The 72089-nt window shown below is 37.9% G+C and overlaps 1 protein-coding gene and 1 long non-coding RNA gene across 3 annotated transcripts; both read left to right on the top strand.

The window, feature by feature from the left end:
• The first annotated feature begins 34830 nt into the window (after window positions 1-34830).
• On the top strand, window positions 34831-59611 carry LOC110920794. Of its 2 annotated transcripts, XR_004879415.1 has the most exons (4): window positions 34831-34986; window positions 46954-47038; window positions 59080-59232; window positions 59386-59611. It is a non-coding gene; the product is annotated as an uncharacterized LOC110920794 (long non-coding RNA). The 2 variants fall into 2 exon arrangements; XR_004879414.1 differs by lacking the exon at window positions 59386-59611 and having other exon boundaries at window positions 34834-34986; window positions 59080-59366.
• Window positions 59612-64255: 4644 nt separating this feature from the next.
• LOC110894947 lies at window positions 64256-65194 on the top strand. Its single transcript, XM_022142205.1, has one exon. It carries the CDS (start codon window positions 64256-64258, stop codon window positions 65192-65194), a length of 939 nt encoding a protein of 312 aa, XP_021997897.1.
• The last annotated feature ends 6895 nt before the right edge of the window (window positions 65195-72089 follow it).

Below are 72089 nucleotides of genomic sequence, written 5' to 3'. Positions count from 1 at the left end.
AAACGCAATTGCCTAAAAAACAAAAGAAAGTGCTCTGTAAAACGCAATGGACTGAAAACACCTAAAAATGTGTTTTACCTAAAACGCAATGACTAAAATGCAATGGCCAGAAAACACATAAAAATGTTTTAGTTCTAAAACGCAATTGCCTAAAAACACCAAAGAAAGTGTTCTCTCTAAAACGCATTGAACCATGACAATAGTTTTGTCTGTGCAGTTGTCTGTGCTGTGAATTGTCTGAACCAATGCAGTTTACCAATAGTTTTGTCTGTGCTGTGAATTGTCTGCCTCTGCCTCTTGGACCCCGTCAGGGGCTGCCTCCCCTAGGACCCTGCTACCAGGGGCGCTGCCCCCGGAACCCCGCCAAGATCGTAAAACGCAATGACTAAATCAAAAACCCTGATCGTAAAAATGAAATTAAAGAATTTCTTACATGGATCGAAGTGATTTCTTCAACAATTGACGAGTTTTGAATGATTGAAACACTTATCAGCGCTCGAATCGAACGGATCGAGTGATTATCTTCAAAATCACCGGAAAAAAAAGAGATTTTGTATGAAATTAAACTGGGTCTTCTTCAAAAAAGCTGAAGAACACGTTGATCGGGTGTTTGAATCATTGATTAGTGACGAAAATCGCAGTATAATGTAATGATTATTGAGATAGAAAGTGAAGAAATGGTTGAAGATGGTGGGTTTTGAAAATGGTGGGTTTTGAAGTTACTGGGTTTTGAAAAGGAAGAAGAAAGAATAAGATTGACTAAAATACCCTTCCTCTTTATTTTAAATTTTGCCACATGTCCTAATCCTATTGCTTCCTATCCTTCCTAGCCAAAATAAACTTTCTATTTGATCCTCACCCATATTAACAATAGTCATTCACACTTTACTCATATACTTAACAAAATCTACACATTAACCATCTAATTGTCAATTAGATTTCTTTTAGTAAATTCACATAATCATAACGTACAATAAAATTGTGCAGGAAAACCCGAAGTGTCACATTATCCCTATGTTCAAGGAAATTTCGTCCTAAAATTTATAGTGCAGCCACTGACAAGCTAATGTGTTTAAACGTTTTCGCGGGGTGTCACAAATTTTATATTTAAGGACCAGCTAATCTCAACCATTTGATAATCTCAACTATTTGATCTTGCAAATCAACGACCCAAATTGTTCCCTACATTTTGTACGCTAAAACTATGTTTTACAACAACCTTCCTCATATACTTATTTAGCATGTTTATATCAAACAAATAATTCCTCTTTTTTGTTGCAAGTTGTTCTTTTAGCAAAAGTAATTTTAATAATAAGAGAAAATTACTTTTTGAGTCCCTGTGTTTTAGTGGTATTATCCACTTGAGTAAAATCAAAATGTTTAATGCCTTGAGTCCTTAAACACTTTTTTGTAACCATTTGATTCCAATTTTGTAACAATGTTAGAATTTGTTTGTTAATTTTATTCAATGAATTTCAAAGATTGTCCTTTATTATTTATACCTATTTACAGGCGTTGTCCTGTATGTTTAAAATTGACGAGTTTTGTCCTTTATGTTTTTATATAATACACGTTTTGTCCTTTAGGCCTAACCCAGTTAGTTTTTTCAAGTAAATTTGGTCATGTGCTTTGAACATGAGGGCATTTTTGTTAATTCAAAGGTTGCAAAAGCTTTGAGCTGTAAATCTGCCGTTGAACTTACCTTTGAATTGACAAAAATGCCCTCATGTGCAAAGCATATGACCAAATTTAACTGAAAAAACTAACTTGGTTAGGCCTAAAGGACAAAACGTGTCTGATATGAAAACATAAAGGACAAAACTCATCAATTTTAAACATAAAGGACAGCACTTGAAAATGGGTATAAAGATAAAGGATAATCCTTGAAATTTACTAATAAAAATAAAAACTAATTTATTTTTAGTTTTCTCTCTCTTATATACATCTATATCTCTCTCTCTAAAACACAACATCTGCATCTCTCTGATCTTTCATTCTCTCTCTCTAAACCTAAACCACCTCCACCCCACACTGTCACACCCCCAAAATCCACAAGCAGAGTATCACCGCAGGAGGCGTGACATGACCAGGATCAAGCCACCAATCATATTGAACAATATAGTAAAGTTATCAAACGTTCAACCACACAATATAATTGGTGTTCAAAACAAGTTATTCAAGTTTAAGTTCATCAGCGGAAGCATAAATTGTAACAACCAAAACATAAGTCATAAGTTCATAAAGTTTAACATGGCACACAACAGTCCATGTCCCACAACGACTCCTCCTGCTCGTGCAAGCTCCAGCTAAGCACCCAATGACCTACAAGGCATGTAACAACGAGTCAACAACAAAGTTGAGTGGGTTCATAGTTGGTTGTTCAGTTAGAGTTGTTTCAAAACCATATGTTCATTCGAAAACCAATAGTTAATCAATTCCTTGTTTCCCAAACCATAACTAGTGGGGGCTACCCCATGTTGTAAACCACTAGACCATTACCATATCGACAACTGACTGAGGAAGTTGTGCCCTATGTCAATGTCTATCATCATTGCCTAAGTGCCAAGATCCATTAGTACACAGCCGTCCTACCGGCACGGTGTGAGGCTTGTCAACCCTAATAACGCTATTAACTAATGACTCGCTCGCCATTGGCCCGACGATTAAGTCGATATAAAAATGAGGGACTTCATGATAGAGTTTTTTATAGTAAGTTATATGTTTTCGTCCTTCCCAACCGAGGACGGAGGTACGTAATCTACCCAATCGAGAATACGTAGGTTAATGTTATCATCCTTCCCAACCGAGGACGGAGGTACATATTCTGTTAAAGGTGAATATGTTGGTTTCGTTTTAGTTTCTTAACCCATTCCCAAATCACCGGAAATCCCATGCCTTATAAAAGTGTGAACTCACCTTGGTTTGCTCGGTATGCTTAACTACTTGCTCAAATAATTCAGTCAAAGTGTAGGATCGTTTGCACAACCAAACGAGTCGTTCAGAAGCGATCTCATCCAATATGAGAGGCGGAAACAAACATATCAGAGTTATTTCAGCTGGTTTGCCCACAGAATCACTTAAATTGTCTCTATATTGGATATCAGATCGTTTACAATGCTGGAGACACTTCGGTAGAGCTTTGCTACCGGAATAAGAAAACGTTGCAAATGAATCGGACAAGGCACGTACTTATAGGCAAGCCATTCCGCACGAAACGGTTTACACGAAATGGCCATCTCCATTTCGTACGAAATGGACTTTCCATTTCGTGCGAAATGGCTCAACATCCATTTCGTGCGAAATGGCTCATCCTACATATTTCACATTTTTCTCGTTAATCGTGACCTGATCTATCTAATCTAATACAAGACTCGATACAAGACAAAGTCGACAGGCATATGCACCAACAGACTCCCCATTGGATGTTGACAAAGTCTTCAGTGTCGAGTCTTCGGTATGTCAACCCTTCGGTCTTTATCAGTCTTTTTCGCTCCCTCCAAAATATTCTCCATTGTAAGCATCTTCAATCAATCTCTTTCTTTTCTTCTCTCTCTCTCTCTCTTCCAGAATCTCAACCCGTCTCTATCTTCTCTTGATCAGATCTCTTGATTCCTTAAGTTCATCAGCATCAGCAGCTTGCGTGGACACAACTCCAAGATCAGAAACTGGCTTTTTACAATCTCTCTTGGTTGTCTTCAGACTACCCCTTTCGATAAGCTTGGATCGCAGTCTGGAATAGCTCTTGTCCTAAGATCGTGACCTGGCTCACACTCTGCTTTCACTTTGTAGCTTTCACAAGTTCAAGACCGTTTCCTGGCTCTACGTTAATCTGCATATCCTTATGCTGAAAGTTCACAGGAATCGGAACCTGACTTTCGAATATCTTCAGGAATCGAAACCTAGCTGCTTCTGCCTGCACAAACTCTATCCAGAATAAATTTCACAAATTTAACCATTTGAGAAATTTTGAAATTACTGGAAGATATCATTCAACAATAACACTCTTATTGTGAGGTAGAATTATTTATAATCACTTTTTCATTTCAAAAAATCAACTCTCCCAACTCATTGTTGCTCATCATGTTTAGCCCATGGAATTTTGAAAATCAGCTCTCCAACACTAGTTGTCGAAAATCTTTTTGTATTTTTCAAAATTTTATGCTAAAAACACAATCTTTTTGGATTTTTATTTTTAATGAAAAGCAGTAAAGAAATATTTACAAACAATAATTTTGTGAGTTTGTGTACGAGGATCATATCAGTTTATGAGACAAATCACTAACACCGTTAAGCTTTAAATCATTTTAAGTTCTAAACGATTCACGTAGATTGCCAGTATACTGATCCACTTAAATTTTCACACAATGTTCAATTGTTTCGAGATACAAGATTAGGGTTTTAAGCAATTTAACTTATTCGCGTGTCCCACCTCAGAATATACTCCCGTATCCAGATTTCTATATTCAGTCTTACATGTGAATGTACACTAATGATATCTGTAAACGGGTAATGCGAAACCATGAGAGCTCAGGTTAGAATTTCCGTTCAGACAAAGAGATGATGGCTCGACTTTAGGTGTGTCCCGTTTGGGGATCTTTTCTTCAACAACACATGATTAGCATTTTTCAATGTTTCATCATTTTTTATGCTGAGGGTTGGCTTTAAGATTAAAGATTTGCAAAGTATTATACGAGATTTCAGGGGTTAGCCATATATCCTAGAGATGTTCCCCACGATATAAGTAAGAATTCGTATTTTAAGTTTATATTTCGAAAACAATCTACTAAATGAGTAAAAACCTACTGACATATCATCAGTGAGACCGTTGATCACATTAAACATTCCATATCTTTAACGTGCTGTGATAGTCCACTGATGTACTATCATTTTCTCTTTTTCACAACAAAACTCATTTTAAAATTTTCAATGTTTTTGGCTTTTGAGATTTTATCATATTTTTTGATTTTTCAAATTTTTGAAATTTCTAAAAATTTTTACTCCCCCTAAAATCAAAAATATGTTTTAATTTTTGATTTTCAAGGAAATTTTGAAAAATAAACTGTTCAATAAAATGACAACTGTTGTGAATTGCTTCAAATCGCCCTTCACTAGGCATAAACAATCAGAATTCCCCCTGACAACAAACTATTTTCCCATTATGATTACAAAACACTTAAGTTTGTTTTAATCAAAATGGTTTTCCCAGAAAATTAGTTTTGTTGAATTCATAAACCACTTGTAGGATAGGGGTTATATTCATCACATTATTTTCTTAACCATTTGAATGAATGTTAAATCAAGTTCAATTTAATGACCTTGATTTACCACATGTAGGTGAAAACCTCTTTTTCAACCACTTGTAGGTCCAACCATCAACCATACCACTTGTAAATTGAAATATGACAATTTTTAGTTTTACCACATGTAAGTTTTCCAAACAAAAACATTTCAAGACTGATGTCGATTCCTGCTCCATGATTACCATCTTGGGAGCTCCGGCAAGTCCATAGTTTAGTCATGATAGGTTCTATCCTAGTTACTATCCTAGGATGACCCATCTTCATCTGGTTTCCTCGTTTTCTTCTCATAAAATTCCTTTACCCCTTTGACCTTCCCGTCAATTATTTTTCCAAAAATATTTTGAATCTTGGGGTTAAAGGCTTTTTCAACATCAAATCCTTTCTTTTCAGAAAAGAATTGATTTGAAATCTCAACTTTTCCAATTTTTGATTTTAAATTTTCAGTCCGCAATGGTGGAAAATTTGCATCATACAATGGCGGAACTGATTTTTCTTCTTTTTGCTCAACTGATGGCTCTGACTTTGACGAGTCAGAATCATCGCCAGAAAATAGCTCCTCTGATTTTGACGAATCAGAATCATTGCTAGAACTAACATCAGATTTCTTAACAACCCATTTTTGGTTGTTAAGCTTCACTTTTCTTCGGTAAAAACTCTTTGAACATTCACCAACCTCAAACTTTGAATTTTTAAAAACTTTAAATTGTGTGGTTGGTGGTTCATTCTCAACCATCTTTCCTTTCAGTTTACCAGAGACTCCCTGTTTTGTTTGGATTACCTTTGGATAATTCCTGACAATGTGACCAATTGTTTTGCATTGAAAACAGGTTCTCGTCTCTTTCTTTTTCTGAGCAACTTCCTTCTTCATTTCCTTTTGCTTCTTAGCAAGGAATTCTTTATTTGTCTGCTTCTTGAATAAATTTTCTTTTTCTTCTTCTGATGATGTTCCTGAAACAAAGACAGTTTTTGGTTTATAAACTTTTTCATTTTTATGATTTTTAGGTGGAATAAAACCGAGACCTTTCTTTTGCTTTTTGGCAAGCGATCTCAACAAAGAAGCATAGCTCAGTGACGACTATCAATTAATCTGCATCGTCACCATAGCAAAATTACCATTATGGTTTGGTTTCTTTTGAAAACCAGAACTGTAACCCTTTTTCTTGTTTAATCTTTGTTGAACTCTTGAGGTGTAAGGTTTAGGTTTTTCAACAAGATTTACATCTTCTATTTCAGAAATATTAATTTCTGTTAATTTGCAAACCTTGTTAATCATTTCAGTTTTAACACCTCTTATTGGAAATTCTTCATCAGAAAATAATTTGTCTGAATCATTCAAAGTGTATGCTACTTTGAATGTTTCGTTATTCAAGTTATTTTGTTATAACAAAAATTCTTTATTATAAACCCGTTTGTCCTTTTTGACTGATGGACTTGACGTGTCGGACTTAGACTTTGACTCTGATTTTGACTCCTCCGTTTCATCTTTATCCAACACCTGATCGACCATTTTCTTTATTAACTCAGACTCATGATCAGTGTCAGATGATGTGAACGTGACATCAATGTTGTCTGGCAATTTATCTGAAGGCTCAGATTCCCACTGTAAATTGGTTGCCTTTTTTACTCTTTCTGAATTTGGATTTCATGGAGAATATCCATTTTCAAGCGGGGGTGGACACTTGTTATAACTAACACTTTGTTTCTTACCGGAATTTTTCACTTCAATATCTTCTTTTGTTTCAGATTTCTTCTCTTCAAATGTCTTTTCTTCAAACGCCTTCATACCTTCAACTGACGGATAAATCCTGTCAATCACATAAGAAGAACATGAGTAACTTTTCAACAACTTGTTTACTCTTTCAGTTTCTATGCTCTGAGTTTCCAGTTTCTGTTCAAGCTCAGCACACATATCAATGTAATAATTGACCATTTCCTGCTTTATCATGTATGCTCCATTGAGTGTCTTCATGGTTGTAGCTTGTTCACTACTTGACTTGTTGTATTGATTCATGGCTTTCTTTAAGACATCATATGATTCTTTCAACCTGTTCATGTTATGAATCAACTCGTTGTTGTATTTTTTTTCAGAGTCTCACAGTTTTCACAATTCTCAGACATCTTTTCTGCATCAGCTTCCTTTTTATTCTCGAAAGCTGAAACTTCTTTAACCTTTATCACTCAGACCTCTTCTTCATCATCATATTTACCTTTCATTCTTTCTGCATATCTCTCTCAGCTTGAAATTTTAAGAGCTCTTTCATTCTATCTGCCCAGTATGAATTATCATCATCACGATCATCTTGTTTTTCAACCTTCTTCTTTTCCATTCGAGCCTTTTCAGCATCTCTCTCAGCTAGATATTTTAAGTGCTCTTTCATACTATCTGCCCAATACGAATTATCATCATCAGTGTCTTTAACAACTTGAGCAATAAAAGCTTTAGCTTTTAAGATCTCTTCATCTGGACAATATTTGTCCCAGCTAAAACCTTCTGGCAATCTTTCATCCTCTTGATTATCCAAATAAGCTTTCTTTGGTTCTTCAATCTCCTTCCTTGCATGTGAAGTTTGTGGCGATTGTTGAAACGGCTGTTGAGCAACTTGATGATAAATCGCTTTCTGATAATAATCATTGTTTCCGAAAGGATTTTGAGCTCCACTTGCTTCACGGTTTGTACATTCTCTCTTGAAATGACCTTTTTCCCTGCAACGAAAACAAATAACTTTAGATTTATCAAATCCTAAAGTAGAAACATTAGCATCGTGAAAATCATCTCTTCCCGTAATATGTTTAAACTTTTCAGCTCTTCTCAACACACTAGCCAAACACCATTTTATATCCATTAACTCCATCTCTTCAGCATCGATTTGATCATAATCCTCTTTTGTCAACATTGGATTTCCGATCCTTCCTGCAACCAAACTCCCATAAGACTCTAGCACGCTCACCAACAAAGACATATGACTTTTGGCTACTTCTTCAGAGTAATTTTGATCATTCTCAAGATTTAGCGCAATATTGCATTGTAGTACTTTGCCACTCTTGGTTGCTGAAAAATTTGGATTGAATGATGGATATGAAGAAAATCCAGTTTTGCTAGTAGATCCTTGAGATGAACTTTCAGACGAGCTTTTTGCATTAAAAGCAGTTTCAATCTTTGGTGCAATTTTGGTCTTATCACTAGCACCACCTTTGTAATACAAACCAATGTCTTGTTCACCATCATAGTTCTTCATTCTCGCTATCTTTCGTTGTTCCATCTCTTGAGCTTCAAGTTGTTCAATAAACGAACTCAGCGTTAGATTGTCAAATTCTGGTTTATTTTTCAACATCATAAGATATGTGCCCCAGACATCATGTGGCAATGCATCGGCCAATTTTTCAATCAATTCATCATTATCTTTATCGATGTTCAATCTATTCATAATCATCACCAAATTGCAATATCTTTCTATAATCTGCTTGGTGTTTTCAGTTCTTAATCCACGGAATAGATCAAATTCTTTCTTCAAAAGCGACTTTTTGTTCTTGATAATTTCTTTACTTCCAACAAACTTTGATTTTAGATTTTTCCATATTGAATGTGCACTTCCGTTATGTTGGAGTAAAATCAAGATTTCTTCCTTAATATCTTGCTGCAAAAGACTAACCATCATTTTTTCATTTTTGTATTTCTTTTTCTCAACAATACTTAAATCTTTAATATCAACCTTCTGTCCGTCGTCCTTAACCGGTCTATTATATCGAAATTCAGTATATTCCTATGCATCTAGGTAATATGCTTGAACCCAATTTTCAAAATGTTCGGCCCATCCACTATACTCCTTAATACTCATAAGCTTAGGCGGTTTTTGCGTGGTGCCTGTTTCATTTTCTAACATCGTATTCTGAGTTATAGTCATCGGGCTAGAAAAGGCATTGTAGAATTCATTCTCCATGTTTCGGTTTCGAAAATTTCACAAACTCAAACTGTTCAAACAAAATGGATGATCTTTCACACGAAATGACACCTTCAAACGAAATGACACCTTCAAACGGAATGACACCTTCAAACGGAATGACACCTTCAAACAGAATGGATATGATTCAAACGAACTGAAATAAACTCTCAAACGAACTGATCCAAATTAACTTCCTCAAACAAAATGCCCCTTTCAAGCGAAATGAGCTCCTTCAAACGAAATGGACCCTTTAAGCGAAAAGGACCCTGCTCAAACGAAATGAACTTTATTTACCCATTTCGTGCGAAATGGATTGTATGATTCACACTGATTGGACTTTTCAAGCGAAATGACACACTTGGTGGGAAATGGGATACAAATTCGAACGAAATGACACTCCCAAGCGAAATGGAGACCTGTGTCGTGCGAAATGAAGCAAATTCAAACGAAATGATATCCAATTTGTGCGAAATGGATCTGACGTCACACTTTCGGATAATTTTTCAACAAATTGATCAAGTTTTACTTTGAATTAAGGTTTGATTCTTTCAAGGGTTTGTTAAAGCACTGTTTCGCACGTTATATATGAAATTCAAGCCATTTTATCTGTGAAAACTCAGTTAATTTTGAAAAAGGTGTAGAAGTCAGAATTTTTGATGAAAAGAAGCTGAAATGGTAAGAACTCTTCCTCCTGAGCTCTGAAACCACTTATAGGATCGTTTGTACGACTAAACGAGTCATTCAGAAGAGATCTCGTCCAATATGAGAGGCGGAAACAAATATATCAGAGTTATTTCAGCTGGTTTGCCCACAGAATCACTTAAACTGTCTCTATATTGAATATCAGATCCCTTACAATGCTGGAGACACTTCGGCAGAGCTTCGCTACCGGAATCAGAAAACGTTGCAAATGAATTGGACAAGGCACGTATTTATAGGCAAGCCATTCCGCACGAAACGGTTTACACGAAATGGCCATCTCCATTTCGTACAAAATGGACTTTCCATTTCGTGCGAAATGGCTCAACATCCATTTCGTGCGAAATGGCTCATCCTACATATTTCACATTTTTCTCGTAAATCGTGCCCTGATCTATCTAATCTAATACAAGACTCGATACAAGACAAAGTCGACAGACATATGCACCAACACAAAGCCTATAGTATTCATATATATGTAATCAGTTGATATCCACATAGTTCGCATAATAATCAAGATCACAATGTGTATTCAGGCAACAACTACCACACACCACTTAACAGTTATTCAAGCTCATGCAAACCATGCCTCACATATATAACAACACATAACAGTTACTTGTACCATCTGATGTGTGTGAGGTGTTATATATTTTTGGTATATATTTTAAGCCTTTTTTACACTTTTTAGCCAAGTTTTAAATTTATAAAACACGATATTTACTAACACTAAACACACATATGGGCAAGTGCACCCATCGTGGACGTAGTATAGTGTTGGTAAGATACCGAGGTCGTCCAAGGACACAAGAGCTTTTAGTACCGGTTTATCCTCAATGTCTAATCAAATCAAAATGTTAGAAAAGATTTTTAAACTAAGAAAATAAAACTAACTAAATGCTGAAAAATAAAATAAAAATAAAAACAGATTGACAAGATGAATCACTTGGATCCGACTCGTGTATTAGTATAACCTTTGATTATTTTCACACTTTTGCACTTGTTTAAGAGATTATCTTAGTTATTGTAGTAGGCCCCTCTTTTGAAGGCGACGTTACCCTCAACCCAGTAGTTTGAGTCAGCAAAGATACAATCCTAAAGGGTCGGATTATTGAAAACTAATGAATTAAGTTATTAATGCAAATTATGGTAGGCCCTTCTTTTGGAGGTGACGTTACCCTCGACTAAGTAGTCTGAGTCAGCAGGGATATAGTCCTAAATAGTCGGGTTATAGTATTAATAGTAGTTAACTTATGAGGGGGTCAAAGAGTTTGGATCCCCGCCATCCAATACCTTTGGGTATTGAAGGTGATCCTACTAAATTTGACCCAGGTCCCTTGCAGGACCTCTAAACGCTGAACAAGGGCAAGACCCTTACCAAACCGTTCCCTTAACCCCCGACCAGGTAGCCAACATACCTCCATATAGACCGTGGAGATATGAATGATGAAAATCTTTTATTTTATATAGACAGTAAAATAATGCCAAGACACCACGGACAAACGATAAGGAAAAGTCACCTTCAACATAAGCAACTAGTTATTAAAGTCATTAATACAAAACCAAATAAAAAGTGCAAAAGATTAAAAATAAAAAGTATTATACTAAACACTTGTCTTCACCAAGTGATGTAAGAGACTTAGGCAAACATGGCCTTGATTGTCAAGAACTCTTATGATCAATCTTGGATCCCGAGACGACTCACACACTCTATGATGGACAATGGATGATGGTGGTGGATGATGGTGTTATGATGGTGGTGGGTGGTGGATGAAGTGTGAGAGAGGTGGTGTGTCACGGCCCTCGGCCCCGGTTTGACCCGGTCCAGAGCCGCGAGGCAGGAAATCCCATGGTATTTAAATTTAGGCGACAGCGGAAGTCTTTTTAATACAGGATCTTTTAATACACAAAAAGCCCGTTTACTTTTATTACATAAAGTTTAGGGATAAAACCCTGTAATTTACAATAAAGTGATTTCCCGAGGAAATCTTTATTTCTCAAAACATGTTTCTTTATTTATTTACATTGAGCCACTTTTCTAAGCTTGTAGTGCTTCACGGCACTTTTTCTTGGATCACAACAGTTCACCTGAAACATGTTTGAAAAAGGTTTTGTTAGCGGGGAAATACTGAGTGAATCATTCTTTTTATGTAAAACAAATTTTAGTTATAATGTACAGTATTAAGAGCGATTACAATGTTTCTACATATCAACCATATACCCACGGTATTTGTCACTCGACCACCTATTGGCTATCTCGTTGTCCAATAGGGTCTGTGACTATGGTCATATCACCCCTTGGCTATCTCGTTGTCCAATGGTGATGGATTAACAAGTAATGTATACAAAACCCCACATACCGACTGTAATTTGATGATTACAAAGACTTAATCCCTGTAATTATAACTTTGAAAATAATTTGGAGTATTATAAAACAATTGATAAAAAGAGAATGACTCACATTGCAGATTTAACGAGCAGAGTATAAGCCTACTGATTAGCCTTGATTAACCTAATTTAAATAAAAATGCACACACCGGGTTAGTAACTAATACAACAGTTACGACAATTCACGAGATTAAACCCTCACAACGATTAACAAAGTGTAATACTTAAATATTCAGCGGATTCACAACGAATAACAGAGCATAGTCCGGATTCAGACAATACTCAAATATTCAAGTCGAAATCACGACGAATAACAAAGTATAAACCCAATTTGGGTAGCACTCAAACAATCGTTGGATAGTTTCAATCGATCGGACGTTGAATCGTAATAGCGATCGAGTTATTACGCTGATTGCGGCAGCGTTTCGTGCGGTGTGTGTTTTGTAGTAAACGACGTATAACTTCGTCTATGAAGTGAATTTTCTCGTCGAATTAACGCCAAATTTCAAGTCCCAAACCCCCCTATTTATACTGGATATTTGCACCTCCCGCGTGTCGTGGAAGAATACGTAGCCTGTGCCGCGTATCGCCTGGGTGACAAAGTAGGGTAGGGTAGGTTAGTCACCTGCCTAGCCTTGCTGAGTCGGTAGTTTCGATAAATTCTAGTTTGACAACGTTTTATTGAGATAATCGTAACTTAGGGTTTACCCCCCTGAGTTTTAGGGGCCCTGATCCTGATTTCCGATTGTTCTGAAACTTTTAGGGTTTATGCAGAATTACTTGGGTTTCTCAATTAGGGTTTCCTAATGAACACAATAATACGTAATCTAATAATAAATATTAATTTTGGTGAGAGTTGTTACATCCTCCCCACCTTAATAAAAATCTCGTCCTCGAGATTTACTGGAATAGATGAGGATATTTCCGTTTCATTTCTGATTCCAGTTCCCAAGTGTATTCTGGTCCTCTTTTTGAATCCCATTTGATTTTGACTAGCACTAGACGTTTGTGCTTGAGAAACTTGATTTTTCTATCGTCTATCTGTAGTGGTTTCTCTACATATTTCAGCTTTTCATTTACCTCTATATCTTGAAGTGGTACTACCAGGGATTCGTCAAATAAACATTTCTTGAGATTGGATACATGAAACACATCATGTACTCCAGCTAGCTCTTCTGGTAGTTGTAATTGATAAGCAACTGGTCCTATTCGTTGCATTACCAGAAATGGTCCTACGTATCTTGGACCTAGTTTTCCTTTCTTACCAAATCATACTACTCCTTTCCAAGGAGAAACTTTTAAAAGTACTTTATCTCCGACTTAAATTTCTAACGGCTTGCGGCGATTGTCTGCATAGCTTTTCTGATGATCTCGAGCCGTTTTCAGTCTTTCCTTGATCCGAGTTATTTTGTCAGTGGTTTCTTGTACAATTTCAGGACCTGATAATTGACTTTCTCCTATTTCTGCCCACCAAACTGGAGTTCTGCAATTGCGTCCGTATAGTGCTTCGAATGGGGCAATTTCGATGCTTGAATGATAACTATTATTATAGGAGAATTCAATTAAGGGTAAGTGGTTATCCCAATTACCACCAAAATCTATCACACATGCTCGGAGCATGTCTTCCAGAGTTTGTATCGTTCTTTCACTTTGTCCGTCTGTTTATGGATGATATGCCGTACTCAAATTTAGTCGGGTTCCCTTTCTGGAAACTGGTCCAGAAATGGGAAGTAAAACGACTATCCCTATCCGATACAATGGAGAGTGGAACTCCATGTAAGGATACTACTTCGTCTACGTACAACTTTGCCAACCTTTCCATGCTAAAGGTTTCTTTCATTGGTAGGAAATGAGCTGATTTGGTTAATCGATCCATAATTACCCAAATCGCATCATTACCTTTTCTGGTTTTCGGTAACTTAGTAACAAAATTCATTGTTATGAGTTCCCATTTCCATACAGACATTTCTAACTGTTGTAGTAGTCCTGAAGGTTTCTGATGTTCTGCTTTAACTTGTGAACAAGTAAGACATTTAGATACGTATTCAGCTATATCCTTTTTCATTCCTATCCACCAGAAATTGTTTCTTAAATCTTGGTACATCTTATTGTTTCCTGGATGTATGGTATACCTAGATTTATGAGTTTCTTCTAAAATCTTATTTCTTAATTCTCCTTGCTTAGGTACCCAAATTCGTTCTTGTGGAATCTCCAAATACCATCATTTCCTTGCTCTAGTTCCTTTACATAACCTTTCATTCCTTCAGCATCATCCTTGATTGCTGTTTCCTGAACTTTCTTCAATTGTTCCATTAAATCTACTTGTAGATTTAACCTAAGAGCACGGACTCGTTTTTGCTTTTCCTGATACTTACGACTTAAGGCATCTGCGACTACGTTCGCCTTTCCTTCGTGATATTGAATATCACAGTTGTAGTCACTTAGGATTTCCATCCATCTCCTTTGCCTCATGTTCAGTTCTTTTTGCCCAAATATATACCTTAAGCTTTTGTGATCTGTATAAACAGTAAACTTACTTCCGTACAGATAATGTCTCCAAATCCTAAGGGAAAAAATTATAGCTCCTAATTCTATATTATGAGTCGTATGGCTTTCCTCGTGCTTCTTCAATTGTCTGGAAGCATACGCAATTACCTTCTTGCGTTGCATTAGCACACATCCAAATCCTAATTTTGAAGCATCACAATATACTTCAAAATCTTCAGTTCCTTCTGGCAAAGGTAAAATTGGAGCATTTGTTAACCTTTGCTTTAAAATCTTAAAAGCTTCTTCTTGTCTAGGTCCGCATTCAAACTTAACTGCTTTACAGGTCAGCTTAGTCAAGGGTACCGCTATCTTAGAAAAATCTTTAATAAATCATCTATAGTATCCAGCTAAGCCTAGAAAACTTCTAATTTCCATAGCAGTTTGTGGGACTTTCCATTTAGTGATTGCTTCTATTTTAACAGGATCTACATGGATACCTTCGTGATTCACCACATGTCCTAAGAATTGTACTTCTCGTAGCCAAAATTCACATTTCGAGAACTTGGCGTAAAGTTTTTCTTTTCTTAACAAAGTTAAGAGTGCATGTAGGTGCTCACAATGTTCTTCCTGATTTTTGGAATAAATAAGTATATCGTCGATGAAAATGATCACAAATTTATCTAAGTATGGTTTACAGATCCGATTCATCATGTCCATAAATGCTGCTGGAGCATTTGTTAGTCCAAAGGGCATGACTGTAAACTCATAATGACCATACCTAGTTCTGAAAGCCGTTTTAGGTATGTCTTCTTCTTGTACCTTCAGTTGGTGATATCCAGATCTTAGGTCTATCTTAGAAAAATACCTAGCGCCTTGGAGTTGATCAAAAAGATCATCAATCCTAGGTAATGGGTATCGGTTCTTAATTGTAACTTTATTTAGTTCCCTATAATCGATACACATTCTTATCGATCCATCTTTCTTTTTCACAAATAACACTGGTTCTCCCCAATGGAATGAACTAGGTTGTATAAATCCTTTACTTAGTAATTCATCTAACTGCTTCTTCAATTCTAGCATTTCAGTGGGTGCTAATCGATAAGGTGCCTTAGCTATTGGGGTAGTTCCCGGAATTAGATGAATTCTAAACTCTACTTCTCTATCGGGTGGTAACCCGGGTAATTCTTCTGGAAAGACGTCAGGGTATTCTGAGACTTCAGGGATGTCCTGAAATTCCTTACCTTTAGCGTTAATGATTACAGAAATCATATACACTACTTCTTGTTTTCTTGAATAACTGGCCAACTTCATTACTGAAATGAATTTCAGTGGTTTTCGAGGTCTATCACCTGTAATTAAAATTACCTCTCCTGTAGGGGTATGTATTTCTATGGAATTCTTATCACACAGGATTCGAGCATGGTTGGCTATTAACCAATCCATTCCTAACACCACATCGAATCCAGCTAATTTCATAGGTAACAGATTTGCAGAAAACTTATGGCCTAATAGTTCTATCTTTCCTTCTTGCAAAACTTTATCTATGCTAACAGAATTCCCTTCTGCTGTTTCGACCGTAAAAATTTGCCTAAGGGTGGTTAAAGGTAAATTATGAGCTTGGCAGAACGAAGTATTTATAAAACTTTGGTTTGCACCAGAGTCGAATAATATTTTTGCAAACACGTTGTGAACTAGGAACGTACCAGCTATCACATCAGGGATAAGTTCGGCTTCTTGAGTGGTTAGCTAGAATGCTCGTACATTAGTGGTTCCATCGGTTGTCTTAGCTCTGTTGTCTGTTGGTTTAGCTAGCTTAGGACATTCTGGTCTGAAGTGCCCGGCTTCTCCACAGTTATAGCAGATTCTGGTCTTTTTCCTACAGTCTTCTTCTCGATGCCCTATAGTTTTGCAAAAGTTGCAGGTCACATTGCATCTTCCAAAATGATTCTTCCTGCAATTTCTGCAAAAAGGAGGATTTGTGGATTGCCTCATCCCTCTCCTCTTGAACTTATTATTATTATTATCACCCACATGAAATCCTTTGGTAATCTTTTGTGTCAATTCCTTCTTTCGATCTTCTTCTCTTGTACGCACCAGTTCATCAGTTAGGGTATTAGCTAATTCTACAGGATCGTCAATAGTACGAGGTCTCGCACTTTAACGATGTTACGGATTTCGCCAATTAATCCCTAGATGTAACGAGAAATAAGTACCGGTTCTGGCGAAGCTAGGGTTGGTACCACTCTCGCATACTTAATGAATGTCGAAGTATATCCTCGACAATCTACGCCCACCATACGATGGCTTAGGAACTTATTCGCCATTTGCTCCTTTTCATATTCGGGACAGAATTTTCTTTCTACAAGACTCTTAAATTCTTCCCAGTTTAGAGCATAGGCCATCCTTCTTCCTTTCTCTTGTAATACCGTGTTCCACCATTCTAGCGCCCCTTCTTTGAATAAATTTGACGCATACATGACCTGATCTTCTTCGGCACATTTACTTATTGCAATTACTACTTCGGTTTTCTCTAACCAACACAGTGTTGCAGTTGCTCCTTCATTACCTGCAAATTCTGCTGGTTTACAGGCAAGAAATTCTTTGTAAGTGCAACCAGGCGTTGCAACTTTCATTTTCTTAAGAAGTGGGGCTTGCCCTGGATTGTTGTTATGGTTATCATGATTGCCGCCTCCGTTTACACTATTACTAAAATTATCTTCCTGAGTACGTTTACTAGGAATGATTTATTGCGGTTCAGCAGGTTTCTGAGCAGCAGCCATGATTGCTGGATTAGCATTGGCTATCCCTTGAGTAATGATATTCTCGATATCTTGTCTAGTCATATATTGGTTTTCCTGATTTTGCCCAGATTGATTCTCTTCATTAACTGGTTCATTATTAACGTTTTCCATCTGGTAATTATTATAGATATAAACTATTAGTGTCAAGAAATTGATAATCTAACAAAACAATTGCACAGAACCACATAATCTTTTCACAACCTATATATAGCCAAAATTGTCGATTTCTCGACTTCTATTTTTTTTTATAGATTATATTAGGCATCCATACACACCGTTTATATTACAATGTTTTATTCCTGAGCTATTTTAAAAAGTTATATTTTAATACTACTGCTATTATACAAACAAATTTTCCAACCCCACTATTCCTCTTTGTCAACTGGCAGTTTAGTAATGACGCTCCCTCTCGTCATATTTCCAGGAGATTTGTTCTCCCATTTCCCGGATCCTATTCCCCGTACCTATTAGTTCTTCGCCAAACTAGCGGAGTTCGGCTAAATTTTCATTGCTCAGTGGCGGGTTTGGTATAGGTTCTGGGTCAAACTGAGGAAAAAACTTATAGGGATTGTTTTGGATCTGTATTTCATTAGTCAACCATTCGTCTATTCCTAAAGGTTGCCAGCGGATTGAAGGGTTTGGAATAGCTGGTTCTAAGTTCATTGGTAGTTGTGTTTCAAGAGAGTGAATAAAAATATTTTCATTAACAGGCTTAATAGTATTATAGCTTGCCAAGATAAAATCTAACTCTTCCTGAGATGGTAACCCCTCAATTTGCCTAGAGCTTTCCCCAATTTCCATTGTCTTAGGCTTGAGTTCCTCAAGAGGTAAAGCGTTGAATTATATACCTATTGAAATCTCTGGAAACCTCTGCTCTTACCGGATAGAGATTTAAATTCTGAAGGACGTCAGACAAGTCACTCATGTTGTTTAGCGTATATGCAAAAATGCACAAAAATACTAAGTTAAAACTTTGGAACAAAGTTTTACAAATAAACTTTGAAGTTTTATTGCAATACTAATTTGTACAAAAACAATAGGAAAGAGAACCCACTAAGATTTATTTATTTACTGGGTACTAATTTTCTACTAGACCAGGCTTATTGGTAGTTTAGAGGTTTGCATTTTCTGCTACAGTAGCTAGCAAAGATTTGCCCATTTTTCATCTAATTTGTCTTCCCAAGGTGGACTATTGCCTAATTCCTGGATTTCCGGATTAAACCTCACTTTCTTTGATTGGGATTTCTTTCCTTTTTCCTGACTCTTTCTAAGTATTAAATTTCTTTTACTGGGAGAAAGTGGTTTTTCAAACTGGGCTTTACGAATAAATATTCCCTCCTTCATATTTGTAGGATATTTTGATGAAGTTCCTTTTTCTTTGGGTGCATTATCTAATTTATGATAGATATCCAAAAGTCTCTGTTTACCCATACTGTAACTAGCAAATAATCAGTTAATAAAACACATAATCACAGAATGACAATTAGTAGATTTAAGTATTTTGCTAAATACTTAATTTATTTAAATCAGTAGTAGGCTTAAATCGGTGGCTCTGATACCACCTTTTCCTGTCACGGCCCTCGGCCCCGGTTTGACCCGGTCCAGAGCCGCGAGGCAGGAAATCCCATGGTATTTAAATTTAGGCGACAGCGGAAGTCTTTTAATACAGGATCTTTTTAATACTCAAAAAGCCCGTTTACTTTTATTACATAAAGTTTAGGGATAAAACCCTGTAATTTACAATAAAGTGATTTCCCGGGGAAATCTTTATTTCTGAAAACATGTTTCTTTATTTATTTACATTGAGCCACTTTTCTAAGCTTGTAGTGCTTCACGGCACTTTTTCTTGGATCACAATAGTTCACCTGAAACATGTTTGAAAAAGGTTTTGTCAGCGGGGAAATACTGAGTGAATCATTCTTTTTATGTAAAACAAATTTTAGTTATAATGTACAGTATTAAGAGCGATTACAATGTTTCTACATATCAACCATATACCCACGGTATTTGTCACTCGACCACCTTTTGACTATCTCGTTGTCCAATAGGGTCTGTGACTATGGTCATATCACCCCTTGGCTATCTCGTTGTCCAATGGTGATGGATTAACAAGTAATGTATACAAAACCCCACATACCGGCTGTAATTTGGTGATTACAAAGACTTAATCCCTGTAATTATAACTTTGAAAATAATTTGGAGTATTATAAAACAATTGATAAAAAGAGAATGACTCACATTGCAGATTTAACGAGCAGAGTATAAGCCTACGGATTAGACTTGATTAACCTAATTTAAATAACAATGCACACACCGGGTTAGTAACTAATACAGCAGTTACGACAATTCACGAGATTAAACCCTCACAACGATTAACAAAGTGTAATACTTAAATATTCAGCGGATTCACAACGAATAACAGAGCATAGTCCGGATTCAGACAATACTCAAATATTCAAGTCGAAATCACGACGAATAACAAAGTATAAACCCAATTTGGGCAGCACTCAAACAATCGTTGTATAGTTTCAATCGATCGGACGTTGAATCATAATAGCGATCGAGTTATTACCCTGATTGTGGCAGCGTTTCGTGCGGTGTGTGTTTTGTAGTAAACGATGTATAACTTCGTCTACGAAGTGAATTTTCTCGTCGAATTAACGCCAAATTTCAAGTCCCAAACCCCCCTATTTAAACTGGATTTTTGCACCTCCCGCGTGACGCGGAAGAATACGTGGCATGTGCCGCGTATCGCCTAGGGTGACAAAGTAGGGTAGGGTAGGTTAGTCACCTGCCTAGCCTTGCTGAGTCGACAGTTTCGATAAATTCTAATTTGACAACGTTTTATTGAGATAATCGTAACTTAGGGTTTACCCCCCCTGAGTTTTAGGGGCCCTGATCCTGATTTCCGATTGTTCTGAAACTTTTAGGGTTTATGCAGAATTACTTGGATTTCTCAATTAGGGTTTCCTAGTGAACACAATAATACGTAATCTAATAATAAATATTAATTTTGGTGAGAGTTGTTACATGGTGTGCCAAGGGATCAGTTGAAATGGCTCCAAGCACTCCTATTTATAGGCTGAACAGAAGCCTGGGCACGGCCCCGTGTCCGTCTGACACTCTCTCTCTTAATTAATTGTAATTTGCAAATACAATAAATGCGCCTGCAGTACTTTGGCCACGCCCCCGTGTTCGCTGGGCACAACCCCGTGGTGGGCAATAGATGCTTCTACCACTTTGTCTTTTGTGCCAGGGCTGACCATCCTGGACATGACCCCGTGTTGAGCTGGACACGCCCCGTGTTGAGCTGGACACGCCCCGTTCTCAACTGGGCACAGCCCCATGCTCAGCCGGGCATAGCCCCATGCTCAGCTTTCTTCTTGTTTTTGCTTTGGGAGATGCTGTCGAGGGGTCGGGCATGCCACGTTTCTTCCTTTTCTTTGTATTTATGTTGGATTTGGCTGCATTTTTGCTTCTTTTGTTCATTTAAGCTCTTTTAACCCTAAAGATACAAAAGGAAGACAAAAGCACACTTTTTCCAACATTAGTACTTAAAAAGGGTTAGTTTTATGCCTCATTTGATGTAATTTATATGTTGCATTTTACACACATCAAATACCCCCACACTTGAATCTTTACTTGTCCTCAAGCAAAACTCTTTAATATGTGGCTTACACTCCCAAATGGAATGGGTAGAAGAGAAGGTTTTGGGCTTGTCCTAGAGTGTCGGGATTTTCCAAGATCTTTATTGGGTTTTATTTTTATACTATTTACAATCCTATTCGTTATGATTTATTTAGAACGTTTCATAAGAGAAATTACTTATTTGGGCATAACATGCCTCTTTAAAATTTCACTTATATACAAGTTCACATACCTCACGGGGGATCACTCAACACTCAGCCGAAGGTGTATTTTTAGTGAATTACTCGAGAGCGGCATGGAACTTACTCCTACCATAGGCTTGCCAAGCAATCAATCCTCCTCCTTTTTAACTATATACCTTTGTAAATATCAAGAGGACTTTTTGGGTGAAGGGTTAGGCTTGGGCTAAAGGTGGGTGGTTGGGTTAGTGGTTAGTAAAAGGGCGAAAAGCAAAAAAAGCATCGGTTTTCGTAAGACTTTTTTTTTTACTTTTTATTTTAATGAAGAAATTTTTCAAACAAAGTTCTTTTTATAACCTTGTTTGTTTATTTCTTTTGGCTTCATTATTATCATCATTTCTCTCTCTTTTTTTTTTTTTTTTTGATAAGGAAGTCATATGAAAAACCGCGCTTTGTTACTAAAATAAAGGGTTTAAAATGAAAAAGGGGTTTTGGTGGGAAAAAGGTGTTTGTTTTGGGTTAAGAAATGAAAAGGTTTAGGCTCAAAGGGGTTAATTAGGGGGATTTTGGGTAGGTGGTAAAAAAAAAAGAAAAATAATGGTGTAGAAATAAAAAGGGGTTAGTCCTAATGCCTCCATCATTTACTTACTCGGGTTTAAGTTGGTAAGGACCGGGAATGAATTATCGTGGCAAGTTCTAGAGTCGTAAGAACCAAGCAGCTATTCACACAAGAAACGAAAAATGAGCATTTAGCGTAAAGATGTATATTTATATGCTCAATAAAGGCTCAAAACTCACTTTTGTGGGAATGGGTTTTTATGTGATCAAGTATATATAATCAAATTTTAACTAAGCTTGTTATGCTGTTTCATAATTTTCTTATGTTGGTTGTTTTTATCACGACGCTATCGGTTGTAAACTTGTAAAAATATAACCTTGTTAGAATTAGAATTGCCAACTTAAACTTAGACAAGTAGAGAAAAAAAATTGAAAATTTTTGAAAAAAATTTGAGGTGATTAGCGGTTCTAATAGAGTTTTGTGTAACGCTTGTTATTAGGACTTGCAAAATTCAAGGTTTTAGCACCCCCCCCCCCACACTTAATTTACACAATGTCCTCAATGTGTCCCAAAAATAAGTTTTTAGGTTGATTGAATGTGTAAAATGGTGTTAAAAACAAGATTTTATGTTACTGGGTAGCTGAACACGGGGTGGTGTTGGCTGAGCACGACCCTGTGTCCAGACTGCCAGTACCAAAAGTAAACAGAAGGCTGGGCACGGGGGCGTGTTCAATGAGCACGGCCCCGTGTCCAGGTACCTGAACTAGGCATTTCTGCAGATTTTTGGGCACGGGGGCGTGTTGGGTTGACCACGACCCCGTGCTGAACTTGCTGTAATGAAGAAAAATTGTCGAGAGGCTCTATTTTTGTGCATGGGGTGTTGGTTCAAGCTTCCCTTAGTATCCTTCACCATCCCGGGTGTGTTTTATTCCTGCAAATTAAAACTAAACTAGAAAGCATAAAAGTTAAACTAATCTAAAACTAAGGATAGTTTCGCGGAATGCCTACGTGGTGCGCCACGTTTATAAGGGTCCTTGGCTAGACCCTCCTTATCGGGTGGTTCTGGCTCATCTTCAATTAGGGGGTCGTCATTGCCGATTGGATATTTCATTGATCGCTCAAGATCGACACTGTTTTTTAAATGCCCCTAATTGAATAGATAAATTACTATACTTCCGGTTTTTCAAAGCTTCGTGTGTTTTTACAAAAGGTCGTCCCAACACTAGAGGAGCGTCATCAAGGATGACAAAGTCTGTTGGGATTACCATTTGATTTGTTTGGACCAAGACATCCTCAACTACACCAATTGATTTTATTACTTTCCGATTGGATAGAAAAATGGGTATTTGAAGTGAAGAAAAATCACTAATACTTAATTTTTTTGAAAATGTAGTTAGGCATTATGTTAACACAAAGATCTTTATCAATGGTGATATTACTAATAAAGGAATTTTGAAAGAAACATGGAACCAGTGTAATGTTAATTTCAAAAGGGTCTTCTTTTATTAGCGAAGTTTGATCATTAGTTAACTTAACACTTACCATTTCTTCAATTTTCGCATTAGTGTTTAACTCTTTTAAAAACTTAGCATGAGTTGGTACTAAACAATGATTTTCAAAAGAAGGTGACAAGAGATTAATTTCTTCAAAATTAGACTCTTCTTGAATTTTAACATTATCGGCCTCACCTTTTTCGTTGTTTAACTCATGAGTCGGTTTTTCACTTATTTGTTCTTCCATTTTTAATTCCTCAATTATCGTTTCTTCCTTTTTTAATTCTTCTTTGCGTGGGACTCCTCTTCCCTTGCGCGAGATTCTTTTATGCATCTTTCGATAAATTTGAGTTTTTCTATTATCTATCGGCTATGTCGGTGATAGAGTAAGGATCGGGATCCTCAAAGCTTGAATCCGGTTGTTCGATCCTTGGCTCCTCATAGTACTCATATGAAGTAGATGGTTCATACCATTGTCCTTCATTGTAAGCATATGTTGGATAAGGGTCGTAATTTTGTTCTTCATAGTACTCATATGAGGTGGGTTGTTCCCATGATTCCTCATAATAAGTGTATGAAGGTGGTGGCTCATATCTCGAATCCTCAAAGTATGAGTATGAAGGCTCATACCTTGGTTCATCAAAATACGAGTATGAGGGAGAGGGTTCATACCTTTGGTCTTCATAGGATGTATATGAAGTCGATGGCTCGTACCTGGGCTCCTCATAATTGTTGTATGAATTGGATGGTTGAAATAAGTTACAACATTGTACCGAGTGCGGGTTTCCACAATTAGTGCAATAGTCTCTCATATAATCATCCTCCTCATAGGTGTAGTTGTAGCCTCCTGAGTATTGATCCATAAGAATCACTCAACAGACCACAACTGAGTCTCGGGACCAGAAAACAAAAACAAAGACGGAAACAGAGGCTGGACACGGCCCCGTGTTCAATGGGCACGGCACCGTGTTCAGGATCTGTATCTGGGCGTTTTAATTAAAGTTACTGGTCTCGTTGGACACGGGGGCGTGTTCAGTGAGCACGACCCCGTGTTCAGACTCTGTATCTGGGTATCTAACTAAAAATATGCAGCACGGGGGCGTGTTCAGTGAGCACGACCCCGTGTTTAGGCTACTGTAAATGCAAACTAAACTAAAATGCAGATAAATGTGCGTGCGTTTTAAAAAAGTTTTGAAAAACTGATTAGGCCGTCGATTTTAAGCTTTCTTAAAATCCTTGTGTCCCCGGCAACGGCGCCAAAAACTTGATGTGTGCGAGGTGTTATATATTTTTGGTATATATTTTAAGCCCTTTTTACACTTTTTAGCCAAGTTTTAAATTTATAAAACACGATATTTACTAACACTAAACACACATATGGGCAAGTGCACCCATCGTGGACGTAGTATAGTGTTGGTAAGATACTGAGGTCGTCCAAGGACACAAGAGCTTTTAGTACCGGTTTATCCTCAACGTCTAATCAAATCAAAATGTTAGAAGAGATTTTTAAACTAAGAAAATAAAACTAACTAAATGCTGAAAAATAAAATAAAAATAAAAACAGATAGACAAGATGAATCACTTGGATCCGACTCGTGTATTAGTATAACCTTTGATTATTTTCGCATTTTGCACTTGTTTAAGAGATTATCTTAGTTATTGTAGCAGAACCCTCTTTTGAAGGCGACGTTACCCTCAACCCAGTAGTTTGAGTCAGCAAGGATACAATCCTAGAGGGTCGGATTATTGAAAGATAATGAATTAAGTTATTAATGAAAATTATGGTAGGCCCCTCTTTTGGAGGTGACGTTACCCTCGACTAAGTAGTCTGCGTCTGCAGGGATACAGTCCTAAATAGCCGGGTTATAGTATTAATAGTAGTTAACTTATGAGGGGGTCAACGAGTTTGGATCCCCGCCATCCAATACCTTTGGGTATTGAAGGAGATCCTACTAAATTTGACTCAGGTCCCTGCAGGACCTCTAAACGCTGAACAAGGGCAAGACTCTTACCAAACCGTTCCCTTAACCCCCGACCAGGTAGCCAACATACCTCCATATAGACCGTGGAGATATGAATGGTGAAAATCTTTTATTTTATATAGACAGTAAAATAATGCCAAGACACCACGGACAAACGATAAGGAAAAGTCACCTTCAACATAAGCAACTAGTTATTAAAGTCATTAATACAAAACCAAATAAAAAGTGCAAAAGATTAAAAATAAAAAGTATTATACTAAACACTTGTCTTCACCAAGTGATGTAAGAGACTTAGGCAAACATGGCCTTGATTGTCAAGAACTCTTACGATCAATCTTGGATCCCGAGACGACTCACACACTCTATGATGGACAATGGATGATGGTGGTGGATGATGGTGTTGTGATGGTGGTGGGTGGTGGATGAAGTTTGAGAGAGGTGGTGTGCCAAGGGATCAGTTGAAATGGCTCCAAGCACTCCTATTTATAGGTTGAACAGAAGCCTGGGCACGGCCCCGTGTCCGTCTGACACTCTCTCTCACTTCATTAATTGTAATTCGCAATTACAATAAATGCGCCTTCAGTACTTTGGCCACGCCCCCGTGTTCGCTGCGCACGACCCCGTGGTGGGCAATAGAAGCTTCTACCACTTTGTCTTTTGTGCCAAGGCTGACCATCCTGGACACGGCCCCGTGTTGAGCTGGACATGCCCCGTGCTCAGCTGGGCACAGCCCCATGCTCAGCTTTCTTCTTGTTTTTGCTTTGGGAGATGCTGTCGAGGGGTCGGGCATGCCACGTTTCTTGCTTTTCTTTGTATTTATGTTGGATTTGGCTGCATTTTTGCTTCTTTTGTTCATTTAAGCTCTTTTAACCCTGAAAATACAAAAGGAAGACAAAAGCACACTTTTTCCAACATTAGTACTTAAAAAGGGTTAGTTTTATGCCTCATTTGATGTAATTTATATGTTGCATTTTACACACATCACCATCCCTATCAGTTAACTCAATGTTACTTAGTCTTTACCAATGTAGTTACCCACTAACATAATTAACTTAGTTCACGGTGCAGGTTACCCTCTTGACGAAACTCTATAGTTTCGTCGTGATTCCTTAATGACGAAACCTCCATGTTTCGTCGTGATTCCCTTTGACGAACGTCGTGATTCCCTTTGACGAAACTCCTCAGTTTCGTCGTGCTCTCCCGTTAACGAAACCCCAAGTTTCGCCGACATGTGTGTTTCGCCAAGGTGCAGGTTTCGTCATATACGCAACAGTTACGCTTTTTCCCTGATAACTAACATCCATGATTTCAGCAAACAACTTATGCAGTTTCAAATCAGATTAAACCACATTGAATTCAGTAATACATCACTTTAATCATTCTTAATCCAGAACAGTAACAATTGGATCATTAGATTAACGAGTTCCAACACTAACATGAAAATCCTAAATCATAACTTTAATCGTCGTACAGTTATCATCCAAACACAAATAACATTAATAGCTATTCATCATCATTCCAACAATATCACAGCACTTATCATCTAGTAAGAACCCTAATTTTTACTGAATCATCGCCACATCTGTTCTCAAATCACATATACATAAACAGCACGTAATATTACATACAACATCAAATAGAACCATCGACTCAAAGTAGTGATCATGGACGAATACAAGTCGGAGAGTTCGAGAGATTTGCAATCGAAAACAATCAACACAAACAATCAAGCAATGTAACAAGTAAGTCTCATCGAATAAATATCGCATACTAACCGAAAGAATCGAGATAACAATCACAAAGATCTTCGGGAGGAAGAGTTGTCGTCGCTACCTTTGAGAGAGTCTAGGGTTTTCAATGGAACAATTACGCAACGAAAGACAAGTGCCCTAAGTAATATACCTGTGACGTAGTACTGGGCCCTTACTGGGCTTCGAAGAAACCTGGGCCGGCGAAACCCCAAGTTTCGTCGTAAGGGCTATGGTGAAACCCTATGTTTCGTCGGGCAAGGTGATGACGTAACTCCATGTTTCGTCGAGATGGTTTATGGTGAAGCTCCTAGGTTTCGTCAAGTAGTGTTTTTAACTTTTAAACAGTTTGCAAGTTACACATTAACACATTAAAGCAAATACTAATAATAACACACTATCTCAACGTATCACAAACGTGCACAATTACGAGACAAAGAAGTTATGCAAACACAATTGTGAACAAATAACGTATAGAGGAAATACCTTGAAAACCCGGGTTGTCACACACACCACCACACCTCCACCATCAACATCACCATAGCCACCGCACACTTCCACCGTTACCACCACCACTACATGTCCGTCATCACCACCACCCCACCACCACCGTCACCACTGCACCTCCATCAACACCACTACACCATATCTGGAGCGAGGGAGGGATGAGAGACGACGTCGTGATGAAGTTAGCTAGCATCAGAGTGACCGGAACCGGACCGGATAACCGGTTGAAGAGACGTTGAAGGTTGCTTCCATGTTCAATCTGATCTCTGAAATCATCGCTCTGCAGCATTGGAGTTGTTTTCCCCTTCCGCTGAGTCATTTTTAGTATTTTCCAAGAACTAAGGTTAGTGTTCGGTTTTCTATTGTTTTTGATGAAAATTTATACCTTTTTGTTGTTGGGTATGAAAATATTAAATGGGCCTGTAATTTGGAGAAAAATTATTGCTTGTGGAAATTTAAGTGATCAAGAGATTAAATCCCCAATTTATATACATGAGATACCTTTTATGGAGAGAGGGGGAGGGGGGATGGGAGAGAAAGAGATGATGATGGGTGGTGGTATGGTGGTGGGTGGTGGAGAGAAAGGGGATGAGAGAGGGAAGATGGTGGTGGTGCGGTGGTGGAGGGTGGTGGTGGTGCAGTGGTGGTGGGATGTCGAGAGAGAGAGAGAGAGAGTCGTTTATGAAATTGATTTTATATATAAATATAAAATCATTATGCATCAAAGACTTGTTCATTATACTCTTGTGCATATAAGAGTTGTACTTTGTGTGTAAATGACTAAATTGCCCTTGTAGTTAACAGACTTTGTGGATGGAGTTAAAATTTGGATTCAAAGGGTTATAAAAAGTGACGGTATAGACTCAGGGCGTTAAACAGTTTAGTTTGGACTCAAGTGGGTAATACCTCTAAAATATAGGGACTCAAAAAGTAATTTTATCTAATAATAAATAGGGGAAGGATCCACTAAAAAGTGGGTTTTGCCTAAGTAGCATAAGAAGAATTGTGATGATGATATGTGATACTCCTTATAAGTAGGAAGCAATGGCATTTTGGTACTAAAACATTTTAGTCCTAAGTAGGAGTGTGAAGATGACATGTGGTACCCTTGTGTTTTCTCAAAAATACAACAAAAAAACTATAGCACAAAAATTCCAGTACAAAAAAAATCTAGTAAAAAAATCCAGCATAAAAAATTCAGTAAAAAAATTAAGACAAAAAAATTTAGCACAAAAGATATATAGCACAAAATTATAGTACACAAATCCACCACAATAAATACTATACAACATAGAAATACAACACAATTTTTTGGTTTTTTTAGTTTCATATTTATATAGAGTAAACTCCCATTTTGGTCCTTGAGGTTTGGTAACTTTTGTCACTTTAGTCCAAAACTCAAACCTTTTGCATCTGGGTCCCTGTGGTTTCAGTTTAATTGCCATTTTGATCCAAAAGTGAAATCAGATCATATTTATTTTATAAATCATGCTATTTTGTCCTTTTCCCAAGGGGCAAAATGGTCCTTTTTAATTAAAATAATAAAATAAAATTCGATCTACACCTGCCACCACTCACCTCACCCCACCACCACCATTCCATCACTGCAGCCACCACCACTAGTCATAGCAACCACCTCCCTAGCTCTTTCTTTCTCTCTCTCTCTCTCTCTCTCTCTCTCTCTCTCACACACACATCAACCATCATTCCCCACCAAAACCACCACCGTGCACCACCACTACTATCGCCATTCACCACCAACGTTCACAACCACAACCTCCCAACTCCACCACCACCACCTCCTCCCTCATCCATCCACCACCATTACACCACAAACAACAAATAACATATAAATCACAATATAATAGAGAACATTAAACCTTTAATCTAAATCCCCTTCAAACGGAATTCTTATGCCAGTGACGAACCCCCTTCAAACGACCATCATCACCAGGAATCCCCTTCAAAATATGTTCTTGGTGGTGTATTTGGATCTGAAATTTTACCGCTGACTCATCGAAATTTAAGCACTCCACAACTGTCATTCTCTATTCATTGAAACGGTTATGGCGCTAATATCCACCATCTTCTCCGTCTCCGATCCTAATCAAATGCCTCCATGTCGCAACCACTTCTCAGCGTGGATCTTCGACCTCTCCGATCTCCAAACGCTTCTCAGAACAGTGTGTATAGCGGAGGTGGAGGTGCGTGGCGGACGTTATGGTAAGAGGTAGTGGTTGTGCTTGGTGTTTGTAGTGGGTATTGCAGAGAGATGAGAGACGGAGATAGAAGAAAGTTGGAGTAGTAGAGGGGTTGACTGTTGATTTAGTTTTATATAAGTCAAAGATCGAATTTTATATAAAATGACCATTATGCCCCCGAGGAGAAGGACAAAATAGCAGGATTATATAAGACACATATGACCTGACTTCACTTTTTGACCAAAATGGCAATAACGCTCAAAGGTTTGAGTTTTGGACTAAAGTGGCACAAGTGACCAAACCTCATGTACCAAAATGGCAGTTTACTCTTTTATATAAGAACTGGTACTCAAATTAAAAATAAAAAGACGCTCGATTTTACGGTGAAATTTTTATGAAAAAATAATGTCGTACAGTAATGAACATCTAAAAAATGAGGGTGTAATATGCACGTGGAGAGAAAGAGTCAATAAATATAATTTTTTTTAAAATGCGATAATAACGGAAATAGTAATAAATATGATATATAATAATAACGGAAATATACTAAGATTTACTAAATGAAAGTCTTAAAATATATATTTCAATAGGGTTGAATAAATGTAATTTTATATATTAAATAATAAAAGTTATATTTTTATGAATCCCGTATATTGCACGGGTTAAATAAATGTAATTTTATATATCAAATAATTAAAAAAATCTATCTTTAAAAACCATGTGTACTACACAGATTAAATAAATGTAATTTTGTATACTAAATACTAAAATCGTCGTATCTTTAAAAAACCCCCGGGTTGAATAAATGTACCAAATAATAAAAAATTTTCATCCTTAAAAACCCCGTATAATACACATGTTGAATAGATCTAAAAAAGAGTTATATCTTTAAAAACCATGCGTATTACACAGATTAATAAATGTAATTTTGTATATTAAATACTAAAAACGTCGTATCTTTAAAAAACCCATGTATAGTCGGGTTGAAAAATCTACCAAATAAAAAAAATATTATTAAAAAACCCCGTGTATGACACGTGTTAAATAAATCTAATTTTACATTGCAAATGATAAAAAGTTATATCTTTAAAAATTTAGTGTATTACACAGGTTATATAAATGTAACTTTGAATAGTAAATAATAAAAAGAAATTATTTTTAAAAAACTCCGTGTTTTACACGAGTTGAATAAATATAATTTTGTATACCAAATAATAAAAAAATTTATATTTTTAATAAATTAGGATAACATTTAATATTAATTTATTATTTATATATTTAATATAAGATAAGTAGGAAATAGAGGTATTTGTTTTAAAATTTTATTAAATTAACAATTTACATTTGATGATAATATTTTATTAAAGTATGATAAGATTTAATATTAATTTATTATTTATTTAGTTAATATAAGATAATACCTTCAATGAATAACACATGTCCAAAAGTTAGTTCCTTTTATTATAGTATATAGATACATAAATATTTAGCATGTTCTATTAAAAAACCTAGAATAACTGTAGTTAAATCATGTCCCTTGAGCCATCCCTTTTCGTGTACTTGCATACATATGGATTCAACATCGAAACATCCATGAAGTGAACCATTATATGGGGAAGGTTCTGTGCAGAACACTAAATATTGCGAGAACAGACAAAATGAATCACTCATATTTTCAATCCTAAAAACCAAAAAAGTAAATGAAAATGTTATAAATGTAAGATTTATTGTTTCTCACACTAGAATTTTAAACAAAATATGAAAAATCTTCAGTTTTTAAGTAACCTACACACATGTAGGTTACGTAGGGGCGGACCTAAAGAAGATCCAGGTGTAGTACGGGCTATGGCTCAACTTTTTTACGGTAATGTAAAATTCTATTTTTTTATACTATGGACACCCCTAAACAACTATGCGGACACCCCTCAAAAAAAATTTTACAAACCAATAATAAGTCCGGTTGGTGATGATGATATGAACCCAAATTATAAGCCGAGTAAAATGCACGGATAGTCCATGTGGTTTGGTGAAATTTCACCTTAGTCCCCAACTTTTCAAAATTACACTCTTACTCCCTGTGGTTTGACAAGTTGTTACTCGGATAGTCCCAAAAGCGGATGGAGGTTAGTTTCTCTGGTTAAGTGGGTGTCAAATGACAAGGACTATCCGAGTAACAACTTGTCAAACCACAGGGACTATCCGAGTAACAACTTGTCAAACCACAGGGACTATCCGAGTAACCTTCATCCGTTTTCGGGACTATCCGAGTAACAACTTGTCAAACCACAGGGACTAAGAGTGTAATTCTGAAAAGTTGGGGACTAACGGTGAAATTTCACCAAACCACAGGGACTATCCGTGCATTTTACTCTTATAAGCCCGAATAACTAAATAATAGCACATTAGATTAACCCAAATAACCAAATAATAGCCCAATAGTAATACATTAGATTGAATGTTAAGGGAGGAAAAAAAGGCTAAAGTGGAAAAAGAAATACTTGAAGGTGAATTAAAACGAGACTCTTTTGGGCGATATTCAGTCATTTCGTCACACAATAAGCGATGATTATAACTTTGAAAACTTGAATGGAATAGTGATCTTGAGCGTGATATGGTTGAAACGGGAACGCATAGTTCTTGTCCTTCAGTTTATTGGGTAGTTAAGCTAGCTTTGCTTTTACCGGTTGCAACCGCAACCGTTGAAAGATGTTTTTCGAAATTGAAGCTTGTCAAAACGGATTTACGCAATGGAATCGACCCGGAATTTTTAACAATACTATGGTTTGTGCGGTCGAAAAAGATTTTTTTATGTAAAGTAAAAGACGACGATGTGATAGAACGATTTCAAGTTATGAAAAAAAGAAAAGGACAAATTTATTAGGTATTTGTTTTACTTTATTTATTTATTGTTTTTTTTAATATTGTATGATTGCACGGTAAAAAAAATTTTGGGATACCCCTGAGTTAATGTTCTAGTTCCGCCACTGAGGTTATGTCTAGGCTAAATTACCTATATGTATGTAGACTATGTGTAAGGAAAAATATATGATTTTTTATGTATATATAATACACATATGAATGTAAGAAACATAAAATTTAAGAATTATGTACCTTAAATCCCAAAATTTAGTGATTTAGAGTTGTTTTTTTTGTTCTCGTAATAATTAGTGTTTTGTAATGATACTTATCCACCACTCTATTTATCATAACATTATATTTTGTAAAAGTTTTTGATGTTTAAATTTCACTCTGTTATTGTTCTCTTTATAAAAGTTAATGTCGAAATAACAAATATAAATTTGAAGCGAAATTTGGCGTTGTAATCCTACAATTACACAAATTATTATTATTATTATTATTATTATTATTATTATTATTATTATTATTATTATTATTATTATTATTATTATTATTATTATTATTATTATTATTATTATTATTATTATTATTATTATTATTATTATTATTATTATTATTATTATTATTATTATTATTACACTCAGGAAGTTTGATGTACAGTAGATATATAATATTTTAAAGATCAAAACAAAAGTAGGTTGCTCTCACGTATACATCGTTGCGTTGCTTCCCGACGGGTCACAACCGCTGAACTTGTTTCACCACCGCTGATCATTACTACACCCTCATCGCTACCACGAGTTCTTTTCTTGGTGGGCTTCATCGTTGTCTGAACGCACCTCAACGCTGGATATGTCAACTACTGGCAAAAAAGACATCAAAACCTACTCAGATGGTCGTTATCCACCTTAATTGTCGTCTATCTTCATGAAAATGGGACATGCAAGTGCAAAGTGGCATTCTTCTGAATCCTAGCGGTTGTGGCCGGAGCTGTCAAAGATGGGATTGGGGTCTCCTTAACACATTCGTGAGCTTAACTTCATTCGGATTTGCGAAGATAATGAGCAGTTCACATTACGTCGGTTTACAGGTTAACAAATTCAACTGATTTGGTGGTTTTGCGGGCCAAGAAGAAGCAGCAAAGCCTGGGTCGTAGATGGTGGTGGTGGTCTTCTGGGATGGTTGCGGCGGCGAGGTGCTTATGGCGGTGGCTACGTCGGTAAAATACAGAGAGAGAGGGGAAGGCAGAGAGTTTGTGTTTGGGGTGTGTGTATCAATAGTAATAGTGGTAATCTTTATCTGAAATGTTGAAAAAGAGTAAAATAAAATTAAGGGGGTGTTTGAGATTGCTTATTTTACTAACTTATTAGCTTATTTACTTTTTTAAAAGTTAAAAGGTGTTTGGCATAAAATTATTATGTGAGAGGAAAAGTCAATAAGTCTATTCATTGTGACTTATTAACTTTTCTAAAAAGTCATAAATTGTTTTGAAAAGCTAAACCAGACATAGCCTAAAAGTTGATATACATCAAGACAGATAAAAATAAATAAAATTGTTTTTGTTTAGTAATATTGAGAATGTCAGGGGAATTTTATTCGTTCTAACATTTTTTAGTTATCAAATTAAACTATCAAACACATATATGATTATTGTAAATAAGAAAAAAAAATAATTATTGTTTTGCCTAATTTACGATTTTTCCCCGCTTTAAACTTACGATTTTGCCATCAGTTTAAAATTACGTTTTTACTTCCAGTTCAAACTAAAATTATGCTTTTGTCCCCAGTGAAAAATTACAATTTTTCCCTCGATTTAAATTTACAATTTTGCCTTATTTAAATTTACAGTGTAACACCCCAAAACTTGTGTGATAGAATATTTTGATGTTTTAATGTCCTACATGATTAGTTAAATTTTAAATGTAAAGGAAGTTTATAAACTTTGAGTAAGTATATGAAAATGATAACAAAGAGTAACCTTGGGGGTTTAATATGTAAAATTTGACAATTTAGATAAAAAAAGGGGAAAAGAAAACCCAGTGTTGGGTGTGGGGTTGCGACGCAGGGAGAGCAGGAAGGGGGAGAACCCTTCTTCTCCATCTTACCAAGAAAATCTACAAATTGAAGGCGATTTTGGATGAATTTCGTTTGCATGTGAACAATTTCTCAATCATCTAAGAGTTCCTAACCTAGGGTAAGTTTTATTATGTCATATGATGTTAGATGATAAGATGAGTTTGAGCAATCCATGATAATTGAATGAATTGAACCTGTAAATGAGTTAGAATCATCATGATGAAGATGAATTTTGCATAAATCCGGTTGTATTAAACACTTGTGATGAAACCCACTAGTAGTAGTAGTAGTAAGAATGGTGACATGGGTGAACCATTCATGTCTAATCTTTGTGCTAAGTTGATGAACTAGGTAGTATGTGATGCATTCTTATGTTAGCTAGTTGGGGTATGGTATAAATTTATTTGATTTTAGTAGTGATGATTAGATGAATGCAAGAAGTGGAAAGTTAAAGCATATAAATACTTGTACATAATGTCTTACAAATGTGAAACCCGCCAAGTGTTTGATAAAATGCCTACAAAGTTTGTGTAAAATAGTTACTTTTGACAGCCTTAGATAGTCACCTTGTAAAGGCCGTATCTCATTCGTTATTGGGAGTTAGACAACGAGCCTTATATCGTTGAAAAGGTTGTTTCGCATATTAAATTTCATATTTGGTCATAAGAGGCCGGTTATGAGAATTTAGTGGGTCAAAACAACATGAAAAGTTAGTAAATTCGTTTTGACAGCAAGCTGTTCGGAAGCATTTCAGCTTCTGTGCTGATTTTGTAATAATCATATAAAATCATAGGAATGTCCGATTTTTACGATCTTTATATGCTTAGAAAGATCTCTGAGTGTAGATCATTTCATATTTGAACATGAAGAATTGAATTGTAAGACCCCAAAATCCGGGTGTCTCACAGTTGGGACATCATTGCATAAACAATCCAAACACTTGAAAATTTTAATTATTATTTTCTTAATTTGAAGAATACGCAGCGGAAAACATTTAAGTCAAATTCCCAATCATGGGAAACATCCAAACTAAAATACAAAATTTTAATGTTTAAAATTTATTTATTAAAGCATCGTCTTCAACTAGAAATGCCATCTTCAAATGTCGGGTAGCTTCAAGCAACATCCAAGAGGTCATCGTTCATCCAGCTAACCTGAAATCAATCTAACATGCATGCAAAAGTCAGCTAGGCTGAGTGAATTCAAGTTTTTTTAATATTGTAATACAATAAAATAGTTGTAAAACATTTTCATCACATCGTCTTAAATAAACAACAACTTCTTTAAAACATTCTTTAAGATAACTTCAGACATCCGTTCAAATGGGTCAAGCACATAACAATGGGTCTCCTCGACCTTTAAAGCCAAACACAAAGTAAGGAAAAAGGACCCTTTTCGCCCCAAGGACCTCTAAACTGTGAGGGGTCTTCCCACCAAGACAGATAGATGCGGTTAGGGGACTTTTCGACCCAGTCATGGCAATACCCAAAATCCTACACATCCAAATTCATATTCACATACATATTAATGCATTATAATAATTTACATCATGATCATAAATAAATAAATGTATTTATTTTATCCTCATAATTAAAATTCATCTTTTAATGAGTCGAGCACACAACACAGATCTCCTCACCTTAAATCCCAAACACAAAGTAGGGGATAAAGGAATTTTTTTCTTCTCCTCTTTCCCCAAGGGCAAATAAACTGCTAGGGGACTTCCTCTTGTCCTAAGGACAGATAAACTGTTAGGGGACTTCCTCTGTTCGACCTGGTTGTGACATGACCCAACACATCACACGCAAGCACATAAAAGGGCAAGCAAATAATCCTCATGTATAGTTAAAATGTAGATTGAAAGTAACTATACAAACATCCTAGAAGTTTATCAACAATTTAATACATCCAACATACCTATAAGCCCTTAAACTTTAAGATATTAAATAAAAGGCATCATAAACTTACACTTAAATACATATGTGTGTATATATATACTTCAACCATCATACATGTACCTTCATACCTACACACCTCATACATATGTATATTCCCTCATAAATAAACTTGAGTATTTATATGACAATATATCTACATAAATTTATTCTTATATATATGTAAACATATATAAATATGAGTATATATATTATTCTCATCAATAATTGCCTTCACAAGAATAGGTATATAAAAACATATAACCCTCCTCACAATTCATGCTTAATAAGCATTCGAGAAAAAAAAATGAATTTTATAAATATGTAAAGAGAACTTCCCAACTTCCTTCATGAAAATAATCATACGAGTTTAGCATGCACATTAGCCCGAAAAAAATTAAAAGCATTTAAAAGAGTGGGCTCAAGAACTCACCGGTTGCAAAGCTTCCAAATCCGGAAACAAATCATCTTCAACTTCATACTCAAGGTATCAGACGCACCGATGCTCATCAACATCTTCGCATAAACCTCTATACCGAGCCTTAGTCCACACGCCGTCAAATTCGGATCACCCAAACCATGGTCGTCTTATAACCAAATATATTTGAACGAAAATGCCTACACACTCCTAAATTCTCCATGTTTATTCTATAGATCATGAGAATCCATGAAAGAGAAATGAGGTGCTAGCTAGCAAGCTTAATTAATTAAGCAGCTTGCTAGCTAGCTTGCTTTAGAACACCAAATATTCACGACATGATTTCCATTCGAAATACCACACAAATCAATTTTGTTATGTGCAATTACATGAAAAAGACTTCATCACCATCATCATCATACATGCATTCAATATTAAAGTAACCCATAATGCAACCGATCATCCTCCCATGTTCCTACCCATCACCATTCATGTAGCAACCACATAATAAACTTCACCATGTATGGCTTTTTTTTTTAATCGTTTACTTGTACCATTACTAATGCCAAACCTTAACCAACCAACCAGAATAGTTAAAACAACACCCACGATTCCATGGATCAGCAACAAATCGCATGCCTTCCCTTCAAATAAACATACTACACACACTACACCCCTTACAATCTTAACCAGCAAATCACCCATACCACTGCCGAACTCTACCAAGACTCGTGTAATCTCAATTATATTTCGGCCAACAAGCCCCTCACGCTTACACGGCTCCAAAGCAAACTGATTAACATCTTCTTCGGCCACCCGCACCACCGCGTGCACAACCGCCATCACACAAGCCTTGCCGTCATCAATTTTAGTTACCGTCATCTTCTTGACCTTAGCCACCATCAACCACACCAATGACATTGACATGCGGTGGTTCCGCAACGCCAATATCATCGCCTGCAACCACCACCGATCACTCACCTCCACACGACCATTGCTTCACCTTCACCACACATCGCTACACACATCATACCCAGTCATATCCACGTCATCGTCATCCACCAACCTACACACCATCACGCACCATCGCTACCTGACCCGATCATCACAAAACACAACCCCTGTAGCCACATGTGGCCACCATGTCACTTCGCGTGTCTTCGCAAACCGACCGAAACCATACCCTAGAACCCGATGTAAACCGAAACACAAAACACAAATAGACGGAACAAGCGTTTACCTCGTATTCGATTCGGATAATTAAATGAACCAAAACCACCCTGGTCGCCTCCTATCTCCCCCGTCGTTTTCCTCCCTTTCTCGCTTCTGTTTCAGCCGCATGAACACCCCTGGGTAACTAGGGTTTATGTCTTTGAATTTCATACTATATTTACAACAAGGCCCTTATACTTTTTATTCTATTTTATTTTGTTCCCAAAGATTTATTAAAACCACTTTACTTAATTGCAACCAGGCCCCTTAGAGTTTATAAAAACCAACTTATCGTGTTCACCGCCGCTAGCCATCTCATATTTAAACCTCATCGAATTTCTTTGTTCAAAACGCTCTAATGCCAAAAACCGGGATGTTACAAGTCTACCCCACTTAAAAGCGGATTCGTCCTCGAATCCTGACAAATAAAAAATAAAAAAAAAACAATTGTGCTCACAATTGCCTTACGACCACATCTGTGAGTGACACCCAATCACGATCATCTTGTTTCACGACCTGATTACCTATTTGGTAGTCAAAGGAGTCTCATCCATCTGTGTATTTAGACATAAAGTTTCTGGCTCAATGGTAAGTTCCATCTTATTTACCCTAAGGTGACGGGTTAGAAGCCCGTTAGACCTTTTACTCTCATTTTACAACCTTTCGATTTACTCTGTACTCGCTAGGCATCCCAGTCTCATGATTTGTGTCTCTACTTTTCGATCACCATAAAAGGACCTTCCACAGCTTCCAACATGTTGATCCTCACTTGAAGGTTCCATCGGAACCAAGTAATTGACTTATCACTTTCTACATGGTCACCAATGATATTGCCTACTTTGTCATTGATTACATCGTCTATACTGTTCAATTCCATAATTACCACAGGCTCGTCTACTAACCTCCATGTTCCACCAATCCCAAAAACAGTCACGTTGATGTTGCCTCAAAACATGAGAACCTGAGCACTTCCCGACACATTGTTGCAGTCCATTGTACCCGTAAGTAGGGCATACCATATCCACAATTGGTCGTACAATCATCGAAGTCTGGTGATTGTCAAAGACTCATGCAACATCTACCAATCGTCTACCTCAAGTATCTAACTTCTTGTCTTCATCAAGCAATCCTAACTCCTCAAATTCTAAGGAGTGTACATCAACTAAGTCTTTTGTACCAAGATTTCCCATCACAAGTCGCCGTGTTACACCGTCACTTGCCGTTGAATCCCTTAGCATCATCACAGTTCCATAATGGTTGCATTGCTAATCGCTTTGGCAAGCAAAAGATACGCTTCACATTGACATTCCTAACTCGAGTCAGTACCACACGTCCTAATGCTAACGTAACACACAAAAACATCGCTTAGAAAGACACCATCAAGAACAAAAACAAGCGTACAACACCTTACGTCTTAGCTCTATATGATACCGTCACTAAGACACTCATCACAATAGGAAAAACAATTCCTTGCATTCAATTACTATCATCTTACGTTTAGGCGTACTACATTATTCAATGCATGTCTTGAAGAAGAACATTTACAAAACTATATCATGCCTCGTAACATTCTAAGCAACAAAATGCATAACACTTCCAAAGTGGTAAGTGTAGTAGACCCTGTACATCGCTCGTTCTAAACCCCGGAAAATACGTTTGCTTCATTTGTGACCGTTACCACTCATCATCATCGTACCATAAGGGTTCACATGGTCGTACCCTTCATGGGTTGTACCAATCATTACACTAGACACCATACCGAGGCTAGATACATCTACACATTTTCTATAGATTACATTAAAGTAACCGTACGCATAACATCATCATAAACATTCATACATGCGCAAAGCGCCATCCAGACCATAAGTACAAAGAAATCACAAACTATGTCTATACTAATCTATTCACATAAATTGGTCGATAATGACCGTTACACCACAACAAAAAATCATGCTAATACAAATTCAAGCCATTCGAGCGTTACCACATGGCCACGTATAACTACACGTAACCCAACAGCAACCACACATATATACACACCAACATCTAAATCACCGGATGCATGTAGCAAGAAACCTTATGTAGAAGCATAATGCCAACACAAACCCATGACTAACAACCCACCCAAGGCCAAACATTCGCATGATTCATTACAGGCCATCATCCAGAACATGAGAATTGACAATAGACCGCCAACAACGTTGATCAAGTGCTATCGGATGTCCGTGTCACTGCAGACGTTCTAAACATTTCCTGTCATGGTCACACTAGTGTTTTACCATCAACGTAATGCACATAAACACTTAAGAAAAACATCCTACCATACCTCAAGCATAAATACATTAACATTCTATCTGATGAAAAAAAAAATTAACTATACAAGAAAGGCATCACATCCTACCTCCAAAACACAAGGGCATTAACATTCAATTTACCATATGGTGCAATTAAACACTCAATGAGAAACATCAATGCATACATCAAAACATGAAGGTACTATAATTATACCTAACACATCATGCCCTTTGGCATTCAAAGGAAAAACATCCTGATATACCAAAAATGTAAAGACGTTAGCATTCCATCTAGCACGTTTAATGATTAAAGAAAACAATAATTTTCTTTAATCCCATCCCACCCCTGAGCATAAGGCATTAACATTCCATCTAACTTATTATACCTTTAGGCACTCAATAGTAAAATTTCCAAACTAATCATATAATATAGCATCAACCTCCCACCTATCCCTCAATTCATTAAGCATCAATGAAAAAAAAAATCTAACCAAATTTCAATATAGTAAAAAGTACCTCTTGGCGTGCGGCTACCCGTATTGGCATTTCTAACTTTGATCCCATTCTCAGTTCAAGTCCAGGCATTAAGGGATGCCCGAATCTCTTGAACTATAGCTCTGATACCAACTTGTAAGACCCCAAAATCCGGGTGTCTCACAGTTGGGACATCATTGCATAAACAATCCAAACACTTGAAAATTTTAATTATTATTTTCTTTTGAAGAATACGCAGCGGAAAACATTTAAGTCAAATTCCCAATCATGGGAAACATCCAAACTAAAATACAAAATTTTAATGTTTAAAATTTATTTATTAAAGCATCGTCTTCAACTAGAAATGCCATCTTCAAATGTCGGGTAGCTTCAAGCAACATCCAAGAGGTCATCGTTCATCCAGCTAACCTGAAATCAATCTAACATGCATGCAAAAGTCAGCTAGGCTGAGTGAATTCAAGTTTTTTTAATATTGTAATACAATAAAATAGTTGTAAAACATTTTCATCACATCGTCTTAAATAAACAACAACTTCTTTAAAACATTCTTTAAGATAACTTCAGACATCCGTTCAAATGGGTCAAGCACATAACAATGGGTCTCCTCGACCTTTAAAGCCAAACACAAAGTAAGGAAAAAGGACCCTTTTCGCCCCAAGGACCTCTAAACTGTGAGGGGTCTTCCCACCATGACAGATAGATGCGGTTAGGGGACTTCCTCTGCCCCAAGGACTGTTAAGCTGCGAGAACTACTTCTGCCCACATAAATCCACTAAACAGTTAGGGGACTTTTCGACCCAGTCATGGCAATACCCAAAATCCTACACATCCAAATTCATATTCACATACATATTAATGCATTATAATAATTTACATCATGATCATAAATAAATAAATGTATTTATTTTATCCTCATAATTAAAATTCATCTTTTAATGAGTCGAGCACACAACACAAATCTCCTCACCTTAAATCCCAAACACAAAGTAGGGGATAAAGGAATTTTTTTCTTCTCCTCTTTCCCCAAGGGCAAATAAACTGCTAGGGGACTTCCTCTTGTCCTAAGGACAGATAAACTGTTAGGGGACTTCCTCTGTTCGACCTGGTTGTGGCATGACCCAACACATCACACGCAAGCACATAAAAGGGCAAGCAAATAATCCTCATGTATAGTTAAAATGTAGATTGAAAGTAACTATACAAACATCCTAGAAGTTTATCAACAATTTAATACATCCAACATACCTATAAGCCCTTAAACTTTAAGATATTAAATAAAAGGCATCATAAACTTACACTTAAATACATATGTGTGTATATATATACTTCAACCATCATACATGTACCTTCATACCTACACACCTCATACATATGTATATTCCCTCATAAATAAACTTGAGTATTTATATGACAATATATCTACATAAATTTATTCTTATATATATGTAAACATATATAAATATGAGTATATATATTATTCTCATCAATAATTGCCTTCACAAGAATAGGTATATAAAAACATATAACCCTCCTCACAATTCATGCTTAATAAGCATTCGAGAAAAAAAAAATGAATTTTATAAATATGTAAAGAGAACTTCCCAACTTCCTTCATGAAAATAATCATACGAGTTTAGCATGCACATTAGCCCGAAAAAAATTAAAAGCATTTAAAAGAGTGGGCTCAAGAACTCACCGGTGGCAAAGCTTCCAAATCCGGAAACAAATCATCTTCAACTTCATACTCAAGGTATCAGACGCACCGATGCTCATCAACATCTTCGCATAAACCTCTATACCGAGCCTTAGTCCACACGCCGTCAAATTCGGATCACCCAAACCATGGTCGTCTTATAACCAAATATATTTGAAAGAAAATGCCTACACACTCCTAAATTCTCCATGTTTATTCTATAGATCATGAGAATCCATGAAAGAGAAATGAGGTGCTAGCTAGCAAGCTTAATTAATTAAGCAGCTTGCTAGCTAGCTTGCTTTAGAACATAGTCACCTAATTCGTGGTTCGCTCCGGTTCGGGTACGCGGTTCGGGTTCGCGATTCGCTAGATAGCACGAATTCGGTACGGACGGGGGTAGGTTCATTTCGGTACGACCCGGTACGGTATACCATTTATAATGTTCATTTTATATTTTTTGTGTATAAACTTATAAGTTTGAAGACCAAATGTAAACTAGTGAAGATAGAGGGGGTTAAGTTTTACACTTCATATGTAAAAATTTTGTAGGTCCAGGTTTCGGGACCGAAATCGTGATTTTCATGTTCATGTTCATAGATGGAAGAAATAAAGAGATGATAAACAAACAACTTTTGTATTAATCCGGTAGTAAACATTACAAGTCGGCCCGGTTACATGACAACCGAACTAATACCAAAGAAGTATACATCCGGGGAGAAACCAAGTGGTGATTTCTCCCGGTGAGGTCCCAGACCTCCTCACACTCTCTAGCACACACTTGTGCTCTCACTCTTGTGTTGCAAATGACAAAGTGTTGGTATTTATACCAAAACACAGGCTGCAGGTCGAAGGATCAGACTGACTGGTCGAAACATCATCCTTCGATCAGACAGTCTTCGAAAGATACTCACATACCTCGAATGATATCCTTCGATATCCTTCGAGGTCCATCCTTCGATGGGTATCTTTCGAGCTCATCGAAGGATATTCATAATCCTTCGATGCCTTATCCTTCGACACCAATAACAACACAGCAACTTTGTCTAGCAACACACACACAGTCAAACCAACAACCCTCTCGTTTGACCACTTCAAACGAGCGGGTCTATACACGTTCGTTTGACCGTTTCACTAACTATTACAAATTCAGCATAAAATAAAACTAATCTATTCGACAAGCATCGGACACAAAATCTGCATCAACAAATTCCCCCTTGTCCGTTGCTGTCGAATGCTGAAAATGCAACTGCAATCGATCTTCAGCCAAGTATTCATCTTCTCTGTGTAGACGAATTCCCCCTTGACCGATGATCCAGGTAGGTAGTATCTTGATGCTCATTGTATAAGATTTCCCCCTCAGAGTGCGCGCATCCGAGTTGAGTGTTGTGCAATTTCCTCAAAGGACTCAATTGACCGATCTTCCGCTGATCTTCCATTACTCCAACCGGCATTTGATAAGGGTTCCATTCTTTTACAACTGCATCAAGTCTTGATCTTCAAGTGTCTGTGCAAAACATTCCACGCTGAATCGTTTGAATCACCTGAAAATCACAACCTCTACCACCCGTGATTGCGTTTAGAAATTTACCGAAGAAATTCAACATTTGAAAATTTTTATCCCCCCATTTCTTTGGTAAAATCTCTAAACCTTAACAGATTCTTTCCACTTCAAAGAAACTGTCGTCAAATGTTCACCAATTCCCTCCACTGAGCGGAACTGTCATCAATCTTCATTGAATGTTCTCGGTTCCGAAAATTCACGAACATGACTTTCTTCTTTGCATAAACTAGTTGAATAAGAACGTCCCCTGGTACCCCGTAGGATCTGACTTGTATCCCCCCAAAGACCAAAGTCTTTGTGAACTCGTTAGGACCGGTATAGACGTTCCAGGTTCATACGTACGTCTTCAAATGCGAGAATATGACAATAAACAAAATCTTTTCGAACATTTCCGAATAACCGGTAACAATCATAAATACTGATGCGCGGAAGCGAACATATCGTGTTGTTTTTGGCCCATAATAGTCGCGTTACCATTTTTGACATTGCATCGGTAACCGTGACTACCCCACAATTCTCCATGTTTATTCTATAGATCATGAGAATCCATGAAAGAGAAATGAGGTGCTAGCTAGCAAGCTTAATTAATTAAGCAGCTTGCTAGCTAGCTTGCTTTAGAACACCAAATATTCACGACATGATTTCCATTCGAAATACCACACAAATCAATTTTGTTATGTGCAATTACATGAAAAAGACTTCATCACCATCATCATCATACATGCATTCAATATTAAAGTAACCCATAATGCAACCGATCATCCTCCCATGTTCCTACCCATCACCATTCATGTAGCAACCACATAATAAACTTCACCATGTATGGCTTTTTTTTTTAATCGCTTACTTGTACCATTACTAATGCCAAACCTTAACCAACCAACCAGAATAGTTAAAACAACACCCACGATTCCATGGATCAGCAACAAATCGCATGCCTTCCCTTCAAATAAACATACTACACACACTACACCCCTTACAATCTTAACCAGCAAATCACCCATACCACTGCCGAACTCTACCAAGACTCGTGTAATCTCAATTATATTTCGGCCAACAAGCCCCTCACGCTTACACGGCTCCAAAGCAAACTGATTAACATCTTCTTCGGCCACCCGCACCACCGCGTGCACAACCGCCATCACACAAGCCTTGCCGTCATCAATTTTAGTTACCGTCATCTTCTTGACCTTAGCCACCATCAACCACACCAATGACATTGACATGCGGTGGTTCCGCAACGCCAATATCATCGCCTGCAACCACCACCGATCACTCACCTCCACACGACCATTGCTTCACCTTCACCACACATCGCTACACACATCATACCCAGTCATATCCACGTCATCGTCATCCACCAACCTACACACCATCACGCACCATCGCTACCTGACCCGATCATCACAAAACACAACCCCTGTAGCCACATGTGGCCACCATGTCACTTCGCGTGTCTTCGCAAACCGACCGAAACCATACCCTAGAACCCGATGTAAACCGAAACACAAAACACAAATAGACGGAACAAGCGTTTACCTCGTATTCGATTCGGATAATTAAATGAACCAAAACCACCCTGGTCGCCTCCTATCTCCCCCGTCGTTTTCCTCCCTTTCTCGCTTCTGTTTCAGCCGCATGAACACCCCTGGGTAACTAGGGTTTATGTCTTTGAATTTCATACTATATTTACAACAAGGCCCTTATACTTTTTATTCTATTTTATTTTGTTCCCAAAGATTTATTAAAACCACTTTACTTAATTGCAACCAGGCCCCTTAGAGTTTATAAAAACCAACTTATCGTGTTCACCGCCGCTAGCCATCTCATATTAAACCTCATCGAATTTCTTTGTTCAAAACGCTCTAATGCCAAAAACCGGGATGTTACATGAATCAGAAGATAAATGGGTTAAAATGTGTCGTGAACAGCTGCTGCGCAGAAAGTTGCTGCACATTTTTTTAGTATAAATATTAAGTAAAAATAGTTGTATTGTTATGCACACTTGTATGAATCATGAACTACTGATTTTAATAAACTATTAGTAAGTTATTTGATTGTTTTAAGTGTCTAAAACACTTACCAACTAGTCTATGCATATGATTGCACCAACGGGTCGAAACGGGTTGTTGATAGAAAATAGTAGAATGGATGTGTAAAAAACCAAGGTGTTAAGAAATGGTATGAAATGTTTAATGTATGAAACAAGTTGCCTAACTTGGAAAATGTTATCATTCTAAGTATGGAATTTTGAAAGAATAATGAACATGATGTAAATACATAATTATGCATGCTAGAAGCTCATGTATGACTTTTGTGATGATGGAATGATAAATTGTTAGATTGATTAGCATTGTAGTATTGTGATACATGTTGAACTCGTTAAGCGATTGACACGTGAATAGAAGTGTGATTAGTGATGCGTATGATTACGTATACTAACTATTGAATGGATGTAATGGAATGAGATAATAGGAACGTGTCAAGGAGAGCTCAAGCATAGGAGGATAACGGGTCAAGATAAGGCAAGGTGACAAATACACTTATTGGAGTACTCAAGGTAAGTGATTTCTATAATCACTTCTTTAGTTGTTTAAGTAATATAATGTTTTAATTATTAAGTTCATATGAAGTTGAGGTCAAATCAATAGATAATTTTGATAAATGCACGAATGGGTCGAATAATTCATAGATAAATAACAAGCCGAATACGTATAAGTTAAGAAATTCCTTAACTCGGATGCTGGACTTCAAGATCACATGATAGAATATTAAATTACAATCATATAGGAAGTAATGTGACGCAAAACGGATGAAAAATGAGAGAGTTATGTCCGTTTCGGTAAGGATTAATGGCTAGGAAAAGTGCAGAGTTGACACGGCCGGGTGGTGAACTGACACGGCCGGGTGAAGGTTCTGTCAAAAATATTATTTATGTGATTTATGCGCCGTAGGCTTCGGTATATTATCCGTGAACTACGACGGGCCTCCCAAACATGATTTCGAGTGTTTCCTTGACGATTATAAGTTGTAAACCCAAGTCTAAGCCTCATGTAATTTATATATGTAGGTCCCTTTTCTCGGAGGATCGAGAACAAACCTAAACCTTGTTATACTAACCCACTAGCGAGTGCGGAATCCAAGCTAGTAGGCAAACCGGGATGAAGCAAGACCAAACACAAGAACACACAAAGTTCACCGATTAACACCACTGTATTAATACGTATGAAGGTTTACGGTTACAAGCACAATGTTTACAATCTATTTGCAAACTCTCTAAAGTGTGTGTGTGTGTGTGTTTTTCAGCAGAGTTTCTCTAACTCTCTATGTGTGCATCTAGTTAACACTAACACACTGCATGGGTATTTATACCCATACATAGCAGGTCTGGTCGAAGGACTCGATAGATGGTCCGAAGGATCATCTATCGATGACAGGGAGCTCGAACGATCAGCATGGACATCGAAGGATCATCCTTCGATGTCTAATGGTTGAACCATGGTCGAACCATATCTTTCGAGCACCTCGAAGGATCAGTTGTATCCTTCGAGGCTATCCTTCGATCCAGACACCATCATGTTGTCCAAGTCAAACTAGGAGGATAGTTGACTTGGTCAACTTACAGACTGACTTAGGACATCGTTTTCATACAGACCGAATACAGACAAAGTACAGACACAAGTGCACCAACAAACTCCCCCTTGGCTGTAGCTTTGTCTTTATCTTGTCTTGATCTTCTATAGATGTAGACTCGTCTCGAACTTCGACAGTCTTTGGTCTTCGAGTTTCCAAAACTCTGATGTCCTTTCAAGTCTTCATGGTCGGAGGATCTTCAAAGTCTTCACGTCTTGAAAGCAGAGAGTGTATCAACAAACTACCCGTATCGTGTAGGAAGTGTGTTGACAAACTCCCCCTTAACATAAGCTCCCCCTTGAGTTATGCTCGTGAAATACTTTAACTTTATGAAGTGAGATCCTTGTGGTGGTGATGATGGTCAGCGGCTATTCGATCATCTTCATCTTTTGAGCGCCTTCTCGTAGTGTCTTCATTCCAAAGCTTGTCATCGACCATGTTCTCCTAGCCTTTAGAATCTGCACATGCAAGAAATCTAAACGCGTAATGAGAACAACTGCTTGGAATATAGTATAAACAAAAGACACACGAATGACCATGTCATAATCAAACACCGTCCGACAGTTTGAAAGTTTAATAAATTTGTCAATTTTAGTTTAACTTTCAAAACTTGCAAATTTCGACCGTTTATGAAGATTTAGTCAATTCGGTTTTCGTTCAGGTTTCAGGTAACGAAGACTCGAGCTCCAACATCGTACGATCGAAAATAAAGTAGAAAGAAAACCTTTTTGGCTTTTATAAAGTTTATATTAAAACACACCTAAAATCTTTTTGGTATTTTTGAAAGTAAAAGACAACAATTTAAAATCCTTTGAGTGTTATCAAACGACATCACCGCTAATGTCGTGCTGATATGCACCAAACGACGAAACTGTTTAAAAAGAAATGATAAAAGTTAAGCAGTAAATAAATATATACAGTCATTCTTTTTGTGAGTTTCGAGGGTAAGAGAATCATATCAGTGTACGGTCATGCCAAAACACTCTTGTTGTTCAGTTAGTTAATATTAAGATAAGCATCCTATAACAATTATCGGTATTGTTGTCCACTTAAGCTCAACTTATCAGATGTAATCATGGCGAGGGGATACGTTAAGGTATGATTTATACTTACCGACCGGTGTTCATCCACATCACGACACATTCCCGTATCAAGGTATGCACGAGAGTTCATCTTACCGGTGAGTATACCGATTATCATCTGTTTGAACGTATAAATTGTGAGATACTCACTTATTTTGATTTGAAAACAAGCCCTTTGTGATATAATCACTTATTGATGAGGAACTTGATTTTCATATGCATGAGGGCACAGGTGCAAGTCCGTGAACAGGTCAGTACTTCCGTACAGCAGAGAGACGAACTTGACACCCGGATAAATGTGATATTTTATCACTTATTTGATTTGGACATGTGATTGTTTATCACTTATTGAGGTCGAATGCAGTATGCAATATGTACACGTATGTATAGTATCATGGAAGATCTAGACTTGCGTCCCCGTTATTTTTCGGTAAAAGATACAACCATGATACCCAGATGATAAGCAGCATAAAGACCGAATATCTCAGAACCTCGGCAATCTATCAAACGAAATTTCGGTACTAAGACCATATGCCAATGAATGGTTCCCACCTGGTCTTCAGTCGATTAAGATTTATATCACCCTGCACACTTTAAAATGATTGTGAGCCTACCGATACATCTTATATAGAGCTGCTTATCGTTTTGCATTTAAGGTTTAAAGGGGTTTGGATAGACCACTGATGTACTATCATTTTCTCTTTTGCTCGCCAGGAAACTCATTTTTGTTTTTCTATTGTTTTTGTGTTTTTGAAATTTTTCGATGTTTTTGTATTTTCCGATTTTTGAATTTACTCCCCCTAAAATCAATAAACTAAGATAAATTTAAAAACACACAAAGATATTTACAAAAATGATTTTCCGATGTTGGTTTACTCTTGCTTGACCTTAATGCCATTTACCAATAATAAGAAGTCAAATCTAGATTTGTCAAAAGCTTTGGTAAATAAGTCGGCACGTTGGTCATCGGTGTGGACCTTAACAACATCGATTAGCCTTTTCTCAAAGCAATCACGTATGAAGTGATATTTGATTTCGATGTGTTTGGTCTTTGAATGCTGCACAGGATTTTTAGTGATATCTAAAGCAGCAGAATTATCAACGTATATAGGAGTAGTTAGGAATTCAAAACCGTAGTCCCGCAATTGTTGTTGGATCCAAAGAACTTGTGAGCAACAACTTGAGGCAGCAATGTACTCAGCTTCGCATGTTGATGTAGCGACACACGTCTGCTTCTTGCACTGCCATGTTACTAGGCGATTTCCTAAAAACTGACATCCAGCCGTTGTGGATTTGCCGTCGATTTTACATCCGCCAAAATCAGAATCACTGAATGCGACCAAGTCAAAGTTATTATCCCTAGGATACCACAGACCGGTGTCGGGGTAAGCCTTCAAATAACGAAAAATCCTTTTGACAGCTGCAAGATGTGAGGCCTTCGGATTAACTTGATATCTGGCAAGTAGGCACGTTGGGTACATTATATCTGGCCTTGATGCTGTGAGGTACATAAGGGATCCGATCATCGCGCGATAGTATGAAGGGCTAACAGGTTCACCCTTCAAGTCAGGAGTTATTCCGTGATTAGTTGGCAGTGGGGTACCAATGGGCGTTGCATCGGACATCTGGAACCGGCTCAAGATGTCTCCAACATATTTAGTCTGATGGATGAATATCCCAGACTCCGTTTGTTGCACTTGTAGGCCCAAAAAGAAATTCATTTCCCCCATAGCACTCATCTCGAATTTATCCTGCATGATGCGCTCGAAATTCCTACACAAAACATCATTAGTAGAACCAAAAATAATATCATCAACATATACCTGTACCAGAAGAAGATCTCCATCTTGTTCTTTGATGAAGAGAGTACAATCGATAAGACCTCTTCGAAAACCGTTCTCCAGCAGATATGTAGATAAGGTTGCATACCAAGCTCGTGGCGCTTGATGAAGTCCATAGAGAGCTTTGTTGAGCAACCAAACCCGATCGGGATGGACAGGATCTTCAAAACCTGGAGGCTGTTCGACATATACCTCTTCTTCAACCACACCATGTAGAAATGCACTTTTGACGTCCATCTGGTAAACCTTGAATCCTTTGAATGAGGCATAAGCCAGAAAGATCCGAATAGCTTCCAGACGTGCAACAGGTGCATAGACTTCGTTGTAGTCGATCCCCTCTATCTGACGAAAACCTTGAACGACTAAACGAGCTTTGTTTCTAATAACCACTCCACGGTCGTCTTTCTTGCATTTGAAGACCCATCGAGTGCCAATCTTCTTGTAATTCTCAGGCTTTTCAACAAGCTTCCAAACACCAAGCTTGTGAAATTGCTGCAATTCTTCCTGCATGGCTTCAACCCAAGCACTATCTTTCAATGCTTCTTTCCACGACTTTGGTTCTTCTTGTGACACGTAACACGCGAAGGACCAGTCATTCTGTTGACCAGATTCTCTTATAGCTGAATACAAACCAGCATTCCGGTTGTTTCTCAGCTGATTACGCGTCTGTACACCGCGATGGACATCTCCAATGATATTCTGCTGTGGATGGGTATCGTGAATCCTCATTTCAGGATTATCTGGCACACGAGCATTGATACCCAAGTTATTCAGATTAAGATCAACAACCAACTCTACACCTGGAATGTGGGTAGAAGTGGATGCATTCCCTTCAGCAGTATCTATATTCTGCGTATGAGGTGTATCACCAGAGGCACCTTGAACAGGAGCAGCTGGAGCTGAAGATCCTTCAGCTGCATCATGATATTCATCATCTTCAGAAGAGTCATTATAATCAGCAGCATCTTCATAAACCTCATTTTGAACCATATTGTTGACTGACGTAGAAGCTTGAGGGTCAACAACAATAGGTCTAACCAATGGTGAGACAGCAGCGTTGTCACTTTCCAACAACATCCGAGCCGCTGCTGATTCTTCGTCAAAGGTTGGCAGATTAAAGGAGTCAAATAGCCCATCATAATCGAACATCCACGGATCACCCGGAGCCCTAACAGGACTCGTGTACCTTTGAACCCTAACTTCGCTCCATAGCTCAATCTTTTTGGTAGCTAAATTCCAAACACGAAAATTCGGAGTTGCATATCCAAGGAAGAAACCCTCGATAGCTCTTGCACCAAACTTTCCATCTGGCTCAATCATAGTACACGGAGCACCAAACGGTTCAAGGTAAGAAAGATCCGGTTTCCTTCTCTGAAGGAGTTCGAAGCAAGTCTTGCCATGTCTCTTAACTGTAAGAACTCTGTTCAACGTGTAGCAAGCAGCCGATACAGCCTCTCCCCAGAATTGAATAGGGAGTTCCGACTCTACTAACATTGTTCTTGCAGTTTCAATAATCGTCCGATTCTTCCTCTCAGCGACACCATTTTGTTGTGGAGTATAACGAGAACTGTACTCATGAAGAATGCCTTTAGAAGTACAAAACTCATCCATAACTTGATTCTTGAATTCAGTTCCATTGTCGCTTCGGATCCTTTTCACTTTCAACGTATAGAGATTTTCCAACATTGTAAGAAGATCCTTGAGGATGCCAGGAGTTTCACTCTTGTGTGCCATAAAAGATACCCAAGAAAATCTAGAGTAGTCATCAGTAACTACTAAACAATAGGCATCACCAAACGTTGTCTTGTGCTTCATAGGTCCAAAAAGGTCCATATGAAGACGTTCGAGAGGCATGCTGACAGTGTTGATTTTCTTCAAAGGGTGAGACTTCTTTGTTTGCTTCCCTTTTTGGCACGAGACACAGATATCTTGCAAATGAAAACTTCTAACAGGCACACCATTCACAAGATTATTTTTCACCAAATGGTTCATCTTTCTCAAGTGAATGTGTCCCATTCTTCTGTGCCAAGATATAGACTCCTTTTCTGTGGCTTTTGAGACAAAACAAGTGACTTGTGCAGATGTAGTAATCGCCTGGCTCATGTCGAGAATATAAAGATCATTAACTCTCGGAGCCGATAAGAGAATCCATTCTTGTGGAATTTTGAATCCAGGTTTCAGCACATAGCAGCCAGCGTCATCAAAAATTACTGAGAACTTTTTATCGCAGATTTGCGACACACTGAGAAGATTGTGATCAATTTGCTTCACATAATTGATCTTATCAAAGCACACGATACCATTGGAGATGCTTCCTTCTCCAGTGATGTACCCACCTTTATCACCCGCAAAGGCAACATACCCTCCTCTAATATTTCTCACGTCATACAGGAGTCGTAAGTCGCCAGTCATGTGCCTGGATGCTCCACTATCAACAATCCAATGACTATTAATAGTTCCTCCTAGAACATCCTGCACATGTCAAGTAAAACATCAGTTGAGAATGGGGACCCAAGCCTTAGTGGTCTTGGGTCGTCCCTTGGCATCACGATATGTAAGCTCTATCTCTTGATGGTTTTCAAGAACAACTGCTCCCCCTGAATTGTCACCCGACTTAGGTAACCAAGTTTGTCTGTGCCTACCAGTTTTTGAAGATTCTGGTTTTACAGGTTGTGACACACTTGGTTCCTTTTGTACTGTTTTAACTTCAGATTTTAAAGCTTTTTCAACAGTTTTTATGTTCTTACGTCGTTGTTTAGTTTCTTGTTCTTTTACAGTTCGTTTATCTTGTTTAGGTGAAACTGATCGACGTTGAGGGTGAACTGTTTCAGGTGGAGTTTTCTCAACAAATTTCTTCTTTGGAGCATTTGGGCAATTTCTGATAATGTGCCCACTTTCTCCACATTTGAAACAAGTTCTCCTTTCAACAGACTTAGGAGAACTTGATCGACTACCGGATGTTAAACTTGTAGAACCTGAGGTACTTGCTCTTTCATCACACCCATTTGTATGTTGGGTGTAATTGTTATCACTGTTACGTTTCAAAATTTTGACTTGTTGTACAAAATCAGTGTTTGATTTGTTTTCAAAAGTCTCAATTTTATCTGTACCTTTTGATGCTACAAACTTAACATCTTTTCCTTTCTTCATGTAACGAGCTCCTTTTGTTTCAACTTTAGCCTTTGGCTTTGGAGCTCGTTGTGGTTGTTTACCCTTAGAAGCAGTCGGTTGTTGAGTGGTTGGAGATTTTTGATTGCCAAACTGTTTCCTAATCTCAGCCTTAGGAATTGGATCACATTGTGTTACCACAATTCCCGGCAGTGTTTTTCCCAAAAATTTGTTTGTATTGTCTTCAAAGACTTTGTCAATCAAAGATTTATTTACATTTTTAATTGGAAAAACATGATCTGAGTAGATTTTATTATCTCCAACCAAAGTGTACAACACATTACTGCTTTTAACAGTAGACACACCTGTCTTATCAACCTTGACAGGATCAATCACTTGCTTCTCAACAGATGGAACCTCAGGAGTATCAGGATCACAAAGGATGTGATTCTCTCGTGGAATATCTACTCCTTTCATCTTGCTAAGTGATTTATCCTGATCACTTACAGCCACATCTGATTCATCATCCGATGTTTCATAGTCCTCGATAATTGGAGGACTTTGCTTCATGGATGGTGAAGCTTCTTGTTCCTTAGGGGCTGTGTTTGAAGAATTGTCCGGTTTGAACCCTAGGCCAGTAGAAAATTCCTCAAAGTTCAAAGGCACACTGGGTTCATACCGAGGCATTTCCTCTTCATCGGGCATCTTGGTATAGTTGTCCATCAAAGGGGGTGGACATGCCTTATACCCTACACCTTTCACGTTACCTTTCAGTTGTTGAACGTCTATGATGTGATCAAGCACAAATCGGGAGTTAGAATAACTATCCAATTTCTGTTTGATCGCATCATGCTTGCATTGGGCAATGGCTAATTGCTTCTTAGTTTCTTCCACAAGGTTAATGTATTCATTTATACTTACTTGTTTGTGGTAAACTACTTTGTTAACCTCGGACACATTTTTCTTTAATGTTTCTATTACAGATTTAAATTCTTTTTCATTCCGGGTTAAAGCCATGTTTGCCTCTTGGCATTTTGACAGTTCAATAACCAAATTCTGATTATGACTATGAAGCTTTTCTGATTCAAGCTTCATATCTGTACATGATTTACAAATACTAGGAGCGGGAGGTTCAGAAGTTACCTGACTAGTAGAGGCTGAACCATTTGCCATAAAGGCAGTTTGAAAAGAAAAAGCTCCATCTTCAGAGAATAGCTTTTCCATTTCCGTTGATGTAGCAGCAGCCTTCCTAATCAGAATTGATTTCTGACATTTAAGCTCATCAGCTTCATTCAGAAGATCCTGAATATCTTCACCTTCTTCCTCCTCATCAGGCTCTGAGTGATTATCCCCAGAAACAGAGCCTTCTTCATCCGAACTGCCCGAATAACCAGAACTGTCATCGCTCCCAGAAGATTCTTCTTTCTGAACCTGCTCGATGACCTTAGCATACAATGCAGTTCCACTTCCCTGATCACCATCACCAAACTGAACTGACCAGTCACATCCTTCATCAGCTTGAACAGCCAAAGCCCGATTGTGATTGGTAGCTCCAGGCTGTCCCTGATTGTTGTTCACTGCCACCATCCTCCGTTCACGGTTTTCTTGTTGGGCATTCACATTCGTCTGATTTCTGAAAGGGTTGTGATTGCCGTGTTTTGTTGGTCGAGTGCACTCACGTTTAAAGTGCCCTTTCTCGCCACAGTTAAAGCACGTGACGGCATTAATATCAAACCCATACTTCGTGTTTTTCTTTCCTTCCAACGAAGTTCTTCCAGTTCGTGCCATGAAATCTTTTGCCCTTCTAACCGCACTAGCAAAAGCCCATTTAATATCCATCAACTCCATTTCTTCCTTGTCGATCTGATCATAATCTTCATTGGTCATGTTGATGTTTCCAAGCTGACCAGCTACCAAACCACAGTAAGCACTGACCATGGTGTTGATAATCTCCATATGTTCCTTAGCAACTTCAATACTAAGGTGTGAAAGATTTGAGTTGTCGACTCGGATTGTGTGATGACTTTGGGATTGAGGTTGAGGATTGCTTGTATAGTGAGCTTGCTGTTGTTGTTGTTGAGGTTGTGGTTGTGGCTGTGTTGGGACAGGAATGTAAGACCTCGGATCGAATTGAGGTTGTGGTGGAGCAGCTGTTGATTGAGGAAATGGAAAGGAACTCGTATTGGACACAAAAGCAGTTTGAAGCTTCGGTTGCTGAACAGAACTAGAACTAGCTGAAGGACCAAAACCAGGCAAATACATTTCTGTATTCTGAGGAGCTGGAGCACGCCTTGCTTTCCTAATTTCTTCATCATTTTTATGTTCCAGCTTCTGAATGAACTCGTAGATGTTGATTTCATCTAGAGCTTTAGTATGCTTCAACAACTCAATAAACGAACTCCATTTTGGGGGTAGGGCGTCAGCAAACCTATTCACCATGTCTTGTTGAGTAGCTGCCACCCCATAAGCACACATTTCACTAATCAAATGATAGAAACGTGTGGTCATATCATTCAGAGTCTCGTTTTCCAAAAATTGAAAAGATTCAAATTCTTTCTTCAACAAATCATGCCTAGACTTTCGAGCAGCTGCATTGCCTTCTCCTCTAGCAACTAAGGCATCCCACAATGCTTTCGTGGTCTTGCAATATGAAAACTGATGGTAGATGTCTTTGTTGAGTGCTTGAGTGAGTGTGGCATAGGCCTTTTTCTCCAATTCATAAGCCTTCTTGTCATTTTCAAGCATGTTGGCGTAACCTTCTGAAGTGGATGCTCTACTTTCAAGACTTTCATTGAATGCATTGACAAAACACATCCAGAGGTCGGTGCTTTGTCCTTGAACGTATGTGTGAAAGCGGCCTTTCCATGACGGAAAATCGTTCATGTGGTTCAGCTTTGGTGGACGATTGTTACTGCCTGTTTCACTCTCACTAATCAGAAGATTTTGAAGACTTTGACTTTGATTGGATACCAAAGCCCATTGACATGAACTTATTGACTGTTGTTGTTTAGGTATGGCACTCGTCATATATTCAGCCATTGACATCTGTTTCAGATCTGGTTGTGGATCCGTACTCCAATCCCAAGGACTTGTGCAACTCATTTTGATCAAAAATTAACAAGTAACCTACACACCACAAACTGTTAACAACAGACAGACAACAATTGAAAGATACAATCTGATCGAAAGATCAAGACTTGTTCGAAGGATCAACAGTGATCGAAAGATTACTGTTGAGTTTCGAGCAAAGTCTTCGAAAGATTCTCAATGAAAGATCCTTATCTTTCGACTGATTGTCACGAAAGATTCACAGTTCGAAAGATCTATATCTTTCGAATACTGATCTCGAAAGATTCACAATGAAAGATCCTTATCTTTCGAGATGTATCCTTATCTTTCGGACAACCAACTTTCGAAAAGATTCCAACTACGAAGGATAACCCTTAGACTTCGAAAGACTACTCGAAGGATGCTAATCTTTCGAGCTGTCTCCAATCGAAAGATGATCTTTCGAAATCGAAAGATGTCGAAGGATATCTTTCGATGTCGAAGGATGTCTTTCGAATCCTCTGACACACCTGACACAAAGTACGACAGGTTGGTGAAAAGTTGATGTGGTTGGTGAAGTTGCTTTCGGCAGAAAGTATGTTCTGCACACAAATCTTCACCAACTTTTTGACTTTCAAAAAGTTTGCCAAAACAAGCAACCTTATCCCCAAGTCCAGTCACCGGAAAGATGATCGGAACACGGCCGGAAAAATCAAAGTTTCACAAAAACGAATTTTTATGTTACCCAAACCGACCCCGAACACTCCCGAAGGTTTAGAAGCCGTTTTTCAGTTTAGAAAAGCAAGAAAAACCACCAAAACGGGTGCTAAACCTAGTGTCCAAACACACCAAAGAACTTGAACAAACCGGTTTTAAACAAGGTAAAGAGCGAGGCTCTGATACCACTTGTAGGTCCCTTTTCTCGGAGGATCGAGAACAAACCTAAACCTTGTTATACTAACCCACTAGCGAGTGCGGAATCCAAGCTAGTAGGCAAACCGGGATGAAGCAAGACCAAACACAAGAACACACAAAGTTCACCGATTAACACCACTGTATTAATACGTATGAAGGTTTACGGTTACAAGCACAATGTTTACAATCTATTTGCAAACTCTCTAAAGTGTGTGTGTGTGTGTGTTTTTCAGCAGAGTTTCTCTAACTCTCTATGTGTGCATCTAGTTAACACTAACACACTGCATGGGTATTTATACCCATACATAGCAGGTCTGGTCGAAGGACTCGATAGATGGTCCGAAGGATCATCTATCGATGACAGGGAGCTCGAACGATCAGCATGGACATCGAAGGATCATCCTTCGATGTCTAATGGTTGAACCATGGTCGAACCATATCTTTCGAGCACCTCGAAGGATCAGTTGTATCCTTCGAGGCTATCCTTCGATCCAGACACCATCATGTTGTCCAAGTCAAACTAGGAGGATAGTTGACTTGGTCAACTTACAGACTGACTTAGGACATCGTTTTCATACAGACCGAATACAGACAAAGTACAGACACAAGTGCACCAACAATATAAGAGTGTGATAGATGTATGTAATGAAGTTGGACATGTATTACATGTAAATGTATACAAAAATACGTACGGAACACGTAGGTATGAATACATGATTGTAGGTATGATTAAATGTATATTAGGTATGTAGATGTGTATGATTGTAAGTTTGTATGTGTGCAAGTATGTGCGAATGCATGATTTGGATGCATTTGAGAATTAGCGTTACTAATAATGCCCTTGGGTTTGGAATATAAGTTAATTGGATGCATTTAAATGGTTGACGTCCTTTTTATGAAGATGTAGTAAATGAATATGTTGAGATTACGGGTTTGGCTAACCAAGTTATTATTGAGTATGTTTGAAAGTGCAGGTTATGAATGTCGGACTTTCGAAGTGTTGATATAATAATGAAACGGTTGAATGTTGAAAGGATAATCGGATTGAAGTAACTTATGCGGTTAGAATATGCTATGGACGTTTTAGTTTATACAACATTTTATGTTTGGTCATCATCTACCAACGGGTTAGTTGTTTGAAAATATATGTCATACCCATTTAATTGGGTAATCGAATGCGTGAGAGAAATGAAAGTACATGCACGAATGGAACTAAAGTGACGGTTTTATAAGTAAATAAGTAAATGACTAACTTTTTAAAGCTTTGTTGTTGAATGTAGGTAAATCCTCAATTTAGGCGACTTGGAGAATCGGAGCGAGCGCGTGTTCATGTTATGTCATACCAAACGCTTCCGCTAGCTTGTTCAAATGTTTTAGTCCAAAATTTGTTGTTTTGGTTCTTAGTAGTATTTTGTCGAATGAATCGTAGAATTGTATCTAGTTTGTTTATGTTTAAAACAGGGGTATGCTCGTTTTATGGACGGTTCATGCCCAATTTTTGTTAAATTAATGCACCTGCGTTATTGATATTATCATTTAAAATTCCGAAGAGTTGGACACTTTTAAGAAAATTTTTATATTTCTAGTGTCCTTCAGTCGTCTTTTATTAGACGCAAACGCGGACGTAACATACAGTTTCGCCATTAGTTTTGTTTTCTTCCTCCCAGGTAAATTACGATTTTGCCCTCAATTTAAATTTACATTTTTGTCATCGTTTTTGTTTGCTTTCTTAGTCAATTACGATTATGCCCCCAGTGTATAACTACAGACACAAGATGAGGGAATAGTGTTAGGCAGCTGTCTGGAACTCCCCCATTGGCCAACCAATTTACGATTTTATCCCCGCTTTAAAATTACGATTTTGCCATCAGTTCAAAATTACGTTTTTACCCCCAATTCAAAATAAAATTATGCTTTTGCCCACAACTAAAAATAACAATTTGCCATCGGTTAAAAATTACGATTTTACCACTTTAAATTTACAGTTTTGCAATTAGTTTTGTTTTTTTTCTCCCAGCCAAATTACGTTTTTGCCATAATTTAAATTTACATTTTTGCAATCGTTTTTCTTTGCTTTGCTGTTTTATGTCATTTTCCGCTTTCTGTATCTTTTATAGTTATTATTGCGCGAAACTATTAAAAAAAACTTTCGCAATTAAGTTGATTGCATGAACATTCAAATATAGTGAGTGTCTCGGGTTCGAAGCCCTTCATGGGAAAGAAATTTTTTTATTACCCGTTGCCAAATCTTTTAAAACAAAAACCTTTTTAACATACCTTCTTCTTCCTACAAGGTAGTGCAGATTAGGGATGAACATTTGGTACCGAGTATATTCGGTACCGGTTTCCATTTTCCCTGTTTTTCGGTACCGGTATTTATGGGTAAAACCAGTGGCGAAGCTTGAAATTTTTCACGGGGGGGGGGGGGGTCGAAAACGTATATACCCAAAAATTTCTATAGAACCGGGGGGTCGAAAACGTATATACCCAAAAATTTGTATACGAAAACTACATATATAACACTACTGGCCGAAAAGTTCGGGGGGTCAGACGCCCCTCCTGGCCCCTTCAAAGCATCGGCCCGGCCCTGGGTAAAACACCGGTAAGTACCTATACTGTATCGGTACCGGTGCTGAACTGTTGTATTCGGTACCGTTACCACTTTTTCCCGTTTTTCGGTACCAAACAAGTACCGTGCTCATCTCGTTACAAAACAAAACGAATCAATATCGTTCGAATTCTCGGCGCTACCGCGGGGAATTTCACTAGTTATATATCAATTGTCATTGCCCTTTTGAAACGGTTATGTTTTTGAGTTTTGAGTTTTTATCACTACAGTTTCTTTTCTTTAATTTTCCCCCATGCAACATTCTAACAAATATACTATCTATTATATTGTTTACTTACGTTTTGTTTTAACTTTCGCAACAACTTTATTATATAAAACCGAATAGATTTAAGATATATTTAATGTATCATTCAATATGTATCATTTACTTTAAATTTTTTATATTAACATGTGTTAGCTTTTCAGAAAAAGATATATACGTAATTGTGGTATTGTAATCCATACGAGTGTCAGTATCATAACAAACGATACCGTGCGCATTCATTTCCTTTTTAAAAAGGATAAATACATAGTTGTGCTATCGTAATCTTTATGAGTGTTGGTATCGTATTGGTAACGTGAAGAACCGCATTGATTCCAACCTAAAATCGCTACTGATATTTGTTCTTTTAGTTTATATTTGATATAAAACACGTGTTGATATCCATTTGGGCATATTGGCATTATTTTTTGGGGTTTTCTCTTCCAATTGCTAAAATGAGTGCCGATACCGTAACGAAACCGACCCATACCCATCAAATTCCCGCCGCGTAGCACGGGTTATTCCAATAGTAAAAATGTTATATTATTCTGATATAGGTAATGATAGGAGACCCAGGGAAACCTGAGTTTGATCCTTGAGCCAAACAGGTTTTACCGGTAATTTAAGTGTTGTGCCTACGGGCGAGTGGATTACCGGGTTTTCTCCGAAATTGGTGGTGGACTCGGGTTACTCTTGAGATACTCCGTTTGGTCCAGTAATACCCCAAGAATGCTCATGATTGATTCTGCTAATCGTTGAAAAAAATATTATTATAACATCATTAACAAATATAAATTCATTCATCGAATCCCGTCCTTTTACTTCCTTAGTTGGTAAGCTTTGGACTCAAATGTTTAAATCCTGCATTTATCTCCATTTACGTCTAACCTCTCATAGTATTTCCATTTAAACATCTTGGGACTTTATTTTGGAAGTGGATAAAGTGAAAGCTTATGGATATGAAACAAAGATCCTGAGTTTGGTGGGCAACAGATGGGGATGAAAATTTAGCTTTTTTTCCATAACGTGATAAATGCCAACAAGAGTTATAAACTTATAATCGCATAAACGGGCTTCTAATTAATGGAGTGTGGGTAAGGACCGGGTTTATAACTATTTTCATGAGAAGTTTCAAGAACCGTTGGGAATTCGGCCTCTTTTAAATTGTCCAAATCTCTCTTCATTAACGGAGATGGAATCGGACTCTTTAGTTGTACCATTTTCGGTTTCGGAAATAAAGGAGGCGGTGTGGGAATATGAGGGCGATCGGGCTCCGGATCCGGATGGAATTAATTTTAATTTTATCAAAAAAATGTTGGCATCTTCTTCAAAGTGACTTTGTAAAAATGTTTGAGGAATTCTATTGGAGGGGGTCGTTTAGTGTCGGGCGTACTTCCTCGTTTATAGCTTTAATTCCTAAGAAGAAAGACCCTGGGGGTTTAAATGATTTTAGACCAATTAGCCTAATTGGGTGTATCAACAAAGTGGTTTCTAAAGTGTTGATTAATAGACTAAAAGGGGTGATTCATAGGTTAGTATCGGAAGAGCAATCGGGATTTTTGTCATCTAGAAGCATCTTGGATGGGCCGTTGATTCTAAATGAATTAATTTTGTGGATGAGTAGGAGTCGAAAGAAGGGGTTTATTTTTAAGCTGGAAAGCATATGACTCTTTAAATTGGGGTTTTCTTGATTCCATTCTAGCTCAAATGAAATTTCCGCCAAAATGGAGGTCATGGATAATGGCTATAGTCTCTTCCGCAAGGGCTTCGGTTCTTGTAAATGGTTCCCCGACCCAAGAATTCACGTGTAAGAGAGGTCTAACACAAGGGGATCCTCTATCACATTTTCTATTTATTTTAGCCATGGAAGCTTTAACGGGGGTTATGAAAAAAGCATGTTCGATTGGTTTATTCCATGGCATTCTAATATCAATACATGGGCTGATCTTATCCCATTTCCTTTATGCGGATGATGTTCATCGGAAAATGGTCAATACGGAATGCAATTAATTTGAATCGTATCCTTAGATGTTTTTATCTAGCCTCCGGGTTATAGGTAAATTTATCCAAGAGTAGTATATTTGGAGTTGGGGTGGATCAAGTTCAAATCAATTCGATGGCAGGTGTGCTTAGGTGCAAAAGCGGGTCTTTTCTGTTTAAGCACTTGGGTTTACAAGTAGGAACCGATATGAATTTGGTCAAACACTGGGAAGCGGTCGTTAGTACTTTCAAGAAGAGACTGACGGTTTGGAAGGCTTCTACCCTTGTGTTTGGTGGCCGGTTGACACTTGTGAAATTCGTGTTGAACTCCCTTCCAACCTGCTATTTTGAAGAATTAATCATGATATATGATATATGAAAGATTATTTAAATAGTTAGAGATAATTAGTAGTTTGAATTTAAATAGTTATCTAGTTATTTTATTTATTAGGTATTAGTGTTAGTATTGGTTTAGTATAATTGGTTTTAGAGTTTGAGTTTAATTGGGATAGCTTGTTTAGCAAGTAATTAGTTTAGTATAAATAGATGGGTTAGGTTATGTAATTACTTGGATGTTTTGCTTTGTTCTTTATTAATATATAAAAGAGTCGTGAGGAGTTCTCACAAAATCGTTGTGTTGCTGCGTTTTTGATCCAGTTGATTCCAACAATTGGTATCAGAGCATGTAACGATCAAGCGGGAGCAAGAAGAATCGAAGCAAATCAACCCAGTGAAGTCGAGAACCTTCGTGGATCGACAAGGAGAAAGAAGTCGAAAACCTTCGTGGATCAACAGAGAGAAGAAGACTCGAAATCTAAGTGAATCGAGCAGAGACAAAGACTCGAAATCTAAGTGAATCGAGTAGAACGGTCGAAATCTGAGTGAATCGACAAAGAGGTTCAAAGGTACGTTGCAATCTTAGTGGAGCGAGTATTTTGGGTTCGAGATCTATGAACAAAAGAAAAAGAAAAGTGAAGTTTTGTTTTGGGCTCTGAATTGGTAATCTTTGAAGACCATAGGATAATATTAAGTAGGTAAATAATTAGAAATTCAAAGTTTGATGTGGGGCATGTGAAGAAAAAGAAACAAAGTAGTTTTGTTGCTTACGTAAGAAGTTAATAGAGATAAGGAAGTTTATTTGTCTTTGGTGGCAAAATTTATAGCAAGGAATAATAAAGAAAGCAAGTATATAAGTCTTGGTTGGTTTCTTTAAAAAAATAAACGCACCATCAAAAACAAACAACAAGTATTTTTGGTGAGGTTTTTGATAGTCGATCTAAGTGAAAAAAAAGGGTGAAAGATGGGAGATGGGGTACCAGTTAATACAGGGATTGTTCAGGTACGAGAAAACAACAATACCTCATTTCAAGTTCCACGATTGACGTCAAAGAATTACAACACTTGGACTATCTTGATGGAGTCGGTATTAGACGCTCAAGGACTTTGGGAGGTGATTGATCTGGTAACAGGTGATGCCGTGGATGAGAAGAAAAACAAAGTTGCTAGGGCGGTTATTTTTCAAGCGTTACCGGAAGACATACTTTTACAAGATGCTAAAAACCGAAGTGTGAAAGATATTTGGGAAGCTTTACGAGTAAGATTTCTTGGCGCTGACAGGGTTCAAAAGGCTCAATTGGCTTTGTTAAGGAGAGAATTCGAACAGCTTCGAATGAAAGAGGCAGATTCTATAGAAAACTTTGCTGGAAAGATAAGCGGATTTGTTTCAAGATATAGCAGTCTTGGGTCAAGTCTTGATGATGAAGCAATAGTTCGAAAGTTGTTAGATTCTGTACCAAAGAAGTATCTTCAAATTGTTGCTTCTACTGAGCAGTATTTAGATATCGAGAGCATGCCATTTGAAGAAGCAATAGGCAGGTTGAAAGCCTATGAGGAACGAATCAATGAGCAAGACGAGATGAGTGATAATGATCAAAGTAATGTATTATTATCTAAAACTGATGGTCAAAGTTTTAATAGCAATGGACAAGACTCTAAATCCGATGGTCAAGAGAAGAATGAAGAGTCTGGTTGTAAGTGTTGTGGACGAGGATGGTCTAGCCAAAGTGATCGTGGAAGAGGTCGTGGTCGTGGTCGAGGAGGACGATACCAAAGGGATAAAAGGTTTATCGTATGTTATAATTGTCAAGAAAAAGGTTATTATGCAAGTGAATGTCCTAAGAAGGAGTCAAAGGAAGAAGTAGCAAACTTGGCCGAAGAGTACGATCCGTCACTATTTTGAAGAATGTGTCCATATCAAGATTAAGGGGGTGAATGAAGAATTAATCTTGATATATGAAAGATTATTTAAATAGTTAGAGATAATTAGTAGTTTGAATTTAAATAGTTATCTAGTTATTTTATTTATTAGGTATTAGAGTTAGTATTGGTTTAGTATAATTGGTTTTAGAGTTTGAGTTTAATTGGGATAGCTTGTTTAGCAAGTAATTAGTTTAGTATAAATAGATGGGTTAGGTTATGTAATTACTTGGATGTTTTGCTTTGTTCTTTATTAATATATAAAAGAGCCGTGAGGAGTTCTCACAAAATCGTTGTGTTGCTGCGTTTTTGATCCAGTTGATTCCAACATATTTTTCTATCTACAAAGCCCAGTCCAAGTGATAAAAAAAAAATTGGAGAAGTTGCGTAGGGAGTTTTTGTGGGGTGTGATGTGTGCGAAGTGTAATATAATTTAGATGTATATTTAAGCCCTTTTTACACTTTTAGACAAGTTTTAAATTTATAAAACACGATATTTACTAACACTAAACACACATATGGGCAAGTGCACCCATCGTGGACGTAGTATAGTGTTGGTAAGATACCGAGGTCGTCCAAGGACACAAGAGCTTTTAGTACTGGTTTATCCTCAACGTCTAATCAATTCAAAAAGTTAGAAAAGATTTTTAAACTAAGAAAATAAAAACTAACTAAATGCTGAAAAATAAAAATAAAATAAAAACAGATAGACAAGATGAATCACTTGGATCCGACTCGTGTATTAGTATAACCTTTGATTATTTTCGCACTTTTGCACTTGTTTAAGAGATTATCTTAGTTATTGTAGTAGGTCCCTCTTTTGAAGGCGACGTTACCCTCAACCCAGTAGTTTAAGTCAGCAAGGATACAATCCTAAAGGGTTGGATTATTGGAAGATAATGAATTAAGTTATTAATGCAAATTATGGTAGGCCCCGCTTTTGGCGGTGACGTTACCCTCGACTAAGTAGTCTGAGTCAGCAGGGATACAGTCCTAAATAGCCGGGTTATAGTATTAATAGTAGTTAACTTATGAGGGGGTCAAAGAGTTTGGATCCCCGCCATCCAATACCTATGGGCATTGAAAGAGATCCTACTAAATTTGACCCAGGTCCCTTGCAGGACCTCTAAACGCTGAACAAGGGCAAGACCCTTACCAAACCGTTCCCTTAACCCCCGACCAGGTAGCCAACATACCTCCATATAGACCGTGGAGATATGAATGGTGAAAATCTTTTATTTTATATAGATAGTAAAATAATGCCAAGACACCACGGACAAACGATAAGGAAAAGTCACCTTCAACATAAGCAACTAGTTATTAAAGTCATTAATACAAAACCAAATAAAAAGTGCAAAAGATTAAAAATAAAAAATATTATACTAAACACTTGTCTTCACCAAGTGATGTAAGAGACTTAGGCAAACATGGCCTTGATTGTCAAGAACTCTTACGATCAATCTTGGATCCCGAGACGACTCACACACTCTATGATGGACAATGGATGATGGTGGTGGATGATGGTGTTGTGATGGTGGTGGGTGGTGGATGAAGTGTGAGAGAGGTGGTGTGCCAAGGGATCAGTTGAAATGGCTCCAAGCACTCCTATTTATAGGTTGAACAGAAGCCTGGGCACAGCCCCGTGCCCGCTGGGCACGCCCCCGTGCCCGTCTGACACTATCTCTCCTCATTAATTGTAATTCGCAATCACAATTAATGCGCCTCCTGTGTTTTCGCCACGCCCCCGTGCTCACTGGACACGGCCCCGTGGTGGGCAATAGAAGCTTCTATAGGTTTGTCTTTTCTGCTGCTTCTTGGGCACGGCCCCGTGCTGGCTGAGCACGGGGCGTGTTCAGTCTTCTTCTGACTTCTCTTTTCTGCTTGGGAGGATGCCGTTGAGGGGTCGGGCAATCCACTTTTGTTCCTTTTCTTGTATTTATGTTAGATTTAGCTGTCTTTTTGCTTCTTTTGTGAATTTGAGCTCATTTTCATCCTGAAAATACAAAAGGAAGACAAAAACACTCTTTTTCCAACATTAGTACTTAAAAAGGGTTAGTTTTATGCCTCATTTGATGTAATTTATATGTTGCATTTTACACACATCAGGGTGCTACACCGGAGCAAGCGAAGATGAACTGGGTGGTGTGGAAGAAGGTTATGGCGCCTAAGGATTTTGGGAGTTTGGGTTTCGGTTCGCTTTAGGATGTGAATTTAGCAATGTTGGTAAAATGGTGGTGTTGGTTTAAGGTAGATACTAAGAGCTTATGGAGGAGAGGAATTTGGAGCTTGCACCACAATTCGAGGAATTGGAGTTTTATTTAGGTAAAAATGTCCGCACCCGGACCGTGGAAGCAAATTGTCAACATATCTAACGATTTTGTAGGTTTGGGGCTGGATTTATCAACAATGTTCAAGGTTGTGTCGGGCTTAGGGAGTAATGGGATCTTCTGGAAGGAGATATGGATGGGTGATCAACCGTTATGCGACAGGTTCCCTCTGTTGTACGCGCTGGAACGATGCAAAGCATTTTGTACGCAGGAGCGGGTTGAGGTTATAAACGGCCACGTTACGTTGCGTTTTCAATGGTCCAGACAGCAGCTCAGTCATTCAGAACTGGCTGAGTTATCGGATATGATTTCTGCAGTAAATACGGTCTAATTTGAGGTGGTTTCGGACTGTTGGAAGTGGTCCCCGGACTCGTCTGGGATATTTTCGGTCCGTAATATCAAAAAGATAATTGAAGAAAAGTCATTTTCAAATGAAGGATTCGGTTTCTGCTGGAGCAGATGGGTGCCGCTAAAAGTGAATTTCTTAGTTTGGCGACTTGTTTTGAATAGACTTCCAACAACAATGAATCTTAAACGAAGAAATGTTCATGTTCCAGCTCTTGCGTGTAGGATCTGCGGCGACGAGGACGAGACGACGAGTCATCTATTTGTGTCGTGTAGTGTCGAATCCCCAAATCCCTGAGGTGGTTCAGAGAGTTTGGCGGTACTAACCTTAGATTCGGTGAGCTCGGTTCAGGTTCGTCATCTCTTTTGTCACGGCGACAGTTCCTCTTGCGGAGTGTCGGATCCCAGGCTGCATCCACATGAAACTCTAGTTAGAGGGCCGGAGGGGGTTCACCCCGTGGGCACTCCGGCGCTCAAGTCAGTATCTTGTGTGGTAAAGATGTTATAAGTGCAAGTATAATTTATAGAGAGGGAATAGAGGGACATGAGTAATATGAGAGAAGAGGGGGAAGTAGTAACCTCAAGTGGTGGGAGATGTAATCTGCCCTTTCTTTGGAGGATGGAGGCTTCCTTTTATAACAAAACATTTGGGCCATAACCCTAATGGGCTGGTCCAAGAGTGGGCTTATCAGGACATGGCCCACTCAAACCAACTAAACATACCGAGAAAGACACAAGTGGGCTCAAGCCCAGCCACCAATCTAGGGCGGTGAGCCCGGACGAGGAGCCCAAGCGGGGACCCTCGTCGTCAAGTCATCCTTAGTCCAAGTCTATTCACTCATGAATGGGCGCAGGACTTGTTCCAGTCCCTGAAGGTCTAGGCGGGTTGTTATCTGCCCTTCAACCGTTCCTCCTATCCATCTGGCATATGTAGTCTAAAGCACGTTATGCCAAAGTTACATGTTTAGTTGTCCCTGGGGCAACCTTGCATTTAGTACTCAAGATAGCAAGGTGACCCTTCGAGTAGGGTAGCACAATACCTTACTCCAATCTATGCCTCCTTGAAGGCATTTTTCCCAATACACTTGTTCGATAGTGCTTTTTTATAGCGTTTATGCTATTTAGACCATCTTTGCATATACTTCTTAGATGCATTTCAATCAAAGTACTCGTTCGAGAGTGATTTCTCAAAGGGCATCGACCGTGATGCCTTATTTACCGTGTTGTACCCTTTGTATTGTCTTCCTCTAATGAGGGTTTCTGTATTGCTTGAACTGTTAAAACTTTCTCATGAATTTTCTTTGTACCCTGTTTAAGCCGTTAAGACTTTCCATGGGTCGCTTTGTAACTTTTTAAGTTGTTAAAGCTTTGTATAGACCCATTTTGTGATTCGTTTGAAACTTTGTATAAGTTTGCTTTGTAGCTCGCTTGAGTTGTTAAAACTTTCCTATGAGTTTGCCTTGTAACGTGTTTGGGTTGTTAAAGCTTTGTACAAGTTTGCTTCGTAACCTGCTTGGGTTGTTAAAGCTTTCTATAGTTTGCTTTGTCACTTGTTTAAGTTGTTAGAGCTTTATATAAGTTTGCTTTGTCACTCGTTTAAGTTGTTAAAGCTTTATATAAGTTTGCTTTGTCACTCGTTTAAGTTGTTAAAGCTTTATATAAGTTTGCTTCGTAACTTGCTTGAGTTGTTAAAGCTTTGTACAAGTTTGCTTCGTAACCTGCTTGGTTGTTAAAGCTTTGTACAAGTTTGCTTCGTAATCTGTTTGGGTTGTTAAAGCTTTCTATAGTTTGCTTCGTAACTTGCTCAAGTTGTAAAGGCTTTGCCTAGGCCCGCTTTGTAACTTGTTTTAAGTTGTTAAAGCTTCTGTTGGGCCTGTTGTCCAATGGCGTTTGGGCCACTTGGACTTTCATATGCCTGCTTCGGCTTTTTTGGACGTAGTCGACTTAGTCCTAGCCCCACAGCCGGGCTTTGCCTTGTTTTGATTAAGGCGTCATGTCTGTATGCCTATGTACATGTTCATTTATTGTAAGATCGTTCGACACGTCTACCTGGATGATCCTGTTTGACCTGTTAGCAAGGTCCTCAAACCGTTCAGGTTTTTGTTCTTCGAGAAGGGGTGGCATCTTCTCCTTTTGGAGAGGTTTTATGAGGCCTTTAAAAACACTTGTTATGTCGAAGGAAACTTCCTATGTGAGTCCTTATTAAGGGCTCTGTCCTCCCCTGAGGGATGTTGTAATTCTCTAAAAATGGGTGCCCATGGAATGTGCAACCCTCTCCTCTTGGAGAGACTTCTTCAAACGTATGTGACCCCGAGATGGGGCTCCTCTTCTTTGGAGAGATACTTTCTAAAACACAGACCTGTGGCGGAGATCTTTTCTTTTCAAGGAAAGGATTCTTCAGATTCGAAGTCCCTTGTCAAGGGGGCTCTCCCCCTTCCCTTTTTTTTTGAATAAGTTGTTCAGGTGAGAAATTTCAAGGAGGATTTTTCTCATATATCAAATCCCAGGGATGTACTTTCCCGTCCTTAGAAGTAACTTTACCAATACTTGATCCCGTAGCCGGGTGCACTTCTGTTTGTTGAATAGACTTCTGCAATACTTAATCCCATGGGAGGGGACACCCTCCTTTTCTTGGGAGAAACTTGTTACTGTTCGTTGAAAAGACTTACGAGACCCCTAATCACATAGGGTGGGACATCTTCATTTTTTCGGAGGCGGCTCCTCCAAGACTTAATCCTCAGAGATACTAATCCCCATCGTGAAACTCCCACTTTAATTACCTCACACATTTAAGTTTCAAATAATGACACATTGGATCCCCAACTCATTTACTCCCACTTTAATTACCTTCCACATTCTTCTTGTATTTTCATTCAATTGAACTTTTGATTAATGACCAAACGGCCCCTGTACCTCCTCATTTCATATTCTTGGGAGGAATTTCTTCAAGGCTGATTCTCGAGTGAGGGATATGTTCCTTCCTATTCTTGGAAGGAGTTTCTTTAAGGTTGGATCCCGCTAGAGGGATATGTTCCTTCCTATTCTTGGAAGGAGTTTCTTCAAGACATAGTCCCGAGGAAGGAGTATGTTCCTGTTTACGAAAGGGACTTCTAAAATACTTGATCCCAGATAATGGGATATTCTTCATATTCTTGGAAGGAACTTTTCCTGGACGTAATTCCATGGAAAGTACGTCCCTGTTCTTGCAAACGACTGCTGAGGTACCTTATCCACAAGAGAAGGGATTTTCTTGTTGATGGAAGGGACTTCCGAAGTGCTTTAGTCTTTAGGAGAGAATATCGTTTTGTTCAAGGAGACCAGGGTTTCTTGAGCACGAAAGACCGTAGAAGGACTTCACTTTCCCCTAAAGCGAAGATGCACTTATTAAGGTTTCCCTCTCTTTCTTTTTCCCTGTAGAATCTTTGTAGATGGGAGCTGATGGAGGGAGCTTATTTCCATCTGAATACAAAATATGAGTGTTGGGAACTTACCTCTCGTGTTGTCCTGCTCGGGTTCTTTCCTTCTTCAAGAGAAGGATTAATAATGCAGCTCAAGGGTTCTTCCTTTTTCAGGGAAGGACCGTCCAGGGTTTCCTCAAGGACTAACAACGTAGTCCAAGGAGTCTTCCGTCTTCAAGTAGAGCGTCTGGATTTTTCTTAAGGACTAATAACATAGTCCGACGATTCTTTCCCCTTCAGGAGGGGAGTCAGATGCGTAGCCCAGACTCCTTCTTTCTTCAAATGGAGGATTGATAACGTGATCCTCTGATTTTTTTTTTTCTTTAGGGAAGGAGCCAAATACACAACCCAGGCTTTTCTTTTCTTCCAGTGGAGGAATTAGTAAGGCAGTCCATGCCCATTCCCCCTCCCTCTTTTTCAAGTAAATTAAATGTATGATGTCAGTTACCACCTTCGTGAAGGTATGTCATAGCCGTGCATCTCATACTTGCACTATTTGCAATAGCATTTGCAATATTATATACATTCCTTTTCTTTTAGATAGAAAACAAAAATGCATACAGTAAAAGCAAGAAGGCTCATATACTTCAACAGATCTGTGGTTTTTTAGGTGAGGATATGGAAAAGTTTGGAAACTAAAATATATATAGCCTTTCCACAATCTCAAGATCCGTAGGTTGCACTAGGTCAAATATCGTTGACAATGGAAAAAGTTTAGAGATTTAGAACCTGTTAACCGAAGTCAAAT

Source organism: Helianthus annuus, chromosome 2, assembly GCF_002127325.2.
Source record: "Helianthus annuus cultivar XRQ/B chromosome 2, HanXRQr2.0-SUNRISE, whole genome shotgun sequence".
NCBI lineage: Eukaryota > Viridiplantae > Streptophyta > Magnoliopsida > Asterales > Asteraceae > Helianthus > Helianthus annuus.
Note: the sequence above shows the minus strand (reverse complement) of the source record. Positions and strands in the feature narration are given on the sequence as shown.

What these genes read in the sequence shown, in the direction of transcription:
- LOC110894947 (XM_022142205.1), top strand. Translation starts at nt 64,256, where the DNA reads ATGGGAGATGGGGTACCAGTTAATACAGGGATTGTTCAGGTACGAGAA.